The sequence below is a fragment of the Salmo salar genome, chromosome 26 (assembly GCF_965601325.2).
Source record: "Salmo salar chromosome 26, fSalSal1, whole genome shotgun sequence".
NCBI lineage: Eukaryota > Metazoa > Chordata > Actinopteri > Salmoniformes > Salmonidae > Salmo > Salmo salar.
Window position 1 is genome coordinate 52,071,746 of NC_138316.1, and position 72,089 is coordinate 52,143,834.

General features: G+C 41.7%; 1 protein-coding gene across 1 annotated transcript; it reads left to right on the top strand.

The window, feature by feature from the left end:
* Positions 1-26,286: 26,286 nt before the first annotated feature.
* atp6v0d1 (ATPase H+ transporting V0 subunit d1) lies at positions 26,287-44,597 on the top strand. Its single transcript, XM_014176683.3, has 8 exons — positions 26,287-26,549; positions 30,722-30,893; positions 33,029-33,207; positions 36,267-36,346; positions 36,493-36,570; positions 38,544-38,720; positions 41,140-41,217; positions 42,334-44,597. Exons 1-8 carry the CDS (start codon positions 26,420-26,422, stop codon positions 42,493-42,495), a joined length of 1,056 nt encoding a protein of 351 aa, XP_014032158.1. The 5' UTR covers positions 26,287-26,419; the 3' UTR covers positions 42,496-44,597.
* The last annotated feature ends 27,492 nt before the right edge of the window (positions 44,598-72,089 follow it).

The following is a 72,089-nucleotide window of genomic DNA, read 5'->3' on the forward strand; positions in this document are numbered from 1 at the left end:
AAGCAGAGATAACATGAACACAGATGCCAGACCAACGTAACAGAAGCAGAGATAACATGAACACAGATGCCAGACCAATGTAACAGAAGCAGAGATAACATGAACACAGATGCCAGACCAATGTAACAGAAGCAGAGATAACATGAACACAGATGCCAGACCAATGTAACAGAAGCAGAGATAACATGAACACAGATGCCAGACCAACGTAACAGAAGCAGAGATAACATGAACACAGATGCCAGACCAATGTAACAGAAGCAGAGATAACATGAACACAGATGCCAGACCAATGTAACAGAAGCAGAGATAACATGAACACAGGTGCCAGACCAACGTAACAGAAGCAGAGGGAACATGAACACAGGTGCCAGACCAACTGAGGAATGATCAAAAGGAAAAGGGGGACTTATAAAGGGGAGGTAATGAGGTCCAGGCGTGAATCGTAACGTTGTGAGTTCCTGGACCGGTGGTTTGTCTTCCGGCGACGTCGCACGCCGGAGGGGAATGAGCAGAAGTAGACGTGACACGGTTAGCGTAATTTAAACCGGTGCCGCTGCTTAGCCAATCGGTTAGAGCGTTGGGCTAGTAACCGAAATGTTGTAAGTTCAAATCCCCGAGCTGACAAGGTACAAATCTGTCGTTCTGCCCCCTGAACAAGGCATTTAACCCACTGTTCCTAGGCAGTCATTGAAAATAAGAATTTGTTCTTAACTGACTAGTTAAATAAAGGTTAAATAAAAAACTAATCCAAGTATTAGATATCCTTGAAAATGTTGATGTTTTGGATGTGTTGTCAACCAAACACAATTAAATATTACTTTAGTAATATTAGGCTAAAGTTAAGGCTAATCTGGCTAATCTGACAAACGAATTTAAGAGTATTTATTCAACCTTAAAATCCACGGCCACATTTTGAGGTTAGCCTACCGTAATTTATAGAAGTTCTCTTAGAAAGTATGAAGTATGAAAAAAACCCAACATTGATCAATTCCTATGTACTTTTTAATGTAATCTCAATTGACTACAATAATCTGTGCAGAATCTAAAAAACCCCAGCATTGATCAATTCCTATGTACTTTTTAATGTAATCTCAATTGACTACAATAATCTGTGCAGAATCTAAAAAACCCCAGCATTGATCAATTCCTATGTACTTTTTAATGTAATCTCAACTGACTACAATAATCTGTGCAGAATCTAAAAAACCCCAGCATTGATCAATTCCTATGTACTTTTTAATGTAATCTCAATTGACTACAATAATCTGTGCAGAATCTAAAGAAAAACAACATTGATCAGTTCCTATGTACTTTTTAATGTAATCTCAATTGACTACAATAATCTGTGCAGAATCTAAAAAAACCCAGCATTGATCAGTTCGTATGTACTTTTTAATGTAATCTCAATTGACTACAATAATCTGTGCAGAATCTAAAAAACCCCAGCATTGATCAATTCCTATGTACTTTTTAATGTAATCTCAACTGACTACAATAATCTGTGCAGAATCTAAAAAAAAACAACATTGATCAGTTCCTATGTACTTTTTAATGTAATCTCAACTGACTACAATAATCTGTGCAGAATCTAAAAAAACAACATTGATCAGTTCCTATGTACTTTTTAATGTAATCTCAATTGACTACAATAATCTGTGCAGAATCTAAAGAAAAACAGCATTGATCAGTTCCTATGTACTTTTTAATGTAATCTCAACTGACTACAATAATCTGTGCAGAATCTAAAAAACCCCAGCATTGATCAATTCCTATGTACTTTTTAATGTAATCTCAATTGACTACAATAATCTGTGCAGAATAAAAAAAAAACAGCATTGATCAATTTCTATGTACTTTTTAATGTAATCTCAATTGACTACAATAATCTGTGCAGAATCTAAAGAAAAACAACATTGATCAGTTCCTATGCACTTTTTAATGTAATCTCAACTGACTACAATAATCTGTGCAGAATCTAAAGAAAAACAACATTGATCAGTTCCTATGTACTTTTTAATGTAATCTCAATTGACTACAATAATCTGTGCAGAATCTAAAGAAAAACAACATTGATCAGTTCCTATGTACTTTTTAAATGTAATCTCAATTGACTACAATAATCTGTGCAGAATCTAAAGAAAAACAACATTGATCAGTTCCTATGTACTTTTTAATGTAATCTCAACTGCAATCCAGGTCATTCGGTTGTGCTTTTAGATGAAGCACAGCGTTAACACATTCAATCTGTTGCATATAAACACTAAAATATCTGACATTATATTCCCATGTCAACGTTGTTATGCTTTTAAAATGGTTGAAAACACAGTGATAACACATTGGGAATTCAACAAACTTCTGGCTGTTTTTTTGTTGTTGTTGTTGACTGGGTGAATAAAGGTTGAAATCTCATTGATCAATAGACTCTGAAGGGTTAACAACTAAGACTTCTGATGATCAATGAGTTTTAACAAGTTCACCTCCAGAGCATCATGAATATGTTGTGGCGTTTCAGGAATATTAACTCACCAAATCAGATAGGATATTCTCCTCAGCCATGAGCGTTCCAGCGCTCCTAACAGACCATGGCAAAGGGCTTCTGTTGTTGTTCTGCAGCCTTGTCCTGACTGAGGACTAGTAGAGACAGACAGTATGACTGAGGACTAGTAGAGACAGACAGTATGACTGAGGACTAGTAGAGACAGACAGGTATGACTGAGGAGACAGTTACTGACCCAGAGCCAGTTAGTGACCCAGAGCCAGTTACTGATCCAGAGCCAGTTACTGATCCAGAGCCAGTTGCTGACCCAGAGCCAGTTGCTGACCCAGAGCCAGTTGCTGACCCAGAGCCAGTTGCTGACCCAGAGCCAGTTAGTGCATTCATCTTAAGATACTGTAGGTAGGTGGGACAACCACATGTCTCAGTCATAGGAAGTACACTTTTCCTCAGTAAATTAGCAATCAGCAAAGTCAGAGCTAGTAAAGGGGGGAAGTCATGTGTGAGTATTGTTTTTTGTGGGGGGAGATGAGGAGGTGGTTCGAGGGGGGTTCTGGGGGATTATTGAACATACTCTGAAGAGGCGAGGTTTCAGATGTTTTCAGAAGATGAACAGGGACTCTGTTGTCCAGGTTCAGGGGGAAGATGGGCAGGGACTCTGTTGTCCAGGTTCAGGGGGAAGATGGACAGGGACTATGTTGTCCAGGTTCAGGGGGAAGATGGACAGGAACTCTGTTGTCCAGGTTCAGGGGGAAGCTGGACAGGGACTCTGTTGTCCAGGTTCAGGGGGGAAGATGGACAGGGACTCTGTTGGCCTAGCTTCAGGGGGAAGATGGACAGGGACTCTGCTGTCCAGGTTCAGGGGGAAGATGGACAGGGACTCTGTTGGCCTAGCTTCAGGGGGAAGATGGACAGGGACTCTGCTGTCCAGGTTCAGGGGGAAGATGGACAGGGACTCTGTTGTCCAGGTTCAGGGGGAAGATGGACAGGGACTCTGTTGTCCAGGTTCAGGGGGAAGATGGGCAGGGACTCTGTTGTCCAGGTTCAGGGGGAAGATGGACAGGGACTCTGTTGTCCAGGTTCAGGGGGAAGATGGACAGGGACTCTGCTGTCCAGGTTCAGGGGGGAAGATGGACAGGGACTCTGTTGGCCTAGCTTCAGGGGGAAGATGGACAGGGACTCTGTTGTCCAGGTTCAGGGGGAAGATGGACAGGGACTCTGTTGTCCAGGTTCAGTGGAGATATATCACCTAGAGGCTGCCATTTATTGGAGATATCCCCTAGAGGCTGCCATTTAGTGGAGATATCCCCTAGAGGCTGCCATTTAGTGGAGATATATCACCTAGAGGCTGCCATTTAGTGGAGATATCCCCTAGAGGCTGCCATTTAGTGGAGATATCCCCTAGAGGCTGCCATTTAGTGGAGATATATCACCTAGAGGCTGCCATTTAGTGGAGATATCACCTAGAGGCTGCCATTTAGTGGAGATATCGCCTAGAGGCTGCCATTTAGTGGAGATATCACCTAGAGGCTGCCATTTAGTGGAGATATATCACCTAGAGGCTGCCATTTATTGGAGATATCCCCTAGAGGCTGCCATTTAGTGGAGATATCCCCTAGAGGCTGCCATTTAGTGGAGATATATCACCTAGAGGCTGCCATTTAGTGGAGATATCCCCTAGAGGCTGCCATTTAGTGGAGATATCCCCTAGAGGCTGCCATTTATTGGAGATATCCCCTAGAGGCTGCCATTTAGTGGAGATATCCCCTAGAGGCTGCCATTTAGTGGAGATATATCACCTAGAGGCTGCCATTTAGTGGAGATATCCCCTAGAGGCTGCCATTTAGTGGAGATATCCCCTAGAGGCTGCCATTTAGTGGAGATATATCACCTAGAGGCTGCCATTTAGTGGAGATATCCCCTAGAGGCTGCCATTTAGTGGAGATATCCCCTAGAGGCTGCCATTTAGTGGAGATATATCACCTAGAGGCTGCCATTTAGTGGAGATATCGCCTAGAGGCTGCCATTTAGTGGAGATATATCACCTAGAGGCTGCCATTTAGTGGAGATATCCCCTAGAGGCTGCCATTTAGTGGAGATATATCACCTAGAGGCTGCCATTTAGTGGAGATATCCCCTAGAGGCTGCCATTTAGTGGAGATATCACCTAGAGGCTGCCATTTAGTGGAGATATCCCCTAGAGGCTGCCATTTAGTGGAGATATCACCTAGAGGCTGCCATTTAGTGGAGATATATCACCTAGAGGCTGCCATTTAGTGGAGATATATCACCTAGAGGCTGCCATTTAGTGGAGATATCCCCTAGAGGCTGCCATTTAGTGGAGATATATCACCTAGAGGCTGCCATTTAGTGGAGATATCGCCTAGAGGCTGCCATTTAGTGGAGATATATCACCTAGAGGCTGCCATTTAGTGGAGATATCCCCTAGAGGCTGCCATTTAGTGGAGATATCCCCTAGAGGCTGCCATTTAGTGGAGATATCCCCTAGAGGCTGCCATTTAGTGGAGATATCCCCTAAAGGCTGCCATTTAGTGGAGATATCCCCTAGAGGCTGCCATTTAGTGGAGATATCCCCTAGAGGCTGCCATTTAGTGGAGATATCCCCTAGAGGCTGCCATTTAGTGGAGATATCCCCTAGAGGCTGCCATTTAGTGGAGATATCACCTAGAGGCTGCCATTTAGTGGAGATATCCCCTAGAGGCTGCCATTTAGTGGAGATATCCCCTAGAGGCTGCCATTTAGTGGAGATATCCCCTAGAGGCTGCCATTTAGTGGAGATATCCCCTAGAGGCTGCCATTTAGTGGAGATATCCCCTAGAGGCTGCCATTTAGTGGAGATATCACCTAGAGGCTGCCATTTAGTGGAGATATCCCCTAGAGGCTGCCATTTAGTGGAGATATCCCCTAGAGGCTGCCATTTAGTGGAGATATCCCCTAGAGGCTGCCATTTAGTGGAGATATCCCCTAGAGGCTGCCATTTAGTGGAGATATCCCCTAGAGGCTGCCATTTAGTGGAGATATCCGGTTGGAGGTCGAGTGGAGAGTGTGGTGCTAGGGATGTCTATGCCTGCCGGTGCAGGACAATCTGGCAGCAGTAGCAGAAAGCGTTGAAGAATTACAGGGGTTACAGCAGGGCAGCGTGTTGCCCGGACAGGACTGCTGGTGAGGGATACAGTGACGGGGAGAACTCATGGCTCTGCTCCCGCAGCTGCACAGCCTCAGCCTCAGCCTGGTGGAATGTAAGAAACAGCCAGTTAGCCTGGTCTGAACCAGAACGAGCCAGAGGGCTGGAGCCTCTGTTTCTATAGCGTGAGGCAGCTTGATGTTGCTTTGATGTACAAGTACAGCCCCTGGACAGAATGTTAGACAGTAGACACCACACATACAGACAGACAGATGGACACACACACATGTTTGTTTTACTATTCTTGTGGGGACCAAACAACTGATTACATTCAAAATCCAATTTTCCCAAACTCTTAATTTAACCCTAACCTTAACCCCTAACTCCTAACCCTAAACTAACCTTAACTCCTAACTCCTAACCCTAAACTAACCTTAACTCCTAACTCCTAACCCTAATATTAACCCCTAACTCCTAACTCCTAATCCTAATATTAACCCCTAACTCCTAACCCTAACCCCTAACTCCTAACCCTAAACCTTAACCCCTAACTCCTAACTCCTAACTCCTAACCCTAACTCCTAACTCCTAACCCTAACCCCTAACTCCTAACCCCTAACTCCTAACCCTTAACCCCTAACTCCTAACCCTTAACTCCTAACCCTAACTCCTAACTCCTAACCCTAACTCCTAACTCCTAACCCTTAACTCCTAACCCTAATCCCTAACTCCTAACCCTTAACTCCTAACCCTAACCCCTAACTCCTAACTCCTAACTCTAACCTTAACTCCTAACCCTAATCCCTAACTCCTAACCCTTAACTCCTAACCCTAACCCCTAACTCCTAACCCTAACCCCTAACTCCTAACCCTAACCCCTAACTCCTAACCCTAACCTTAACTCCTAACTCCTAACTCCTAACCCTAAACCTTAAGCCCTAACTCCTAACCCTAAACCTTAACTCCTAACACTAATTCCTAACTCCTAACCCTAACCCCTAACTCCTGACCCTTAACTCCTAACCCTAATCCCTAACTCCTAACCCTTAACTCCTAATCCTAACCCCTAGCTCCTAACCCTAACCCCTAACCCCTAACTCCTAAACCTAACCTTAACTCCTAACCCTAAACCTTAAGCCCTAACTCCTAACCCTAAACCTTAACTCCAAACCCTAATTCCTAACTCCTAACCCTAACTCCTAACCCTAACCCCTAACTCCTAACACTAACCCTTAACTCCTAACCCTAATCCCTAACTCCTAACCCTTAACTCCTAACATTAATTCATAACTCCTAACTCCTAACCCTTAACTCCTAACTCCTAACTCCTAACTCCTAACTCCTAACTCCTAACTCTAACCTTAACCTCTCTAGGGCAGGTGGCACCAAATCGTCCCACCTACGTAACAGCCAGTTGAATCCTGTGGCGCGATATTCAAATACCTTAGAAATGCTATTACTTCAATTTCTCAAACATATGACTATTTTACACCATTTTAAAGACAAGACTCTCGTTAATCTAACCACACTGTCCGATTTCAAAAAGGCTTTACAACGAAAGCAAAACATTAGATTATGTCAGCAGAGTACCCAGCCAGAAATAATCAGACACCCATTTTTCAAGCTAGCATATAATGTCACAAAAACCCAGAAGACAGCTAAATGCAGCACTAACCTTTGATGATCTTCATCAGATGACACACCTAGGACATTATGTTATACAATACATGCATGTTTTGTTCAATCAAGTTCATATTTATATCGAAAACCAGCTTTTTACATTAGCATGTGACGTTCAGAACTAGCATACCCCCGCAAACTTCCGGCGAATTTACTAACAATTTACTAAATTACTCAGGATAAACGTTCACAAAAAGCATAACAATTATTTTAAGAATTATAGATACAGAACTCCTCTATGCACTCGATATGTCCGATTTTAAAATAGCTTTTCGGTGAAAGCACATTTTGCAATATTCTAAGTAGATAGCCCGGCATCACAGGGCTAGCTATTTAGACACCAACCAAGTTTAGCCTTCACCAAACTCCGATTTACTATTAGAAAAGTTTGATTACCTTTCCTGTTCTTCGTCAGAATGCACTCCCAGGACTTCTACTTCAATAACAAATGTTGGTTTGGTCCCAAATAATCCATAGTTATGTTCCAACAGCGGCGTTTTGTTCGTGCATTCAAGACACTATCCGAATGGTAAATAAGGGTCACGCGCACGGCGCATTTCGTGACAAAAGATTTCTAAATATTTCATTACCGTACTTCGAAGCATGTCAACCGCTGTTTAAAATAAATTTTTATACAATTTTTCTCGTAAAAAAGCGATAATATTCCGACCGGGAATCTGCAATTAGGTAAACAGACTAAAGAAAATACAGCATGGGGTCGACTCGGGCACGCGCCTAAGCCCTTTGTCCTCTGATCGGCCACTTGGCAAAGGCGATAATGTGTTTCAGCCAGAGGCTGCCTCGATATCGTTCAGCTTTTTCCCGGGCTCTGAGAGCCTATGGGAGCCGTAGGAAGTGTCACGTTACAGCTAAGATCCTGAGTCTTCAATAAACAGAGGCAAGAACAACAACACCTTGTCAGACAGGCCACTTCCTGCATGAAATCTTCTCAGGTTTTTGCCTGCCATATGAGTTCTGTTATACTCACAGACACCATTCAAACAGTTTTAGAAACTTTAGGGTGTTTTCTATCCAAAGCCAATAATTATATGCATATTCTAGCCCTAACAGGTTAACTCCTAACTCCTAACACTAATCCCTAACTCCTAACCCTTAACTCCTAACCCTAACCCCTAACTCCTAACTCCTAACTCCTAACCCTAAACCTTAACCCCTAACTCCTAACCCTAATATTAACCCCTAACTCCTAACCCTAAACTAACCTTAACCCCTAACTCTGACCCCTAACTCCTAACCCCTAACTCCTAACCCTATCTTAACCCCTAACTCCTAACTCTAACCCCTAACTCTAACCCCTAACTCTTAACCCTAAACCTAACCCCTAACTCTAAACCCTAAACCTAACCCTTAACCTAACCGCCTAAGCCTAAAACAACACACCAGCGAAGTGTTCCCACGGCGAAGTGTCTGAATGTTCCTTGTTTTACTATCCTTGTGAGAACGTCTGGTCTCCATAAGTACACAGTAGTAAACCCTAAACACACTGGTGTTCTATAGCGAGTGGACAAAACATTAAGGACACCTTCTTAATATTGAGTTGCACCTCCCCTATGTCTCCTCCACTTCATCTACACTGGCTGAAGTGGCATCGATAAGAGATCAAAGCGATTCACCTGGATTCACCTGGTCAGTCTATGTCGTAGAGAGATGTTCCGTATACTCAGTGTACATCAACACACATGATGTTTCAGTCGTAACAACATTTTAAAGTGATGTACACATTGCACGCTGTCATACACAATGAGTAAATGATGAAATAGTATATTGATCCACCTCATCGTAGGATTCCATGTCCATCAGAAGCTCCTCCTCTTCCTGCTCAGACTCTGAGCGGAAACCAACAGGATCCCCTCTAGAGAGAGAGCCTTTACCTGAGGGAAGAACGAAGGTCAGTTCCTCAATCAATCAATCAATCAATCAATCAATTAATCAATCAATCAATCAGAATGGGATCATTTCCTAGAGGTAGAATGACTTCAATCAAAACGTTAGCTGACTAACTGATTGATCCAGCTTTCTGGAACAGTCCCCAGTTCTTTCTCACCTGGACAGTAATCACCGTCTACCTAATTACAGCAAATGCAAAAATAACGAACCGATATCTGAGAGGAAGGAGTCCTCGGTGCGTCTGAGGCTGGGATGGGAGTCCTCTAGACGAATGTTTCCATGAACCAGTCCTGTAGCCAGCTGAATCAGGCACAGGGTCCAGCAGTATGGGAATACTGAGATGACCATGCTGATGCAACACAACGCTTCACCGACTGCTGTTTTGCCGACTGCTGTTTTGCCGACTGCTGTTTCACTGATGGAAAAGAGCTTAGGAAGAGTCATACATAGATGGGGGTTATGTCATTACAGTTAAATCACTTTGGTTTTAAAAAATGTCAACTCAGTTGGTTTGCCTAAAATCATCGACAAATGAATATTCATTCTAAATGTTTGAGGTATTCTACACGGTCTCTTTTTATTTTTTATTTTTTTTACAAAATGTACAAACATACTTAAATATCAAATCATTTTGTTTGAGCTTTTTAACCGTAATACATTGCAAAACAGCCTATTTGATTGTGATTACAAGTGATCTGTAGAGATCTGAGAGAGTTGCAGATGTTGTCATACTTTATCCTCAAGCATGGTAACCGTTGGAACATCAGAGAACACACACACACACACAGACCACAACAGCAGTTACATTAGACAAAGTGTCCAGTTGTTTGCGCTGGGCTGAATCTCAGAGGAACATGCAGTATTAGATATTAGTCAAGTCACATTTGTTTTGCGTGTGTGTGTGTGTGTGCGTGCGTGCGTGCGTGCGTGAGTGCGTGTGTGTGTGTGTGCGCGCACGTGTGTGTGTGTGTGTGTGTGTGTGTGTGTGTGTGTGTGTGTGTGTGTGTGTGTGTGTGTGTGTGTGTGTGTGTGTGTGTGTGTGTGTGTGTGTGTGTGTGTGTGTAAGAAAGAGCGAATAAGGGAGAATTAGAGTGGCAGAGAACGAGAGAGAGAGATAGAAAGAGAAAGAGAGATACTGATAGAGAGACAGACAGAGAGAGATACAGAGAAAGAGAGACAGACAGAGAGAGAGATACAGAGAAAGAGAGACAGAGAGAGATAGAGAGATACAGAGAGACAGAGAGAGAGAGAGATACAGAGAGACAGAGAGAGAGAGAGATACAGAGATACAGAGAGAGAGAGAGACAGAGAGAGTTAGAGGCAGAGAGAGAAAGAGATGGTGTAAAATAGAGACAAAGAGGGAGACAGAGAGAGACACTGGAGGGGATAGAGAGACACAGAGAGAGAGAGAGAGAGAGAGAGAGAGATACAGAGAGAGAGAGAGAGAGAGACACAGAGAGAGAGAGAGAGAGAGATACAGAGACAGACAGAGAGAAACACACAGAGCAGCTATTGGGTTGTTCTGCTCACCTGTGGCTCCGTGGACTCCTGTGTCTGTGAGTGATCCTCCCATGGTGGGACCAAGAGTCTCTTCATAAAGATGCCCTGAGAAGGGAAGGAGGGAGGAGGTAAGGAGGGATGAGGGAGGCCAGCCCACAGCAGCAGCTACATGGGGAGGGATGAAGAGGAGGAGGAGGAGGAGGAAGAGGAGGAGTGCTCACATTCATGGGCCTTTTCTCAATTGCAAAAACCCTGCGTCCTCTCTTCTCTCTACTCGTCTCCTTATCAAAACCCATTGGTGGAGAAGGTGAGAGGGGTGGGATTATGCAATTGATAAAAGCATAGCGTTGCCTAGCTCTCTTCAGCCCCGGGTCGTAGTCATTAGCATCCACAGTGGCAAAGCGCTTTGCAATGGATAATGAAAATGAGTGTTTCTTATTGGACAAGTTTAGGTAGTCCCTCCCTGTTTCAAAACCATTTTTTTCTAGCTTGGTTCCTAGTGAATAGGAGAGTAGTGGGCAGAAGGAGTGGTCATAGAGATAGTCAGTGTGGCCTCCCTGACTCCTCCCTGACTCCTCCCTGACTCCTCCCTGACTCCTCCCTGAATCCTCCCTGACTCCTCCCTGACTCCTCCCTGACTCCTCCCTGAATCCTCCCTGTCTCCTCCCTGACTCCTCCCTGAATCCTCATTATGCATGCATAATATATAGATGTATACTATGCATAATATATAGCCTAATGAATGGGTACTATGCATAATATAAAGATGTTTACTATGCATAATATATAGCCTAATGAATGGGTACTATGCATAATATATAGATGTGTACTATGCATAATATATAGCCTAATGAATAGGTACTATGCATAATATAAAGATGTTTACTATGCATAATATATAGCCTAATGAATGGGTACTATGCATAATATATAGATGTGTACTATGCATAATATATAGCCTAATGAATAGGTACTATGCATAATATAAAGATGTTTACTATGCATAATATATAGCCTAATGAATGGGTACTATGCATAATATAAAGATGTTTACTATGCATAATATATAGCCTAATGAATGGGTACTATGCATAATATAAAGATGTTTACTATGCATAATATATAGCCTAATGAATGGGAAATACAAGAATTCTCTAATCCAAATGATGTTGTATTAAAGCCATTGCTTCAACATCAATGAAACTCCTAATAGCAGCCTTCCAGGTAATGAACAGGAAGAACACCTTTACCATGTTCAAATGTACTGTTCCCAGAAGTGTTCTTCATTGATGTGGTTATTTACAAGGCTTCAATCAAAGTCATCAGTCAAAAACAAGGGATTCAGCACAAATGGAACCCTATTTCATATGAAGTGCACTACCTATGACCAGTCAAATGTAGTGCACTAAACAGGGAATAGGTTGCCATTTTGGGATGCATCTTTGTTTTTGGATTGTTGACTTGACCTCACTCTGTGTGTACGTACTTTAGTCTTGACTTAATGTGCACATAACAAAAACCCTTTCATGGACACAGGAAACATAATAGTTTTCTATGTGAGCATTAACTAGTCGGCTGCTAAATGGAAGAACTTGAAAGTAGGGTCACTCTCCTCTTTAACATGATGCCATCACAGATCTTCTTTAATGGAGGTACAGTGGGCTCCAAAATTACTGGCACTCCTGACTGGCAATGCACAAACAATACTTAAAATAATATAAACAATAGAATTATAGAGATAAACTCAAAATAACAACATGTGAGAAATACTGTATTTTATTAATGTTTCAATGTGTCACGCTGTAACGCCCTGGCCATAGAGAGGGGTTTTTTGTTCTTTATTTTTGGTTAGGCCAGGGTGTTACATTGGGTGGGCGTTCTATGTTCCTTTTTCTATGTTTTGGTATTTCTTTGTTTTGGGCCATGTGTGTGGCTCCCAATCAGGCACAGCTGAAGCTCGTTGCTGCTGATTGGGAGTCACACATAAGGAGCATGTTTTTCCTTTGGGTTTTGTGGGTAATTGTTTCTGTTTTGAGTATTTTTCCTAACAGGACTGTTTGCTGTCGTTTTTGTTCATTTTTGTAGTGTTCTCTTGTTTTTTGAATTAAAATTCTAATGATGAACACATCCTCTGCTGCACCTTGTTTCCCTCTTCCAGACAGCCGTTACACACGCCCTGACCTTAGAGATCTTATTTATTCTCTATGTTTGGTTAGATCAGGGTGTGACTCGGGTGGGCATATCTATGTTTTCTATTTCTTTGTTTTTGAGCTGAGTGTGGTTCCCAATCAGAGGCAGCTGTCTATCGTTGTCTCTGATTGGGGATCATACTTAGGCAGCCCGTTTTCCACCTGAGATTTGCGGGAGGTTATTTTCTGTTTAGTATTCTGTTACCTGACAGAACTGTTGGCTTTTCGTTTTGTTACTTTGTTCGAGTGTTTTTTGATCAATAAAAATCATGAACACTTTCCGCGCTGCGCTTTGGTCCACTCATTCCGACGAGAGCCATTACACAATGGAACCAACCAAAATCATACAATTATTTAATACAAAATACATTTCACCAAAATCAAGGTTCCATAATTAATTAACACATTATCCAACCCCTCCTATAGACACATTACCCAACCCCTCCTATAGACACATTACCCAACCCCTCCTATATAGACACATTACCCAACCCCTCCTATATAGACACATTACCCAACCCCTCCTATATAGACACATTACCCAACCCCTCCTATAGACACATTACCCAACCCCTCCTATATAGACACATTACCCATCCCCTCCTATAGACACATTACCCAACCCCTCCTATTGACACATTACCCAACCCCTCCTATATAGACACATTACCCAACCCCTCCTATAGACACATTACCCAACCCCTCCTATATAGACACATTACCCAACCCCTCCTATAGACACATTACCCAACCCCTCCTATAGACACATTACCCAACCCCTCCTATATAGACACATTACCCAACCTCTCCTATATAGACACATTACCCAACCCCTCCTATATAGACACATTACCCAACCCCTCCTATAGACACATTACCCAACCCCTCCTATATAGACACATTACCCAACCCCTCCTATATAGACACATTACCCAACCTCTCCTATATAGACACATTACCCAACCTCTCCTATATAGACACATTACCCAACCCCTCCTATAGACACATTACGCAACCCCTCCTATATAGACACATTACCCAACCCCTCCTATATAGACACATTACCCAACCCCTCCTATATAGACACATTACCCAACCCCTCCTATAGACACATTATCCAACCCCTCCTATAGACACATTACCCAACCCCTCCTATATAGACACATTACCCAACCCCTCCTATATAGACACATTACCCAACCCCTCCTATAGACACATTACCCAACCCCTCCTATATAGACACATTACCCAACCCCTCCTATATAGACACATTACCCAACCCCTCCTATATAGATACATTACCCAACCCCTCCTATATAGATACATTACCCAACCCCTCCTATAGACACATTACCCAACCCCTCCTATATAGACACATTACCCAACCCCTCCTATATAGACACATTACCCAACCCCTCCTATATAGACACATTACCCAACCCCTCCTATATAGACACATTACCCAACCCCTCCTATATAGACACATTACCCAACCCCTCCTATATAGACACATTACCCAACCCCTCCTATATAGACACATTACCCAACCCCTCCTATATAGACACATTACCCAACCTCTCCTATAGAAACATTACCCAACCCCTCCTATATAGACACATTACCCAACCCCTCCTATAGACACATTACCCAACCCCTCCTATATACACACATTACCCAACCCCTCCTGTATAGACACATTACCCATCCCCTCCTATAGACACATTACCCAACCCCTCCTATATAGACACATTACCCAACCCCTCCTATAGACACATTACCCATCCCCTCCTATAGACACATTACCCAACCCCTCCTATTTAGACACATTACCCAACCCCTCCTATAGACACATTACCCAACTCCTCCTATATAGACACATTACCCAACCCCTCCTATAGACACATTACCCAACCCCTCCTATATAGACACATTACCCAACCCCTCCTATATAGACACATTACCCAACCCCTCCTATAGACACATTACCCAACCCCTCCTATATAGACACATTACCCAACCCCTCCTATAGACACATTACCCAACCCCTCCTATAGACACATTACCCAGCCCCTCCTATATAGACACATTACCCAACCCCTCCTATAGACACATTACCCAACCCCTCCTATAGACACATTACCCAACCCCTCTTATAGACACATTACCCAACCCCTCCTATAGATACATTACCCAACCCCTCCTATATAGACACATTACCCAACCCCTCCTATAGATACATTACCCAACCCCTCCTATAGACACATTACCCAACCCCTCCTATAGATACATTACCCAACCCCTCCTATAGACACATTACCCAACCCCTCCTATAGACACATTACCCAACCCCTCCTATATAGACACATTACCCAACCCCTCCTATAGATACATTACCCAACCCCTCCTATATAGACACATTACCCAACCCCTCCTATAGACACATTACCCAACCCCTCCTATATAGACACATTACCCAACCCCTCCTATAGACACATTACCCAACCCCTCCTATAGACACATTACCCAACCCCTCCTATATAGACACATTACCCAACCCCTCCTATAGACACATTACCCAACCCCTCCTATATAGACACATTACCCAACCCCTCCTATAGACACATTACCCAACCCCTCCTATATAGACACATTACCCAACCCCTCTTATAGACACATTACCCAACCCCTCCTATAAACACATTACCCAACCCCTCCTATATAGACACATTACCCAACCCCTCCTATAGACACATTACCCAACCCCTCCTATATAGACACATTACCCAACCCCTCCTATTGACACATTACCCAACCCCTCCTATAGACACATTACCCAACCCCTCCTATATAGACACATTACCCAACCCCTCCTATATAGACACATTACCCAACCCCTCCTATAGACACATTACCCAACCCCTCCTATATAGACACATTACCCAACCCCTCCTATATAGACACATTACCCAACCCCTCCTATATAGACACATTACCCAACCCCTCCTATATAGACACATTACCCAACCCCTCCTATAGACACATTACCCAACCCCTCCTATATAGACACATTACCCAACCCCTCTTATAGACACATTACCCAACACCTCCTATATAGACACATTACCCAACCCCTCCTGTATAGACACATTACCCAACCCCTCCTATAGACACATTACCCAACCCCTCATATAGACACATTACCCAACCCCTCCTATAGACACATTACCCAACCCCTCCTATATAGACACATTACCCAACCCCTCCTATATAGACACATTACCCAACCCCTCTTATAGATACATTACCCAACCCCTCCTATATAAACACATTACCCAACCCCTCCTATAGACACATTACCCAACCCCTCCTATATAAACACATTACCCAACCCCTCCTGTATAGACACATTACCCAACCCCTCCTATATAGACACATTACCCAACCCCTCCTATATAGACACATTACCCAACCCCTCCTATAGACACATTACCCAACCCCTCCTATAGACACATTACCCAACCCCTCCTATAGATACATTACCCAACCCCTCCTATATAAACACATTACCCAACCCCTCCTGTATAGACACATTACCCAACCCCTCCTATATAGACACATTACCCAACCCCTCCTATATAGACACATTACCCAACCCCTCCTATAGACACATTACCCAACCCCTCCTATAGACACATTACCCAACCCCTCCTATATAGACACATTACCCAACCCCTCCTATAGACACATTACCCAACCCCTCCTATAGACACATTACCCAACCCCTCTTATAGACACATTACCCAACCCCTCCTATATAGACACATTACCCAACCCCTCCTATAGACACATTACCCAACCCCTCCTATATAGACACATTACCCAACCCCTCCTATATAGACACATTACCCAACCTCTCCTATAGAAACATTACCCAACCCCTCCTATATAGACACATTACCCAACCCCTCCTATAGACACATTACCCAACCCCTCCTATATACACACATTACCCAACCCCTCCTGTATAGACACATTACCCATCCCCTCCTATAGACACATTACCCAACCCCTCCTATATAGACACATTACCCAACCCCTCCTATAGACACATTACCCAACCCCTCCTATAGACACATTACCCATCCCCTCCTATAGACACATTACCCAACCCCTCCTATTTAGACACATTACCCAACCCCTCCTATAGACACATTACCCAACTCCTCCTATATAGACACATTACCCAACCCCTCCTATAGACACATTACCCAACCCCTCCTATATAGACACATTACCCAACCCCTCCTATATAGACACATTACCCAACCCCTCCTATAGACACATTACCCAACCCCTCCTATATAGACACATTACCCAACCCCTCCTATAGACACATTACCCAACCCCTCCTATAGACACATTACCCAGCCCCTCCTATATAGACACATTACCCAACCCCTCCTATAGACACATTACCCAACCCCTCCTATAGACACATTACCCAACCCCTCTTATAGACACATTACCCAACCCCTCCTATAGATACATTACCCAACCCCTCCTATATAGACACATTACCCAACCCCTCCTATAGATACATTACCCAACCCCTCCTATAGACACATTACCCAACCCCTCCTATAGATACATTACCCAACCCCTCCTATAGACACATTACCCAACCCCTCCTATAGACACATTACCCAACCCCTCCTATATAGACACATTACCCAACCCCTCCTATAGATACATTACCCAACCCCTCCTATATAGACACATTACCCAACCCCTCCTATAGACACATTACCCAACCCCTCCTATATAGACACATTACCCAACCCCTCCTATAGACACATTACCCAACCCCTCCTATAGACACATTACCCAACCCCTCCTATATAGACACATTACCCAACCCCTCCTATAGACACATTACCCAACCCCTCCTATATAGACACATTACCCAACCCCTCCTATAGACACATTACCCAACCCCTCCTATATAGACACATTACCCAACCCCTCTTATAGACACATTACCCAACCCCTCCTATAAACACATTACCCAACCCCTCCTATATAGACACATTACCCAACCCCTCCTATAGACACATTACCCAACCCCTCCTATATAGACACATTACCCAACCCCTCCTATTGACACATTACCCAACCCCTCCTATAGACACATTACCCAACCCCTCCTATATAGACACATTACCCAACCCCTCCTATATAGACACATTACCCAACCCCTCCTATAGACACATTACCCAACCCCTCCTATATAGACACATTACCCAACCCCTCCTATATAGACACATTACCCAACCCCTCCTATATAGACACATTACCCAACCCCTCCTATATAGACACATTACCCAACCCCTCCTATAGACACATTACCCAACCCCTCCTATATAGACACATTACCCAACCCCTCTTATAGACACATTACCCAACACCTCCTATATAGACACATTACCCAACCCCTCCTGTATAGACACATTACCCAACCCCTCCTATAGACACATTACCCAACCCCTCATATAGACACATTACCCAACCCCTCCTATAGACACATTACCCAACCCCTCCTATATAGACACATTACCCAACCCCTCCTATATAGACACATTACCCAACCCCTCTTATAGATACATTACCCAACCCCTCCTATATAAACACATTACCCAACCCCTCCTATAGACACATTACCCAACCCCTCCTATATAAACACATTACCCAACCCCTCCTGTATAGACACATTACCCAACCCCTCCTATATAGACACATTACCCAACCCCTCCTATATAGACACATTACCCAACCCCTCCTATAGACACATTACCCAACCCCTCCTATAGACACATTACCCAACCCCTCCTATAGATACATTACCCAACCCCTCCTATATAAACACATTACCCAACCCCTCCTGTATAGACACATTACCCAACCCCTCCTATATAGACACATTACCCAACCCCTCCTATATAGACACATTACCCAACCCCTCCTATAGACACATTACCCAACCCCTCCTATAGACACATTACCCAACCCCTCCTATATAGACACATTACCCAACCCCTCCTATAGACACATTACCCAACCCCTCCTATAGACACATTACCCAACCCCTCTTATAGACACATTACCCAACCCCTCCTATAGATACATTACCCAACCCCTCCTATATAGACACATTACCCAACCCCTCCTATATAGACACATTACCCAACCCCTCTTATAGATACATTACCCAACCCCTCCTATATAAACACATTACCCAACCCCTCCTATAGACACATTACCCAACCCCTCCTATATAAACACATTACCCAACCCCTCCTGTATAGACACATTACCCAACCCCTCCTATATAGACACATTACCCAACCCCTCCTATATAGACACATTACCCAACCCCTCCTATAGACACATTACCCAACCCCTCCTATAGACACATTACCCAACCCCTCCTATAGATACATTACCCAACCCCTCCTATATAAACACATTACCCAACCCCTCCTGTATAGACACATTACCCAACCCCTCCTATATAGACACATTACCCAACCCCTCCTATATAGACACATTACCCAACCCCTCCTATAGACACATTACCCAACCCCTCCTATAGACACATTACCCAACCCCTCCTATATAGACACATTACGCAACCCCTCCTATATAGACACATTACCCAACCCCTCCTATAGACACATTACCCAACCCCTCATATAGACACATTACCCAACCCCTCTTATAGACACATTACCCAATCCCTCCTATATCGATACATTACCCAGACACACAGTATGTTGTAGAGGCTGGATCATCATTAATAAGTAGCTGATTACATGTTGGCTTGTTTAGCACTTAATGTGAAGGGAAATACCCAGAAATCATTGCTTTTCGTTCCTTTGACCTCACGGTAACTAATGACTCTCAACATAGTTGTTCAGTACTTCACAGAGCTGGCTCTGACGTCTGATTCCATAAACCGTTTGTACTGGGGGGGCGTGTTCATGTAAGCAAATATAGTTTGTTTTTAACGTGTCACTAATCGAGATGATTGTTTATAGTATTTGTAATAATGCATAACAATTCTCAGAAGGCCTAAAGGGTAAGCATAGAATATTTTGCATAGGTCTATGTGTAACGATCTATTATAAAAAATAAAGAATTCTGCTTTATTTTATTAGGTAAACAGGAAGTACCAATTAAACCTGTTGTTATTATGATTCAATATACTTCTCAGTAAATGTTTTGAAAAACATCAATTTAGTACCATCCATTTCTCGACCTGGTCCCTTTTTGGTCTAATGTACGTAGTAGCATAGCTCATTCAGATGTAATATACTCAGAAGGGGACTGATAGGGAGAGGCTTGATGCATTTCCTGGAATTGGTGAATCGCCATAACCTTTTCAAATACATCTCACAGCGCATCTTGTTGAACCCCTGTATTGCCTTTAGGGCCATATTTAATTTAATAGATATGTTTCATAGAACATTTTTAATGGGAATTCCTGCCAGTGGTTAATCATGGTGGTTAGCTTAAGTCAGTACGGAAGTGACAAATGAAAGCAATCAATCATCAATTTGGATGATGGTATACAGTAGGCCAACCAGGGAGGGGGGGGGGGGGGGCTGGGTCTAATGAGCATCAGCATGGGGGGGGGGGGCTGGAGGCCTGGGTCTAATGAGCATCAGCATGGGGGGGGGGGGGCTGGAGGCCTGGGTCTAATGAGCATCAGCATGGGGGGAGGGGGGGGCTGGAGGCCTGGGTCTAATGAGCATCAGTATGGGGGGGGCTGGAGGCCTGGGTCTAATGAGCATCAGCATGGGGGGGGGGGGGGGGGGGGCCTGGGTCTAATGGCATCAGCATGGGGGGGGGGGCGGGCTGGAGGCCTGGGTCTAATGAGCATCAGCAGAGAATGATTTTAGCTCTGATGGGAGTGACATTTTTGGCTGATCCATATGAAGTTTTTATTTCCGCTCAGAGGGAGCAGGCACTTTGCGTCACGTGCCTTTGGGACAAGACCTGTGACTCCGGAGCAGGGCGCCTCTGAAAGGAGTACTGGGGTGGTGTTAAAGAGATGCTGGCAACGAGGCCCTTTATCTACTGACCCAGAGTTAGATGAGGCTCTTTATCTACTGACCTAGAGTCAGATGAAGCCCTTTATCTACTGACCCAGAGTTAGATGAGGCTCTTTATCTACTGACCTAGAGTCAGATGAGGCCCCTTTATCTACTGACCCAGAGTCAGATGAGGTCCTTTATCTACTGACCCAGAGTCAGATGAGGCCCTTTATCTACTGACCCAGAGTCAGATGAGGCCCATTATCTACTGACCCAGAGTCAGATGAAGCCCTTTATCTACTGACCCAGAGTCAGATGAACTCCTTTATCTACTGACCCAGAGTCAGATGAAGCCCTTTATCTACTGACCCAGAGTCAGATGAAGCCCTTTATCTACTGACCTAGAGTCAGATGAGGCCCTTTATCTACTGACCCAGAGTCAAATTAAGCCCTTTATCTACTGACCCAGAGTCAGATTAACTCGTGGATACAATTTTCATGTTTCTGTGTCCAGTATGAAGGAAGTTAGAGATAGTTTTGCGATCCAATGCTAACTAGCGTTAGCGCAGAGACCGGAGTCTATGGGTATCTGCTAGCATGCTTTTCAATGCTAGCAGATACCCATAGACTTCCAGTCATAAAAGTCACGTACGTGTTCCGACACTACAGGACAGAAGTTGGCAGATCGGCGGTATCGACTTCAGACGAGATCGGTGACAGGTCGTAGAGCAAAACAGAGGGGGTCATAATATTTTTTTTTATAGGCTAAACCGTTCGGACGCTACAGAAGTTTTTGTGAGAAGACCGATTTTCCTGGTCTGACAAACACTCTCTGTAGTTCTGCCACCTTCCGTCGCAGATGCGGAAGGCCGACATGTGGTGGATTGTGGTGGATTGTGATGCAGCCCATGCAGATATCTCTAGCTTTAACAGACAGATTTTTATGGTGATTTTATTACTATGCAAATTAGATTGTGTTGTTACCATGCTGTGTTGTCATGTGTTGCTGCCATGCTGTGTTGTTGTCTTAGGTCTCTATTTAATGTAATGTTGTGGTGTCTCTCTTGTCGTGATGTGTGTTTTGTCCTATATATATATACATATGTAAATATATATATATATTTTTTTAAATGGTATCCCAGCCCCCGTCCCCGCAGGAGGCCTTTTGCCTTTTGGTAGGCCTTTATTATAAATAACAATTTGTTCATAACTAACTTGCCTAGTTAAAATAAAGGTTAAATAAAATAAAAAATAAGGTAAATCTTTTTTTTTTTTAAAACACAACTTATTTCAAGCTGTAATAAATGTCGTTATTAGGTTCCCAGCATATTCTGATAAACAACACTCAGGCTGGGTTCTATCCTCTAAGTGAGAACAAGTTGTTTCCCTGGCAGCTACATATGGCTGCTACTCAAAGAAACCATTGATGCCAGTTGGAAGACATTTTTAGAAACAAAGGCATCACTGCCATGTTGATCTGAGGCTTGCTGTTAGAAAACCACATTAGTGTCTGACTTTCGGCTGTCGCAGATGCACCTCCCCCGCATTCACTCCTCGACTTTCAACTACAGTCGGTTGCTTTCTCCTTTAAGATCTCACCTCAGTGGCTATTTCATACAATTCCATGATAAAAAAAAAAAATATATATATATATTGAATATCTCTCAACTCCAGCTGATGAGGAATTAAATTAATTTTCTATTGGTTGTATCTTGAAATTGAATATCAGTATCTCACGTCTCACGTCAAAGTCGATTTTGAAATATCAATGATTTTGAAAGCAAAAATACTGTGTATTTTATATGGCAGTTGACAACCAACGTGAAGGTGCGTTAGCGCCACCAGCTGGCCTGGAGTGTTGGACCATACCCATTAAGCTCATCTCCTTTTATAAGGAAACCAAAAAAAATCATTAAATTCAACATCCCCCTTTAAAGATTTTCTCAGCAGTTCAGCTTGGCTCTTCAAACACACATTTAAATACTTCCAGCATCGTCATGCGCCATCGGGAGTTTCCGCTACGTGGATGACTTCAGCGCTATTACTATCTAGTGGTTTTAATGTCTATGGGTACCACCCAGAACATCTAGTGGTTTTAATGTCTATGGGTACCACCCAGAACATCCAGTGGTTTTAATGTCTATGGGTACCACCCAGAACATCTAGTGGTTTTAATGTCTATGGGTACCACCCACCCCATCTAGCGGTTTTAATGTCTATGGGTACCACCCAGCCCATCTAGCGGTATTAATGTCTATGGGTACCACCCAGAACATCTAGTGGTTTTAATGTCTATGGGTACCACCCAGAACATCTAGTGGTTTTAATGTCTATGGGTACCACCCAGAACATCTAGTGGTTTTAATGTCTATGGGTACCACCCAGAACATCTAGTGGTTTTAATGTCTATGGGTACCACCCAGAACATCTAGTGGTTTTAATGTCTATGGGTACCACCCAGAACATCTAGTGGTTTTAATGTCTATGGGTACCACCCAGCCCATCTAGCGGTATTAATGTCTATGGGTACCACCCAGAACATCTAGTGGTTTTAATGTCTATGGGTACCACCCAGAACATCTAGTGGTTTTAATGTCTATGGGTACCACCCAGAACATCTAGTGGTTTTAATGTCGATGGGTACCACACCGAACATCTAGTGGTTTTAATGTCTATGGGTATCACCCAGAACATCTAGTGGTATTAATGTCTATGGGTACCACCCAGAACATCTAGTGGTTTTAATGTCTATGGGTACCACCCAGAACATCTAGTGGTTTTAATGTCTATGGGTACCACCCAGAACATCTAGTGGTATTAATGTCTATGGGTACCACCCAGAACATCTAGTGGTTTTAATGTCTATGGGTACCACCCAGAACATCTAGTGGTTTTAATGTCTATGGGTACCACCCAGAACATCTAGTGGTTTTAATGTCTATGGGTACCACCCAGCCCATCTAGAAGGGTGTTTTATACTGAACCCTTCCCTTGAGATGACGTGGTGCCACTACATCATGATTCCAATTGTACAGTTGTACAGCTAGATTTACTACTAAAATACCAAAATATATAACTTTTGCAACGAACTGTCAACAGCGCAGACCAGAATTGACGTGTTTCAATAGAACTTAAGCCTAAGACATCTGGTGTAAACAGCTACATGTCCCATTCTTTAGCATTTAGAACAATGGGGATGGGACAAATGATCTAACATTGAAACGAAGGAATCCTCTCTGTGCTTTTCCAGGTAAAACCTTCTCAAACCTCAGCATCACTGACAGGCTTTCAGTTCTTTGACCCTCCTTTGCTACTGATCAACCTTTTGGCCTCAATCACTCTGCCTTCCCTTTACATTTTATTTAATATCATCTGTGGATAATGGGACACCGGTGATGGCTCCCCTCCACCTAGGATAAGCACCAGGGACATGGCTTTTAATCTTGTTCCCATTAAGCTTTTCCATTTGCAGAATCTTCCCTTGCTGAGCCTGACCACCACAGAATATTAGCAATCTACCTTTTCCAATGAACCCGAGCTAGTTAGACTTCCCCTACCTGTTTCTCTATGGCAGTGGTTAGTCAGATAGGGTGTAAATGAGGCCCTGTGGTCTCATCAAACTACCATCACCACTTTCCACCAACACATCACTACTCTTGCTTCATTTTTACATTTACATCTTAGTCATTTAGCAGACGCTCTTATCCAGAGCAACTTACAGTAGTGAATGCATACATTTTTTTTTTTCCCCCTGTGCTGGCCCCCCGTGGGAATCGAACCCACAACCCTGGTGTTGCAAACACCATGCTCTACCAACTGAGCTACAGGGAAGGCTGTTGCTTCCGATCCTCTTTATGTTTTCTTTACTAGACGCTCCACTGCTTTCAGTATCATGATCTCTCTTCTTCCTGTGTCTTTCTGTATCATGATCTCTCTTCTTCCTGTGTCTTTCAGTATCATGATCTCTCTTCTTCCTGTGTCTTTCTGTATCATGATCTCTCTTCTTCCTGTGTCTTTCAGTATCATGATCTCTCTTCTTCCTGTGTCTTTCTGTATCATGATCTCTCTTCTTCCTGTGTCTTTCAGTATCATGATCTCTCTTCTTCCTGTGTCTTTCTGTATCATGATCTCTCTTCTTCCTGTGTCTTTCTGTATCATGATCTCTCTTCTTCCTGTGTCTTTCTGTATCATGATCTCTCTTCTTCCTGTGTCTTTCAGTATCATGATCTCTCTTCTTCCTGTGTCTTTCTGTATCATGATCTCTCTTCTTCCTGTGTCTTTCAGTATCATGATCTCTCTTCTTCCTGTGTCTTTCTGTATCATGATCTCTCTTCTTCCTGTGTCTTTCTGTATCATGATCTCTCTTCTTCCTGTGTCTTTCAGTATCATGATCTCTCTTCTTCCTGTGTCTTTCTGTATCATGATCTCTCTTCTTCCTGTGTCTTTCTGTATCATGATCTCTCTTCTTCCTGTGTCTTTCAGTATCATGATCTCTCTTCTTCCTGTGTCTTTCTGTATCATGATCTCTCTTCTTCCTGTGTCTTTCTGTATCATGATCTCTCTTCTTCCTGTGTCTTTCTGTATCATGATCTCTCTTCTTCCTGTGTCTTTCTGTATCATGATCTCTCTTCTTCCTGTGTCTTTCAGTATCATGATCTCTCTTCTTCCTGTGTCTTTCTGTATCATGATCTCTCTTCTTCCTGTGTCTTTCTGTATCATGATCTCTCTTCTTCCTGTGTCTTTCAGTATCATGATCTCTCTTCTTCCTGTGTCTTTCAGTATAATGATCTCTCTTCTTCCTGTGTCTTTCAGTATCATGATCTCTCTTCTTCTTGTGTCTTTCTGTATAATGGTCTCTCTTCTTCCTGTGTCTTTCCACTACCGACCATTCAGGTCGTTGACCCTCATCCTCCCCTCCATATCATCAGAACTGACAGCCATATTGTTTGCATTCCAGCACAGCTCTTGCTTCTCCAACTTTTTCTCCATTTCGTCCACACTACTCGCTGCCATTTCCCAACCCGAGCATGTTGTCAAGCCCTCTCCACAGCTCCTCCTCCTGGCGCTTTCAAGACAACTAGGACCTCGAAAAGAAAATAGGTCAAATCATTTTAGGTACTTCAGGTACTTGAAAACGATTTTCCCCAGTTGGAGCTCGTTTCTTTCCGAGTTCCCAGTAATCTTGAACGCGCTGAAGTCGGTTATTTCCGAGTTTCTAGTTGATTTGAACGCGGCATTAGGTATCGCGCTCAACGTCATCGAAAGCAGAGTCACATGATATTGGTGGCGAGTGATCACGTGTCTTTTTACAGCCGGGTAATCTGCGCTCAACCCTGTACAGAATTATTTTTTCTTCCCTAAAACGGTTGTATTTCATCAATATACGGATATATTTTGAGGCCTCAATATGCCTATATTCTCGGAGCTGTATTTTAATGTGGATAATGGTTACTTGGAAGGGTTGGTCAGGGGTTTTAAGGCTGGAATTCTTTCACAGGGAGACTATCTAAATCTGGTCCAGTGTGAAACCCTGGAAGGTGAGTCGGAGCTAACGTTAGCGAGCTAGCTATCTGGCTAGCTATGTTGTCAAATGTACAGAGTGGCTTTTCAAATGGTATTGCTAACGTTTCAAAACGTTACTGGATTTAAAAAAAAAATGTGGCGTTTCCGACGACATGGCCAGTCGCCATGCTACTACTGTACCTATACTAACTGTTTGCAGGCTAACGTTAATGACAACTAGCCAGCTATAACAGTAGGTTACTAGTATCTCGTGATGGGTCGTTGTATTAGTTATTTAGCTAGCTAACGTTACTTTGTCATTACATTTACATTTTAGTCATTTAGCAGACGCTCTTATCCAGAGCGACTTACATGAATAATAGCTGATGAATTATCATATGTATGTATGTATGTATGTATGTATGTATGTATGTATGTATGTATGTATGTATGTATGTAGGTAATTCGAGTAAAATGGGCTGGTAGCTAGATTTCGAGATGAAATTGTCTCTCAACCCGATATTATTCATTGAATTAGTTTGCTAAGGTTAATTTACCTAGCTACATTTAAGAAGCTGGGAAGCTAGCGTGCCAGTTAGCCCAATAGTGGACTAAAGGAGGTTGACGTTACTCTTAAAGGACAGTTTATAATTGTTAGAACGACATGCGACTGTCAGTTGCCCTGTCTCACAGACGTAAAATTATCTATCTATCTATCTATCTATCTATCTATCTATCTATCTATCTATCTATCTATCTATCTATCTATCTATCTATCTATCTATCTGCGGCTGTCGCAACGTTACAGCAACCAGATCAAATCCTCCTGTAACATGATGTCGGAGAGTTCAAATCCTCTGATATAATGACCTACTTTTATTTCGTCACACTGGCAGGAAGTTATGTTATTATTATAAAAAAATAAATATATTTTATTTTGTATTTTAAAATATATATATATATATATTTATTATGAACACAACAAATACAGAAATATACAAACAAGAGTATATAAACCAAACAGACAGGGGTATTACATATCAAGAAGAATTTTCAATTTGTCAAGAAGTTTTATGGTGTGTATTGCTTTTTGTTTTTACGTTTTACTGATACATTTCTAAATAATATTTACATTATATCTTAAATAATGTGAAGAGGGGTTTGTTCTCTGCCCACTTCATTTTATGGATAAAGAATCTTCCATGAAAGATAAATCAGGGTCCATATCATTTGGATCAATATAAAACGTCATTTCAGGGTCTCTCCGATTAACATTAATAGTCGTTTCTTTTCAAATAAAATCTTCTGACTCGCTCCATCATCTTCTGACTCGCTCCATCATCTTCTGACTCGCTCCATCATCTTCTGACTCGCTCCATCATCTTCTGACTCGCTCCATCATCTTCTGACTCGCTCCATCATCTTCTGACTCACTCCATCTTCTGACTCATTCCATCATCTTCTGATATAAGAACACTCCCAAAATAAATGATCAAGAGTTTCGGGGTCACTACCACAAAATACACATTTGTTATCAACAGATATTTTGAATCTGTGTATAATAAATGTCTTTACAGGGTAGATTCTATGAATGAGTTTGTATGATACTTTCTTTCACCTTATTAGATTTACAATATTTACCAGATCACAACGAACCTTTGTTCCAGTTTACTTGTCATAGGGCTGTATTCCAGTACATTTTAGCAGAGGGAATAGTGATATATTGACATAGTTTCCTTATATACATGTTATTACATTACACAGTTTAAAAATGTCAATTCCTTCTGGTTGTATTGAGGCTACAAAATCCTCAACAGTTGCACTTGGAGTATTGTTATATTCTCCTAAGAGAAGAATAGCACCTTTAGGGACGGCTCTAACAACTATTAGATACTCCCCAGGAGTGAATGTAACGTTGTGTGTTCTCATGAATTCTGGATAATCATATAGTTGTCCATCATTATTCAATAATTGTTTTAACCCAGATAATGAGGTCAAACCAGTTCTGCAAAAGTAATGACTTGTTTTTGTATTTTATGTCTTTTTATTATTCCAGATTATATACCTATGTGGGGAAAAAATTGTGTTTGTACTAGGTTAGAAGTACTTGTTTATGAAAGTTAGCAAGCGTATGTATGTGTGTGTGTGTGTGTGTGTGTGTGTGTGTGTGTGTGTGTGTGTGTATTTAACTAGGCAAGTTAAACAGCACCCTATTTATTTATAGTGCCCTACTTTTGATCAGGACACATAGGGGCTTGACGAATCTCCTCCGCACACTCCACTGGCTTCCAGTCGAAGCTCGCATCCACTACAAGACCGTGGTACTTACCTACGAAACAGCGAGGAAAAACTGCCCCTTCCATCATGTAACACGTCCTGAAATATTGAGGCAAAAATGACAGAGTGTAAACTATAATTAGCAAAATGGAACAAAATTGACATGAATTTGAAATTTTCAAAATGATTTGAACAGGTCTTTTGGATTTACTTTTACTGCAGTCATCTCCGTTTTTTAATTTTACATTTTTCGCTTGTTTGTAACAATTGCAAAGACATTGGCGACTTTGTATTTGTAGGCAACCTTTGTTCCCAAGGTGACAGCGGCCACAGAGACAGATAAACGGCTTGATTCTAAGTCTAGGTGAGATCTTCTGGGGGGGAAAACGAAGAAGAAGAAAAAAAAACATAGCTGTATTCTTATTTATTTTTTTTAACCTTTATTTAACTAGGCAAGTCATTTAAGAACAATATTTACAATGATGGCCTAGGAACAGTGGGTTAACTGCCTTGTTCAGGGGGCAGAACGACAGATTTTTACCTTGTCAGCTCGGGGGATTCGATCTAGCAACCTTTCGGGTTACTCGCCCAACGCTCTAACCACTAGCCTACCTGCTGGTTTCTGGCCCAACGCTCTAACCACTACGCTACCTGCTGGTTACTGGTCCAACACTCTAACCACTAGGCTACCTGCTGGTTACTGGCCCAACACTCTAACCACTAGGCTACCTGCTGGTTTCTGGCCCAACGCTCTAACCACTAGGCTACCTGCTGGTTACTGGCCCAACGCTCTAACCACTAGGCTACCTGCTGGTTACTCGCCCAACGCTCTAACCACTAGCCTACCTGCTGGTTTCTGGCCCAACGCTCTAACCACTAGGCTACCTGCTGGTTACTGACCCAACGCTCTAACCACTAGGCTGGCTACCTGCTGGTTACTGGCCCAACACTCTAACCACTAGGCTACCTGCTGGTTACTGGCCCAACGCTCTAACCACTAGGCTACCTGCTGGTTTCTGGCCCAACGCTCTAACCACTAGGCTACCTGCTGGTTTCTGGCCCAACGCTCTAACCACTAGGCTACCTGCTGGTTTCTGGCCCAACGCTCTAACCACTAGGCTACCTGCTGGTTTCTGGCCCAACGCTCTAACCACTAGGCTACCTGCTGGTTACTGGCCCAACGCTCTAACCACTAGGCTACCTGCTGGTTACTGGCCCAACGCTCTAACCACTAGGCTACCTGCTGGTTACTGGCCCAACGCTCTAACCACTAGGCTACCTGCTGGTTACTGGCCCAACGCTCTAACCACTAGGCTACCTGCTGGTTACTGGCCCAACGCTCTAACCACTAGGCTACCTGCTGGTTACTGGCCCTCCACTCTAACCACTAGGCTACCTGCTGGTTACTGGCCCAACGCTCTAACCACTAGGCTACCTGCTGGTTACTGGCCCAACGCTCTAACCACTAGGCTACCTGCTGGTTACTGGCCCTCCACTCTAACCACTAGGCTACCTGCTGGTTACTGGCCAAACGCTCTAACCACTAGGCTACCTGCCGCTGGAAATAGTAAGCATTTTCAAGTGCGACTTAAGTAAACAGATCATGATTTCTTCATTACCAGGCTGCCGACATAAAAGGTTAAATAAATCACATCAGGTTGAGCAACAGTGGGATTTCTATGAGGAACTGAAACTATTGCTCAAAGTATTCCTCAATTAGTTTTTAACACATCTTGTAAAATGGAAGCATTCAGGACACATAGCTAGCTAGCCTCTTCCCTTGTGCACGGGGCTCTAATGTGCCATTAGCATCCAGCCCTCTCACAGCAGCATTAACATGAGCTTGTACTTGTCCTGTGCATGTCATTATTGTGTCTGTTGAAAGCTGCTGTTACCTAGTATCTGAAGACGTCTTGTCCCCCCCATGCAGACCTGAAGCTCCATCTGCAGAGCACGGACTATGGCAGTTTCCTGGCCAACGAGCCGTCACCCCTCACCGTGTCCGTCATCGACGACAAGCTCAAAGAGAAGATGGTGGTGGAGTTCCGTCACATGAGGAACCAGTCCTATGAACCGCTGGCAAGTTTCATGGACTTCATCACGTAAGTCATTGACAGGCTCTCTGGTGTCTGTCTGCCAGCCTCTATCCCAAACGAAGGGGAAAGATGGGTGCCCAATTAAATTGAGCCTATCTTTCCCATGCATTTTTGGGGGATTGAGGCTTAGAATATCACCTTGTCTTATTATTGCCTGAAACAATCAGCTATTTGGTTAAACTGTATTTGTCTGTCTTTCATCTCTTTTCAGTTATGTGACATCTGATGGTCCATGTTTCATACTCTTCTCTTATATTTATATATATATATATCACAACAGTACACTAGACTCGACCCTCGTTCTGAACAGCCGTACTTCTTCATTACTCAAAAGAAAAACATCACCCAATTTCTAAAAACTGTTGACATCCAGTGGAAGCGATAGGAACTGCAAGCAAGTGCCTTAGAAATCTAGATCCACATAGAAACCCCATTGAAAACACATTTATATTTATATTGACTCCCTATTTGCCTGTCTCTGACTATCTGCTTGCACCTGTTGGGTCTGTTATGTCCAGCAGGTGTGTTATTCATGTGTTAGTACAGTATTGATGAAGACATGAAGTTGAAGCGTATGCTGTTTATTTTTCTATTTACTAGCGCTCACTTTTTGTTAAATTCTTTTGAGCGTGGATTAAATGTATTATGTAATTTTTGCATCTCGTCCTCCTTGGGTAATTCCTCTTCATGATTTTGAGTTCCAGGACTTTTTGAACTTTACATATGATTTTTTTTCTCTCCCACGTACCATCCGCCTTTCATTCTAGCCTGAGACTTAACCCTCCTACTGGCTCTCACCGTCCGCCTTTCATTCTAGCCTGAGACTTAACCCTCGTACTGGCTCTCACCGTCCGCCTTTCATTCTAGCCTGAGACTTAACCCTCGTACTGGCTCTCACCGTCCGCCTTTCATTCTAGCCTGAGACTTAACCCTCGTACTGGCTCTCACCGTCCGCCTTTCATTCTAGCCTGAGACTTAACCCTCGTACTGGCTCTCACCGTCCGCCTTTCATTCTAGCCTGAGACTTAACCCTCGTACTGGCTCTCACCGTCCGCCTTTCATTCTAGCCTGAGACTTAACCCTCGTACTGGCTCTCACCGTCCGCCTTTCATTCTAGCCTGAGACTTAACCCTCGTACTGGCTCTCACCGTCCGCCTTTCATTCTAGCCTGAGACTTAACCCTCGTACTGGCTCTCACCGTCCGCCTTTCATTCTAGCCTGAGACTTAACCCTCGTACTGGCTCTCACCGTCCGCCTTTCATTCTAGCCTGAGACTTAACCCTCGTACTGGCTCTCACCGTCCGCCTTTCATTCTAGCCTGAGACTTAACCCTCGTACTGGCTCTCACCGTCCGCCTTTCATTCTAGCCTGAGACTTAACCCTCGTACTGGCTCTCACCGTCCGCCTTTCATTCTAGCCTGAGACTTAACCCTCGTACTGGCTCTCACCGTCCGCCTTTCATTCTAGCCTGAGACTTAACCCTCGTACTGGCTCTCACCGTCCGCCTTTCATTCTAGCCTGAGACTTAACCCTCGTACTGGCTCTCACCGTCCGCCTTTCATTCTAGCCTGAGACTTAACCCTCGTACTGGCTCTCACCGTCCGCCTTTCATTCTAGCCTGAGACTTAACCCTCGTACTGGCTCTCACCGTCCGCCTTTCATTCTAGCCTGAGACTTAACCCTCCTACTGGCTCTCACCGTCCGCCTTTCATTCTAGCCTGAGACTTAACCCTCCTACTGGCTCTCACCGTCCGCCTTTCATTCTAGCCTGAGACTTAACCCTCCTACTGGCTCTCACCATCCGCCTTTTCATTCTAGCCTGAGACTTAACCCTCGTACTGGCTCTCACCGTCCGCCTTTCATTCTAGCCTGAGACTTAACCCTCCTACTGGCTCTCACCGTCCGCCTTTCATTCTAGCCTGAGACTTAACCCTCCTACTGGCTCTCACCGTCCGCCTTTTCATTCTAGCCTGAGAGAGAACCCTCGTACTTGCTCTCACCGTCCGCCTTTCATTCTAGCCTGAGAGAGAACCCTCGTACTGGCTCTCACCATCTAAGCAAAATAAATGTAATATTTGCAATGCTCTTAATAACTACCCAGTCATCACTGAAAGGCACTCTCTCTCCTCCCATCTTCACAGGTACAGCTACATGATAGACAATGTGATACTGCTGATCACAGGCACCCTGCACCAGCGGGCCATCTCTGAGCTGGTACCGAAGTGCCACCCGCTGGGCAGCTTTGAGCAGATGGAGGCTGTCAACATCGCCCAGACCCCAGCAGAACTTTACAACGCCATCCTGGTCGACACCCCTCTGGGTAAGGCAGGACTGTGACTTCTGCATGCCAAATGGCACCCTATTCCCTATATAGTGGTACTACTATAGACCAGGGCCCTATTCCCTATATAGTGGTACTACTATAGACCAGAGCCCTATTCCCTATATAGTGGTACTACTATAGACCAGAGCCCAATTCCCTACATAGTGGTACTACTATAGACCAGAGCCCTATTCCCTATATAGTGGAACTACTATAGACCAGGGCCCTATTCCCTATATAGTACACTACTATAGACCAGAGCCCTATTCCCTATATAGTGGTACTACTGTAGACCAGAGCCCTATTCCCTATATAGTGGTACTACTATAGACCAGAGCCCTATTCCCTATATAGTGGAACTACTATAGACCAGGGCCCTATTCCCTATATAGTACACTACTATAGACCAGAGCCCTATTCCCTATATAGTGGTACTACTGTAGACCAGAGCCCTATTCCCTATATAGTGGTACTACTATAGACCAGAGCCCTATTCCCTATATAGTGGTACTATTATAGACCAGAGCCCTATTCTCTATATAGTGGTACTATTATAGACCAGAGCCCTATTCCCTATATAGTGGTACTACTATAGACCAGAGCCCTATTCCCTATATAGTGGTACTACTATAGACCAGAGCCCTATTCCCTATATAGTGGTACTACTATAGACCAGAGCCATATTCCCTATATAGTGGTACTACTATAGACCAGAGCCCTATATAGTGGTACTACTATAGACCAGGGCCCTATTCCCTATGTAAAAAATCTAATTTTATTGGTCACATACATGTGATTAGCAGATGTTATTGCAGGTGTAGTGAAATGCTTGTGTTTCTAGCTCCGACAGTGCAGTAATATCTAACTAGTAATATCTAACAAATTACACAACATATACACACACATCTAGGTAGGAATTAATTAAGGGCCCTATTCATGTAGTGCACTACATTAGACCAGAGCCCTATTCATGTAGTGCACTACATTAGACCAGAGCCCTATTCATGTAGTGCACTACATTAGACCAAGGCTCTGGACAGTGGGTATCATAAGTATTCACCCTCCTTGGAGGTTTTCACATTTTGTTGCGTGACAAAGTGGGATAGAAAAATATTTAACTGTGAAGACTCACAGCTGTAGTCGCTGCCAAAGTGTTTCTAATGTATTGACTCGGGGTTGAATACTTATCTAATCTAACGTGTTGAATACTTATCTAATCTATTGTATTGACTCGGGGTTGAATACTTATCTATTCTAACATGTTGACTAGGGGGGTGAATACTTATCTATTCTAACATGTTGACTAGGGGGGTGAATACTTATCTATTCTAACATGTTGACTAGGGGGGTGAATACTTATCTATTCTAACATGTTGACTAGGGGGGTGAATACTTATCTATTCTAACATGTTGACTAGGGGGGTGAATACTTATCTATTCTAACATGTTGACTAGGGGGGTGAATACTTATCTATTCTAACATGTTGACTAGGGGGGTGAATACTTATCTATTCTAACATGTTGACTAGGGGGGTGAATACTTATCTATTCTAACATGTTGACTAGGGGGGTGAATACTTATCAATTCTAACATGTTGACTAGGGGGGTGAATACTTATCTAACGTATTGACTCGGGGTTGAATACTTATCTAATTAAGGTATATTTGTTTTATTTTTCATTAATTGTGTTAAGAATGTTAGCATTTTTCTTCCACTTTGACATGAGAGTATTTTGTGTAGATCAATGACCAAAAATCGAATGGAACTGTTCCCCCGTCCCGGGGCGGTTTTACTAATGGAACTTGGTCCCGGGGCGGTTTTACTAATGGAACTTGGTCCCGGGGCGGTTTTACTAATGGAACTTGGTCCCGGGGCGGTTTTACTAATGGAACTTGGTCCCGGGGCGGTTTTACTAATGGAACTTGGTCCCGGGGCGGTTTTACTAATGGAACTTGGTCCCGGGGCGGTTTTACTAATGGAACTTGGTCCCGGGGCGGTTTTACTAATGGAACTTGGTCCCGGGGCGGTTTTACTAATGGAACTGGTCCCGGGGCGGTTTTACTAGTGGAACTGTTCCCCCGTCCCGGGGCGGTTTTACTAGTGGAACTGTTCCCCCGTCCCGGGGCGGTTTTACTAGTGGAACTGGTCCCCCGTCCCGGGGCGGTTTTACTAATGGAACTGTTCCCCCGTCCCGGGGCGGTTTTACTAGTGGAACTGGTCCCCGTCCCGGGGCGGTTTTACTAATGGAACTGTTCCGGGGCGGTTTTACTAATGGAACTGTTCCCCCGTCCCGGGGCGGTTTTACTAATGGAACTGTTCCCGGGGCGGTTTTACTAATGGAACTGTTCCCCCGTCCCGGGGCGGTTTTACTAATGGAACTGTTCCCGGGGCGGTTTTACTAATGGAACTGGTCCCGGGGCGGTTTTACTAATGGAACTGTTCCCCCGTCCCGGGGCGGTTTTACTAATGGAACTGGTCCCGGGGCGGTTTTACTAATGGAACTGTTCCCCCGTCCCGGGGCGGTTTTACTAATGGAACTGTTCCCGGGGCGGTTTTACTAATGGAACTGTTCCCCCGTCCCGGGGCGGTTTTACTAGTGGAACTGGTCCCCCGTCCCGGGGCGGTTTTACTAATGGAACTGTTCCCCCGTCCCGGGGCGGTTTTACTAGTGGAACTGGTCCCCCGTCCCGGGGCGGTTTTACTAATGGAACTGTTCCCCCGTCCCGGGGCGGTTTTACTAATGGAACTGTTCCCCGTCCCGGGGCGGTTTTACTAATGGAACTGGTCCCGGGGCGGTTTTACTAATGGAACTGGTCCCGGGGCGGTTTTACTAATGGAACTGGTCCCGGGGCGGTTTTACTAATGGAACTGGTCCCGGGGCGGTTTTACTAATGGAACTCATGGAATTGAGAATGCGAAGAAAAATAATTTTTGAACATCAGATTGGAGTGTTTTTATATCCTGTAGCGAACACTAGATGGCGCTAAAACTCAACTTGCTCATAAATGTGTCATCCTCTAAACCCTGTTTTTTGAATGTCTGATCATTTCTTCAGCTGCTTTCTTCCAAGACTGCATATCTGAGCAGGATCTGGATGAGATGAACATCGAGATCATCCGTAATACTCTGTATAAGGTGAGCAAGTGATTTCATTCACCCGTAATACTCTGTATAAGGTGGGCAAGGGATTTCATTCACATTTTTAATTCACAATGTTATTAAACAACATCATGCATCAGAAGATAGATATTCATTGACTTTATCCGTGTCCTCATTTCCAGGCTTATCTGGAGGCTTTCTACAAGTTCTGCTCCACTCTGGGAGGAACCACTGGTGACACCATGTGTCCTATTCTAGAGGTCTGTGAGCATGACGTTACACACACCATGCTCTACCAACTGAGCCACAGGGAAGACGATACTTTGGGAAAGTATTCAGACCCCTTGACTTTTTCCACATTTTTGTTACGTTACAGCCTTATTCTAAAATGGATTACAAAAGAAACTCATCAATCTACACACAATACCCCATAATGACAAGCAAAACCAGGTTTTTAGACATTTTCGGGAAATATATTAAAAATAAAAACAGATTTACATAAGTATTCAGACCCTTTGCTATGAGACCTGATATTGAGCTCAGGTGCATCCTGTTTCCGTTGATCATCCTTGAGATGTTTCTACAACTTGATTGGAGTCCACCTGTGGTAAATTCAATTGATTGGACATGATTTGTAAAGGCACACACCTGTTTATATAAGGTCCCACAGTGGACAGTGCATGTCAGAGCAAAAACCAAGCCATGAGGTCAAAGGAATTGTCCGTAGAGCTCCAAGACAGGATTGTGTCGAAGCACAGATCTGGGGAAGGGTACCAAAACATTTCTCCAGCATTGACAGTCCCCAAGAACACAGTGGCCTCCATCATTCTTAAATGAAAGAAGTTTGGAACCACCAAGACTCTTCCTAGAGCTGGCCACCCGGCCAAACTGAGCAATCGTGGGAGAAGGGCCTTGGTCAGGGAGGTGACCAAGAACCCGATGGTCAATCTGTCAGAGCTCCAGACTTCCTCTGTGGAGATGGTTGTCCTTCTGGAAGGTTCTCCGATCTCTGCAGCACTCCACCAATCAGGCCTTTATGGTAGAGTGGCCAGACGGGAGCCATTCCTCAGTAAAAGGCACATGACAGCCCGCTTGGAGTTTGCCAAATGGCACCTGAAGACTCTCAGACTATGAGAAACAAGATTATTTGGTCTGATTAAACCAAGATTGAACTCTTTGGCCTGAATACCAAGTGTCACGTCTGGAGGAAACCTGGCACCATCTCTAAAGTGAAGCATGGTAGGGGCAGCATCATGCTGTGGGGATGTTTTTCAGCGGCAGGGACTGGGAGACTAGTCAGGATCGAGGGAAAGATGATCGGAGCAAAGTACAGAGAGATCCTTGATGAAAACCCGCTCCAGAGTGCTCAGGACCTCAGACTGGGGTGAAGGTTCACCTTCCAACAGGACAACGACCCTAAGCACACAGCCAAGACAACGCAGGAGTGGCTTCAGGACGAGTCTCTGAATGTCCTTGAGCGGTCCAGTCAGAGCCCGGACTTCAACCGGATCGAACATCTCTGGAGAGACCTGAAAATAGCTGTGCCACAACGCTCCCCATCCAGCAGAAGAATGGGAGAAACTCTAGGCTCCCGAGTGATGCAGCAGTCTAAGGCCCTGCATCTCAGTGCTTGAGGCGTCACTACAGACACCCTGGTTTGATTCCAGGCTGTATCACAACCTGACTGTGATTGGGAGTCCCATAGGGTGGCGCACAATTGGCACAGCGTCGTCCGGGTTTGGCCAGTGTTAGGCCGTCATTGTAAATAAGAATTTGTCCTTTACTGACTTGCCTGGTTAAATAAAAACTCCCCAAATACAGATGTGCCAAGCTTCTATCGTCATTCCCAGGAAGACTGGAGGCTGTAATCGCTGCCAAAGGTGCTTCAACAAAGTACAGCGTTTTTAATTAAAAAAAATATATATATATATATGCAAAATGTCAACTTGTTTTTGCTTTATCGTCACGTGTATTGTGTGTGTGTGTGTGTGTAGTGATGAGAAAAGAAAACAATTTAATCCATGTTAGAATAAGGCTGTAACGTAACAAAATGTGGGAAATGTCAAGGGGTCTGAATACTTTCCAAATGCACTGTGGTTGTTCTCTTGAGTCATTTATACTGGACCATCCAATTTTAAAGAAAACCTTTACCCACACCTTGAAGTGTATTCTCGTATATTAATCTCTGTCAATCAATCAGTTTCCTATTTCCCCTCCCTGTGTGTGTGTCTAGTTTGAGGCGGACAGGAGGGCCTTCATCATCACCATCAACTCATTTGGTACGGAACTGTCTAAGGAGGACCGTGCCAAGCTGTTCCCCCACTGTGGCAAGCTGTACCCTGAGGGGCTGGCTCAGCTTGCCCGCGCCGACGACTACGAACAGGTCAAAGCTGTGGCCGACTACTACCCTGTAAGTTATACTGCGATTACTACTACCCTGTAAGTTACTGGTCCTTGCTACTACTAGCCTAGCCTACTGGCTACTACCCTGTCAGTTACTGGTCCTTACTACTGCTACTACTAGCCTAGCCTACTACCCTGTCAGTTACTGGTCCTTACTACTACTACTACTAGCCTAGCCTGCTGGCTACTACCCTGTCAGTTACTGGTCCTTACTACTACTACTACTAGCCTAGCCTGCTGGCTAAATACCCTGTCAGTTACTGGTCCTTACTACTACTAGCCTGACCGGGCAGGCCCGGCTTGGATACGGAGTCTAACCTGACCGGGCAGGCCCGGCTTGGATACGGAGTCTAACCTGACCGGGCAGGCCCGGCTTGGATACGGAGTCTAACCTGACCGGGCAGGCCCGGCTTGGATACGGAGTCTAACCTGACCGGGCAGGCCCGGCTTGGATACGGAGTCTAACCTGACCGGGCAGGCCCGGCTTGGATACGGAGTCTAACCTGACCGGGCAGGCCCGGCTTGGATACGGAGTCTAACCTGACCGGGCAGGCCCGGCTTGGATACGGAGTCTAACCTGACCGGGCAGGCCCGGCTTGGATACGGAGTCTAACCTGACCGGGCAGGCCCGGCTTGGATACGGAGTCTAACCTGACCGGGCAGGCCCGGCTTGGATACGGAGTCTAACCTGACCGGGCAGGCCCGGCTTGGATACGGAGTCTAACCTGACCGGGCAGGCCCGGCTTGGATACGGAGTCTAACCTGACCGGGCAGGCCCGGCTTGGATACGGAGTCTAACCTGACCGGGCAGGCCCGGCTTGGATACGGAGTCTTTTTCTATTCTGTGACCTGAACATCAATGACAAACATATAGGTCTATCCCATACGCTGATGTACAGTCTAACAATGTGAGAACAAGTAGACAGCTTTACAGTCCATCTGCTATAGTAATATCCCTTAAATGAATAGTCGCTTTACAGTCCATCTGCTATAGTAATATCCCTTAGATGAATAGTCGCTTTACAGTCCATCTGCTATAGTAATATCCCTTAGATGAATAGTCGCTTTACAGTCCGTCTGCTATAGTAATATCCCTTAGATGAATAGTCGCTTTACAGTCCATCTGCTATAGTAATATCCCTTAGATGAATAGTCGCTTTACAGTCCGTCTGCTATAGTAATATCCCTTAGATGAAGAGTCGCTTTACAGTCCATCTGCTATAGTAATATCCCTTAGATGAATAGTCGCTTTACAGTCCGTCTGCTATAGTAATATCCCTTAGATGAATAGTCGCTTTACAGTCCGTCTGCTATAGTAATATCCCTTAGATGAATAGTCGCTTTACAGCTTTACAGTCCATCTGCTATAGTAATATCCCTTAGATGAATAGTCACTTTACAGCTTTACAGTCCGTCTGCTATAGTAATATCCCTTAGATGAAGAGTCACTTTACAGTCCATCTGCTATAGTAATATCCCTTAAATGAATAGTCGCTTTACAGTCCGTCTGCTATAGTAATATCCCTTAGATGAATAGTCGCTTTACAGTCCGTCTGCTATAGTAATATCCCTTAGATGAAGAGTCGCTTTACAGCTTTACAGTCCATCTGCTATAGTAATATCCCTTAGATGAATAGTCACTTTACAGCTTTACAGTCCGTCTGCTATAGTAATATCCCTTAGATGAAGAGTCACTTTACAGTCCATCTGCTATAGTAATATCCCTTAAATGAATAGTCGCTTTACAGTCCATCTGCTATAGTAATATCCCTTAGATGAATAGTCGCTTTACAGTCCATCTGCTATAGTAATATCCCTTAGATGAAGAGTCGCTTTACAGTCCATCTGCTATAGTAATATCCCTTAAATGAATAGTCGCTTTACAGTCCGTCTGCTATAGTAATATCCCTTAGATGAATAGTCGCTTTACAGTCCGTCTGCTATAGTAATATCCCTTAGATGAAGAGTCGCTTTACAGCTTTACAGTCCATCTGCTATAGTAATATCCCTTAGATGAATAGTCACTTTACAGCTTTACAGTCCGTCTGCTATAGTAATATCCCTTAGATGAAGAGTCACTTTACAGTCCATCTGCTATAGTAATATCCCTTAGATGAAGAGTCGCTTTACAGTCCGTCTGCTATAGTAATATCCCTTAGATGAAGAGTCACTTTACAGTCCATCTGCTATAGTAATATCCCTTAGATGAATAGTCGCTTTACAGTCCATCTGCTATAGTAATATCCCTTAGATGAATAGTCACTTTACAGCTTTACAGTCCATCTGCTATAGTAATATCCCTTAGATGAAGAGTCACTTTACAGTCCATCTGCTATAGTAATATCCCTTAGATGAATAGTCTTTGATGGTCCAAAACATATGGTGACCCAGCTCAGCTAACTCCTCTCTCTCTCCTCTCCTCTCAGGAATACAAGCTCCTGTTTGAGGGAGCAGGCAGCAACCCAGGGGACAAGACACTGGAGGACAGGTTCTTTGAGCATGAGGTGAGCAGCGGGACTCCTACATATCCACACACACACACTCCCCTCTCATCATAGTGTTGGCTTTGTTCATATTGCATTGGTTTTTAGGCTGAACTATAGTCCAGTGTTTTTCAACCCCGTCTTCAGGGATCACTGGTTGTTTCACATATTACACCACCTGGTGTTGAACCCAGTCTTCAGGGATCACTGGTTGTTTCACATGTTACACCACGTGGTGTTGAACCCAGTCTTCAGGGATCACTAGTTGTTTCACATGTTACACCACGTGGTGTTGAACCCAGTCTTCAGGGATCACTAGTTGTTTCACATGTTACACCACATGGTGTTGAACCCAGGGATCACTAGTTGTTTCACATGTTACACCACGTGGTGTTGAACCCAGTCTTCAGGGATCACTAGTTGTTTCACATGTTACACCACGTGGTGTTGAACCCAGTCTTCAGGGATCACTAGTTGTTTCACATGTTACACCACGTGGTGTTGAACCCAGTCTTCAGGGATCACTAGTTGTTTCACATGTTACACCACATGGTGTTGAACCCAGGGATCACTAGTTGTTTCACATGTTACACCACGTGGTGTTGAACCCAGTCTTCAGGGATCACTGGTTGTTTCACATATTACACCACCTGGTGTTGAACCCAGTCTTCAGGGATCACTGGTTGTTTCACATGTTACACCACGTGGTGTTGACCCAGTCTTCAGGGATCACTAGTTGTTTCACATGTTACACCACGTGGTGTTGAACCCAGTCTTCAGGGATCACTAGTTGTTTCACATGTTACACCACGTGGTGTTGAACCCAGTCTTCAGGGATCACTAGTTGTTTCACATGTTACACCACGTGGTGTTGAACCCAGGGATCACTAGTTGTTTCACATGTTACACCACCTGGTGTTGAACCCAGTCTTCAGGGATCACTAGTTGTTTCACATGTTACACCACCTGGTGTTGAACCCAGTCTTCAGGGATCACTAGTTGTTTCACATGTTACACCACCTGGTGTTGAACCCAGTCTTCAGGGATCGACCCCCGGTGTCCTCGTTAACCCCCGGTGTCCTCGTTAACCCCCGGTGTCATCGTTAACCCACCACCCTGATGTGCTGTGTCCTGCAGGTGAAGCTGAACAAGCTGGCGTTTCTGAACCAGTTCCACTTCAGTGTGTTCTATGCCTACGTCAAGCTGAAGGAGCAGGAGTGTAGGAACATCGTGTGGATCGCTGAGTGTATCGCACAGAGGCACCGCGCCAAGATAGACAACTACATCCCCATCTTCTGATCTGAACACACACACACACACACACACACACACACACACACACACACACACACACACACACACACACACACACACACACCAGTACCTCCCTACATTCTGATCTGAACACACACACACACACACACACACCAGTACCTCCCTACATTCTGATCTGAACACACACACACACACACACACTTCATCTCTCTCTTCTAATCCCACGTATCCATCCTTCCACAGCTTCTCTCCGATCCACAGTTACTATACAGTCGCTGGTCCTAATAACAAACACATGTATCTTCTAATCTGAGATTGACAACTCTTCTTTCTATAGCTGAGTGATGCCATGTCTAGTCCTTCTACATTAGGACTGGTAAATGTGCTCCAACTCCCATTTTGTTTTTGTCTCTTCATGGACAGATGCTAAATACCAGCTGTCCTCTAACGCTGGCGTTCAACCAGTGACCTAATTTAACAAGGTTTTGATTTTATTTCTGAAAGATACTGCACCTTCTATAACACACATGGGTCAAAGTGACTTCTTCAGAAGAGCACACTGTTTTCCTCCTCTGAGACATTCCCCCAGCCAGTCAGCCAACTCCACTAAGGAATGATGGGCTATAGGATGGCTACTTGCTACTTTTGACCAATCATCGGCACAGTCTATTGTGCCCAGGAAGTGAACGGGCCATCAGCAGGTTCACTTCAGACAGAAACCCATTCCATCTCTCAGCTTTAGGATCTCATCCTTTTGACTTGTATAGCTGAAGTGGATCAGATATTTATTTGAGTCCAGTGTGAGTCTGTCACCCCGTTTGAAAGGTATTTTTGTCCCTAGCTGGTTGCTTGTTCTGTCAATGTACTATACTGTCTTGATTGGTTGAGTGCTTTGTTTTTGGAGTCACTATAGAAGTGAAGCGACTCTTTACATTCAGCGGTTTAAGTGTGTGTGCGTCTCCAATGGAACCCTATTCACTAAGTAGTACACTTAGTTTGACCATGGAACCCTATTCACTAATTAGTGCACTTAGTTTAACCATGGAACCCTATTCACTAATTAGTGCACTTAGTTTGACCATGGAACCCTATTCACTAATTAGTACACTTAGTTTGACCATGGAACCCTATTCACTAATTAGTGCACTTAGTTTGACCATGGAACCCTATTCACTAATTGGTGCACTTAGTTTGACCATGGAACCCTATTCACTAATTAGTACACTTAGTTTGACCATGGAACCCTATTCACTAATTATTCCACTTAGTTTGACCATGGAACCCTATTCACTAATTAGTGCACTTAGTTTAACCATGGAACCCTATTCACTAAGTAGTACACTTAGTTTGACCATGGAACCCTATTCACTAATTAGTGCACTTAGTTTGACCATGGAACCCTATTCACTAATTAGTGCACTTAGTTTAACCATGGAACCCTATCCACTAAGTAGTACACTTCGTTTGACCATAGAACGCTATTCACTAATTAGTGCAATTAGTTTAACCATGGAACCCTATTCACTAAGTAGTACACTTAGTTTCACCATGGAACCCTATCCACTAAGTAGTACACTTAGTTTCACCAGGGGCCTATATGGTTTTGGTCAAGAGTAGTGCACTGTATAGGGTTCCATTTGGGACAGCCCCAGATACTATGATGTACAATGTCCATAGATGGAGAAGCAGAGTTTACTGAAATAATTTTCACCCTCCTGATTTATATGTTCTGTTATTCTCTGGAAAGGATATATGTGTGTGTGTGTGTGTGTGTGTGTGTGTGTGTGTGTGTGGATTATGTCCTTGTCTTTATAAATAGTACGTGTGTAGGAATTCTGTCCTATTGTAAATGAGATGACTGGACCTGAACAGTCCAGGTATTATTGCAAATTACATCCTGGGTTGAAATAGATGTTATGTGCTTATATATGGGAAAAAGAGAAGTGAATGTGATGTTTAAACTATACAAGGATATATATATTTCAAAATGACTTTTAATGATTTGTATTTCTTTTTTGGCATGATGTAAAAATCCATGTCTCGCTGTCATGGTCCTGTTAAAATGAGTTCTGTGTCTTATTTGTGAAATGTGTTGTAAAATGTAATAAATACTATATGGAAACAAATTGGTTTTCAGTGCAAAAAGAAAGAGAAGCCTGTTGAAATCAACTAGTTATTCACTACCGTGTACTACGAAAGACAACCTGGGTTTTAGGTCATCTTTAGTAAACTGGTTTATTTTCCTAAAAGCCTACACACATGAGATACTGTATTTGTAGTAGTGTGTCACAATACAGACCCCTGCTTCAATGAAAATACATTGTGATGTTTTGACTGTGGCTGTTCAGATGTTATTTTCCCTACTACAGCGGCGATGGGCTTTAGACGGATGACGGTATTGAGTTTTTTTTTTTATATGGGACGCTGTCCGTTGCGTTTCCTTGACCCCTGGCTTCTCTCCTCGCCTTTCCATCCAGTGAGTTTCGAGTAGAAGGTGAGAGGACATGAGGAATCAAAGATTCTGCCTATTGTATGTTTCAGAAGTCCAGTAATGTCATGGTGAAGATATTGTGATGACAGTCAATGAAGGCAAGTATTGAAGACTAGAACAGACTGGTACCATCATAATGCTATTATAGAAGACTAGAACAGACTGGTACCATCATAATGCTATTATAGAAGACTAGAACAGACTGGTACCATCATAATGCTATTATAGAAGACTAGAACAGACTGGTACCATCATAATGCTATTATAGAAGACTAGAACAGACTGGTACCATCATAAGACTATTATAGAAGACTAGAACAGACTGGTACCATCATAAGACTATTATAGAAGACTAGAACAGACTGGTACCATCATAAGACTATTATAGAAGACTAGAACAGACTGGTACCATCATAAGGCTATTATAGAAGACTAGAACAGACTGGTACCATCATAAGACTAGAACAGACTGGTACCATCATAATGCTATTATAGAAGACTAGAACAGACTGGTACCATCATAATGCTATTATAGAAGACTAGAACAGACTGGTACCATCATAATGCTATTATAGAAGACTAGAACAGACTGGTACCATCATAATGCTATTATAGAAGACTAGAACAGACTGGTACCATCATAATGCTATTATAGAAGACTAGAACAGACTGGTACCATCATAATGCTATTATAGAAGACTAGAACAGACTGGTACCATCATAAGACTATTATAGAAGACTAGAACAGACTGGTACCATCATAAGACTATTATAGAAGACTAGAACAGACTGGTACCATCATAATGCTATTATAGAAGACTAGAACAGACTGGTACCATCATAACACTATTATAGAAGACTAGAACAGACTGGTACCATCATAAGACTATTATAGAAGACTAGAACAGACTGGTACCATCATAAGACTATTATAGAAGACTAGAACAGACTGGTACCATCATAAGACTATTATAGAAGACTAGAACAGACTGGTACCATCATAAGACTATTATAGAAGACTAGAACAGACTGGTACCATCATAATGCTATTATAGAAGACTAGAACAGACTGGTACCATCATAAGGCTATTATAGAAGACTAGAACAGACTGGTACCATCATAAGGCTATTATAGAAGACTAGAACAGACTGGTACCATCATAAGACTATTATAGAAGACTAGAACAGACTGGTACCATCATAAGACTATTATAGAAGACTAGAACAGACTGGTACCATCATAAGGCTATTATAGAAGACTAGAACAGACTGGTACCATCATAAGACTAGAACAGACTGGTACCATCATAAGACTAGAACAGACTGGTACCATCATAAGACTATTATAGAAGACTAGAACAGACTGGTACCATCATAAGACTATTATAGAAGACTAGAACAGACTGGTACCATCATAAGACTATTATAGAAGACTAGAACAGACTGGTACCATCATAATGCTATTATAGAAGACTAGAACAGACTGGTACCATCATAAGACTAGAACAGACTGGTACCATCATAAGACTATTATAGAAGACTAGAACAGACTGGTACCATCATAAGACTATTATAGAAGACTAGAACAGACTGGTACCATCATAAGACTATTATAGAAGACTAGAACAGACTGGTACCATCATAAGACTATTATAGAAGACTAGAACAGACTGGTACCATCATAAGGCTATTATAGAAGACTAGAACAGACTGGTACCATCATAATGCTATTATAGAAGACTAGAACAGACTGGTACCATCATAAGACTAGAACAGACTGGTACCATCATAACACTATTATAGAAGACTAGAACAGACTGGTACCATCATAAGACTATTATAGAAGACTAGAACAGACTGGTACCATCATAAGACTATTATAGAAGACTAGAACAGACTGGTACCATCATAAGACTATTATAGAAGACTAGAACAGACTGGTACCATCATAACACTATTATAGAAGACTAGAACAGACTGGTACCATCATAAGGCTATTATAGAAGACTAGAACAGACTGGTACCATCATAAGGCTATTATAGAAGACTAGAATAGACTGGTACCATCATAAGACTATTATAGAAGACTAGAACAGACTGGTACCATCATAAGACTATTATAGAAGACTAGAACAGACTGGTACCATCATAAGACTATTATAGAAGACTAGAACAGACTGGTACCATCATAATGCTATTATAGAAGACTAGAACAGACTGGTACCATCATAACACTATTATAGAAGACTAGAACAGACTGGTACCATCATAACACTATTATAGAAGACTAGAACAGACTGGTACCATCATAATGCTATTATAGAAGACTAGAACAGACTGGTACCATCATAATGCTATTATAGAAGACTAGAACAGACTGGTACCATCATAAGACTATTATAGAAGACTAGAACAGACTGGTACCATCATAAGACTATTATAGAAGACTAGAACAGACTGGTACCATCATAAGACTATTATAGAAGACTAGAACAGACTGGTACCATCATAAGACTATTATAGAAGACTAGAACAGACTGGTACCATCATAATGCTATTATAGAAGACTAGAACAGACTGGTACCATCATAAGACTATTATAGAAGACTAGAACAGACTGGTACCATCATAATGCTATTATAGAAGACTAGAACAGACTGGTACCATCATAAGACTAGAACAGACTGGTACCATCATAAGGCTATTATAGAAGACTAGAACAGACTGGTACCATCATAAGGCTATTATAGAAGACTAGAACAGACTGGTACCATCATAATGCTATTATAGAAGACTAGAACAGACTGGTACCATCATAAGACTAGAACAGACTGGTACCATCATAAGACTAGAACAGACTGGTACCATCATAAGACTATTATAGAAGACTAGAACAGACTGGTACCATCATAAGACTATTATAGAAGACTAGAACAGACTGGTACCATCATAATGCTATTATAGAAGACTAGAACAGACTGGTACCATCATAATGCTATTATAGAAGACTAGAACAGACTGGTACCATCATAATGCTATTATAGAAGACTAGAACAGACTGGTACCATCATAAGACTAGAACAGACTGGTACCATCATAAGACTATTATAGAAGACTAGAACAGACTGGTACCATCATAAGACTATTATAGAAGACTAGAACAGACTGGTACCATCATAAGACTATTATAGAAGACTAGAACAGACTGGTACCATCATAAGACTATTATAGAAGACTAGAACAGACTGGTACCATCATAAGACTATTATAGAAGACTAGAACAGACTGGTACCATCATAAGGCTATTATAGAAGACTAGAACAGACTGGTACCATCATAAGACTATTATAGAAGACTAGAACAGACTGGTACCATCATAAGACTATTATAGAAGACTAGAACAGACTGGTACCATCATAATGCTATTATAGAAGACTAGAACAGACTGGTACCATCATAAGACTAGAACAGACTGGTACCATCATAAGACTATTATAGAAGACTAGAACAGACTGGTACCATCATAAGACTAGAACAGACTGGTACCATCATAAGACTATTATAGAAGACTAGAACAGACTGGTACCATCATAATGCTATTATAGAAGACTAGAACAGACTGGTACCATCATAAGGCTATTATAGAAGACTAGAACAGACTGGTACCATCATAAGACTAGAACAGACTGGTACCATCATAAGACTATTATAGAAGACTAGAACAGACTGGTACCATCATAAGACTATTATAGAAGACTAGAACAGACTGGTACCATCATAAGACTAGAACAGACTGGTACCATCATAAGACTATTATAGAAGACTAGAACAGACTGGTACCATCATAAGACTATTATAGAAGACTAGAACAGACTGGTACCATCATAAGACTATTATAGAAGACTAGAACAGACTGGTACCATCATAAGGCTATTATAGAAGACTAGAACAGACTGGTACCATCATAAGACTATTATAGAAGACTAGAACAGACTGGTACCATCATAATGCTATTATAGAAGACTAGAACAGACTGGTACCATCATAACACTATTATAGAAGACTAGAACAGACTGGTACCATCATAACACTATTATAGAAGACTAGAACAGACTGGTACCATCATAAGACTATTATAGAAGACTAGAACAGACTGGTACCATCATAAGACTATTATAGAAGACTAGAACAGACTGGTACCATCATAAGGCTATTATAGAAGACTAGAACAGACTGGTACCATCATAAGACTATTATAGAAGACTAGAACAGAATGGTACCATCATAAGGCTATTATAGAAGACTAGAACAGACTGGTACCATCATAAGACTAGAACAGACTGGTACCATCATAAGACTATTATAGAAGACTAGAACAGACTGGTACCATCATAAGACTATTATAGAAGACTAGAACAGACTGGTACCATCATAAGACTATTATAGAAGACTAGAACAGACTGGTACCATCATAAGACTATTATAGAAGACTAGAACAGACTGGTACCATCATAAGGCTATTATAGAAGACTAGAACAGACTGGTACCATCATAAGACTATTATAGAAGACTAGAACAGACTGGTACCATCATAATGCTATTATAGAAGACTAGAACAGGCTGGTACCATCATAAGGCTATTATAGAAGACTAGAACAGACTGGTACCATCATAAGACTAGAACAGACTGGTACCATCATAATGCTATTATAGAAGACTAGAACAGGCTGGTACCATCATAAGGCTATTATAGAAGACTAGAACAGACTGGTACCATCATAAGACTAGAACAGACTGGTACCATCATAATGCTATTATAGAAGACTAGAACAGGCTGGTACCATCATAAGGCTATTATAGAAGACTAGAACAGACTGGTACCATCATAAGACTAGAACAGACTGGTACCATCATAAGACTATTATAGAAGACTAGAACAGACTGGTACCATCATAAGACTATTATAGAAGACTAGAACAGACTGGTACCATCATAAGACTATTATAGAAGACTAGAACAGACTGGTACCATCATAAGACTATTATAGAAGACTAGAACAGACTGGTACCATCATAATGCTATTATAGAAGACTAGAACAGACTGGTACCATCATAAGACTATTATAGAAGACTAGAACAGACTGGTACCATCATAAGGCTATTATAGAAGACTAGAACAGACTGGTACCATCATAAGACTAGAACAGACTGGTACCATCATAAGACTATTATAGAAGACTAGAACAGACTGGTACCATCATAAGACTATTATAGAAGACTAGAACAGACTGGTACCATCATAAGACTATTATAGAAGACCAGAACAGACTGGTACCATCATAAGACTATTATAGAAGACTAGAACAGACTGGTACCATCATAATGCTATTATAGAAGACTAGAACAGACTGGTACCATCATAACACTATTATAGAAGACTAGAACAGACTGGTACCATCATAAGACTATTATAGAAGACTAGAACAGACTGGTACCATCATAAGGCTATTATAGAAGACTAGAACAGACTGGTACCATCATAAGACTATTATAGAAGACTAGAACAGACTGGTACCATCATAAGACTAGAACAGACTGGTACCATCATAATGCTATTATAGAAGACTAGAACAGACTGGTACCATCATAAGACTAGAACAGACTGGTACCATCATAAGACTATTATAGAAGACTAGAACAGACTGGTACCATCATAAGGCTATTATAGAAGACTAGAACAGACTGGTACCATCATAAGACTATTATAGAAGACTAGAACAGACTGGTACCATCATAAGACTATTATAGAAGACTAGAACAGACTGGTACCATCATAAGACTATTATAGAAGACTAGAACAGACTGGTACCATCATAAGACTATTATAGAAGACTAGAACAGACTGGTACCATCATAAGACTATTATAGAAGACTAGAACAGACTGGTACCATCATAAGACTATTATAGAAGACTAGAACAGACTGGTACCATCATAAGGCTATTATAGAAGACTAGAACAGACTGGTACCATCATAAGACTATTATAGAAGACTAGAACAGACTGGTACCATCATAAGGCTATTATAGAAGACTAGAACAGACTGGTACCATCATAAGGCTATTATAGAAGACTAGAACAGACTGGTACCATCATAAGACTATTATAGAAGACTAGAACAGACTGGTACCATCATAAGGCTATTATAGAAGACTAGAACAGACTGGTACCATCATAAGACTATTATAGAAGACAAGAACAGACTGGTACCATCATAATGCTATTATAGAAGACTAGAACAGACTGGTACCATCATAAGACTAGAACAGACTGGTACCATCATAAGACTAGAACAGACTGGTACCATCATAAGACTAGAACAGACTGGTACCATCATAAGACTATTATAGAAGACTAGAACAGACTGGTACCATCATAATGCTATTATAGAAGACTAGAACAGACTGGTACCATCATAAGACTATTATAGAAGACTAGAACAGACTGGTACCATCATAAGGCTATTATAGAAGACTAGAACAGACTGGTACCATCATAAGGCTATTATAGAAGACTAGAACAGACTGGTACCATCATAAGGCTATTATAGAAGACTAGAACAGACTGGTACCATCATAAGACTATTATAGAAGACTAGAACAGACTGGTACCATCATAAGTCTATTATAGAAGACTAGAACAGACTGGTACCATCATAAGACTAGAACAGACTGGTACCATCATAAGACTATTATAGAAGACTAGAACAGACTGGTACCATCATAAGACTATTATAGAAGACTAGAACAGACTGGTACCATCATAAGACTATTATAGAAGACTAGAACAGACTGGTACCATCATAAGGCTATTATAGAAGACTAGAACAGACTGGTACCATCATAATGCTATTATAGAAGACTAGAACAGACTGGTACCATCATAAGACTATTATAGAAGACTAGAACAGACTGGTACCATCATAAGACTAGAACAGACTGGTACCATCATAAGACTAGAACAGACTGGTACCATCATAAGACTAGAACAGACTGGTACCATCATAAGACTAGAACAGACTGGTACCATCATAATGCTATTATAGAAGACTAGAACAGACTGGTACCATCATAATGCTATTATAGAAGACTAGAACAGACTGGTACCATCATAAGACTATTATAGAAGACTAGAACAGACTGGTACCATCATAAGACTAGAACAGACTGGTACCATCATAAGACTATTATAGAAGACTAGAACAGACTGGTACCATCATAATGCTATTATAGAAGACTAGAACAGACTGGTACCATCATAAGACTAGAACAGACTGGTACCATCATAAGACTATTATAGAAGACTAGAACAGACTGGTACCATCATAAGACTATTATAGAAGACTAGAACAGACTGGTACCATCATAAGACTATTATAGAAGACTAGAACAGACTGGTACCATCATAAGACTAGAACAGACTGGTACCATCATAAGACTATTATAGAAGACTAGAACAGACTGGTACCATCATAAGACTATTATAGAAGACTAGAACAGACTGGTACCATCATAAGACTAGAACAGACTGGTACCATCATAAGACTAGAACAGACTGGTACCATCATAAGACTAGAACAGACTGGTACCATCATAATGCTATTATAGAAGACTAGAACAGACTGGTACCATCATAATGCTATTATAGAAGACTAGAACAGACTGGTACCATCATAAGACTATTATAGAAGACTAGAACAGACTGGTACCATCATAAGACTAGAACAGACTGGTACCATCATAAGACTATTATAGAAGACTAGAACAGACTGGTACCATCATAATGCTATTATAGAAGACTAGAACAGACTGGTACCATCATAAGACTAGAACAGACTGGTACCATCATAAGACTATTATAGAAGACTAGAACAGACTGGTACCATCATAATGCTATTATAGAAGACTAGAACAGACTGGTACCATCATAAGACTATTATAGAAGACTAGAACAGACTGGTACCATCATAAGACTATTATAGAAGACTAGAACAGACTGGTACCATCATAAGACTATTATAGAAGACTAGAACAGACTGGTACCATCATAAGGCTATTATAGAAGACTAGAACAGACTGGTACCATCATAAGACTATTATAGAAGACTAGAACAGACTGGTACCATCATAAGACTATTATAGAAGACTAGAACAGACTGGTACCATCATAATGCTATTATAGAAGACTAGAACAGACTGGTACCATCATAAGACTAGAACAGACTGGTACCATCATAAGACTATTATAGAAGACTAGAACAGACTGGTACCATCATAATGCTATTATAGAAGACTAGAACAGACTGGTACCATCATAAGGCTATTATAGAAGACTAGAACAGACTGGTACCATCATAAGACTAGAACAGACTGGTACCATCATAAGACTATTATAGAAGACTAGAACAGACTGGTACCATCATAAGACTATTATAGAAGACTAGAACAGACTGGTACCATCATAATGCTATTATAGAAGACTAGAACAGACTGGTACCATCATAAGACTATTATAGAAGACTAGAACAGACTGGTACCATCATAAGACTATTATAGAAGACTAGAACAGACTGGTACCATCATAAGGCTATTATAGAAGACTAGAACAGACTGGTACCATCATAAGACTATTATAGAAGACTAGAACAGACTGGTACCATCATAAGACTATTATAGAAGACTAGAACAGACTGGTACCATCATAATGCTATTATAGAAGACTAGAACAGACTGGTACCATCATAAGACTATTATAGAAGACTAGAACAGACTGGTACCATCATAAGACTATTATAGAAGACTAGAACAGACTGGTACCATCATAAGACTATTATAGAAGACTAGAACAGACTGGTACCATCATAAGACTATTATAGAAGACTAGAACAGACTGGTACCATCATAAGACTATTATAGAAGACTAGAACAGACTGGTACCATCATAATGCTATTATAGAAGACTAGAACAGACTGGTACCATCATAAGACTAGAACAGACTGGTACCATCATAAGACTAATATAGAAGACTAGAACAGACTGGTACCATCATAAGGCTATTATAGAAGACTAGAACAGACTGGTACCATCATAAGACTAGAACAGACTGGTACCATCATAAGACTATTATAGAAGACTAGAACAGACTGGTACCATCATAAGACTAGAACAGACTGGTACCATCATAAGGCTATTATAGAAGACTAGAACAGACTGGTACCATCATAAGACTATTATAGAAGACTAGAACAGACTGGTACCATCATAAGGCTATTATAGAAGACTAGAACAGACTGGTACCATCATAAGACTATTATAGAAGACTAGAACAGACTGGTACCATCATAAGACTATTATAGAAGACTAGAACAGACTGGTACCATCATAATGCTATTATAGAAGACTAGAACAGACTGGTACCATCATAAGACTAGAACAGACTGGTACCATCATAAGACTATTATAGAAGACTAGAACAGACTGGTACCATCATAAGACTACTATAGAAGACTAGAACAGACTGGTACCATCATAAGACTATTATAGAAGACTAGAACAGACTGGTACCATCATAATGCTATTATAGAAGACTAGAACAGACTGGTACCATCATAAGACTATTATAGAAGACTAGAACAGACTGGTACCATCATAATGCTATTATAGAAGACTAGAACAGACTGGTACCATCATAAGACTATTATAGAAGACTAGAACAGACTGGTACCATCATAATGCTATTATAGAAGACTAGAACAGACTGGTACCATCATAAGACTATTATAGAAGACTAGAACAGACTGGTACCATCATAAGACTAGAACAGACTGGTACCATCATAACACTATTATAGAAGACTAGAACAGACTGGTACCATCATAAGACTATTATAGAAGACTAGAACAGACTGGTACCATCATAAGACTAGAACAGACTGGTACCATCATAATGCTATTATAGAAGACTAGAACAGACTGGTACCATCATAATGCTATTATAGAAGACTAGAACAGACTGGTACCATCATAATGCTATTATAGAAGACTAGAACAGACTGGTACCATCATAAGACTAGAACAGACTGGTACCATCATAATGCTATTATAGAAGACTAGAACAGACTGGTACCATCATAAGACTATTATAGAAGACTAGAACAGACTGGTACCATCATAAGACTATTATAGAAGACTAGAACAGACTGGTACCATCATAATGCTATTATAGAAGACTAGAACAGACTGGTACCATCATAAGACTAGAACAGACTGGTACCATCATAATGCTATTATAGAAGACTAGAACAGACTGGTACCATCATAATGCTATTATAGAAGACTAGAACAGACTGGTACCATCATAAGGCTATTATAGAAGACTAGAACAGACTGGTACCATCATAAGACTAGAACAGACTGGTACCATCATAAGACTATTATAGAAGACTAGAACAGACTGGTACCATCATAAGACTATTATAGAAGACTAGAACAGACTGGTACCATCATAAGACTATTATAGAAGACTAGAACAGACTGGTACCATCATAATGCTATTATAGAAGACTAGAACAGACTGGTACCATCATAAGACTAGAACAGACTGGTACCATCATAACACTATTATAGAAGACTAGAACAGACTGGTACCATCATAATGCTATTATAGAAGACTAGAACAGACTGGTACCATCATAAGACTATTATAGAAGACTAGAACAGACTGGTACCATCATAATGCTATTATAGAAGACTAGAACAGACTGGTACCATCATAAGACTAGAACAGACTGGTACCATCATAAGACTATTATAGAAGACTAGAACAGACTGGTACCATCATAAGGCTATTATAGAAGACTAGAACAGACTGGTACCATCATAATGCTATTATAGAAGACTAGAACAGACTGGTACCATCATAAGGCTATTATAGAAGACTAGAACAGACTGGTACCATCATAAGGCTATTATAGAAGACTAGAACAGACTGGTACCATCATAATGCTATTATAGAAGACTAGAACAGACTGGTACCATCATAAGACTATTATAGAAGACTAGAACAGACTGGTACCATCATAAGACTATTATAGAAGACTAGAACAGACTGGTACCATCATAATGCTATTATAGAAGACTAGAACAGACTGGTACCATCATAAGACTAGAACAGACTGGTACCATCATAAGACTATTATAGAAGACTAGAACAGACTGGTACCATCATAAGACTATTATAGAAGACTAGAACAGACTGGTACCATCATAAGACTAGAACAGACTGGTACCATCATAATGCTATTATAGAAGACTAGAACAGACTGGTACCATCATAAGACTATTATAGAAGACTAGAACAGACTGGTACCATCATAAGACTAGAACAGACTGGTACCATCATAAGACTAGAACAGACTGGTACCATCATAAGACTATTATAGAAGACTAGAACAGACTGGTACCATCATAAGACTAGAACAGACTGGTACCATCATAAGACTAGAACAGACTGGTACCATCATAAGACTATTATAGAAGACTAGAACAGACTGGTACCATCATAAGACTATTATAGAAGACTAGAACAGACTGGTACCATCATAAGGCTATTATAGAAGACTAGAACAGACTGGTACCATCATAAGGCTATTATAGAAGACTAGAACAGACTGGTACCATCATAAGGCTATTATAGAAGACTAGAACAGACTGGTACCATCATAAGACTAGAACAGACTGGTACCATCATAAGGCTATTATAGAAGACTAGAACAGACTGGTACCATCATAAGACTATTATAGAAGACTAGAACAGACTGGTACCATCATAAGACTATTATAGAAGACTAGAACAGACTGGTACCATCATAAGACTATTATAGAAGACTAGAACAGACTGGTACCATCATAAGACTATTATAGAAGACTAGAACAGACTGGTACCATCATAAGACTATTATAGAAGACTAGAACAGACTGGTACCATCATAAGACTATTATAGAAGACTAGAACAGACTGGTACCATCATAATGCTATTATAGAAGACTAGAACAGACTGGTACCATCATAAGACTATTATAGAAGACTAGAACAGACTGGTACCATCATAATGCTATTATAGAAGACTAGAACAGACTGGTACCATCATAAGACTAGAACAGACTGGTACCATCATAAGACTATTATAGAAGACTAGAACAGACTGGTACCATCATAATGCTATTATAGAAGACTAGAACAGACTGGTACCATCATAAGACTATTATAGAAGACTAGAACAGACTGGTACCATCATAAGACTATTATAGAAGACTAGAACAGACTGGTACCATCATAATGCTATTATAGAAGACTAGAACAGACTGGTACCATCATAAGACTATTATAGAAGACTAGAACAGACTGGTACCATCATAATGCTATTATAGAAGACTAGAACAGACTGGTACCATCATAAGACTAGAACAGACTGGTACCATCATAAGACTATTATAGAAGACTAGAACAGACTGGTACCATCATAATGCTATTATAGAAGACTAGAACAGACTGGTACCATCATAAGACTATTATAGAAGACTAGAACAGACTGGTACCATCATAAGGCTATTATAGAAGACTAGAACAGACTGGTACCATCATAAGACTAGAACAGACTGGTACCATCATAAGGCTATTATAGAAGACTAGAACAGACTGGTACCATCATAAGACTAGAACAGACTGGTACCATCATAAGGCTATTATAGAAGACTAGAACAGACTGGTACCATCATAAGGCTATTATAGAAGACTAGAACAGACTGGTACCATCATAAGACTATTATAGAAGACTAGAACAGACTGGTACCATCATAAGGCTATTATAGAAGACTAGAACAGACTGGTACCATCATAATGCTATTATAGAAGACTAGAACAGACTGGTACCATCATAAGACTAGAACAGACTGGTACCATCATAAGACTATTATAGAAGACTAGAACAGACTGGTACCATCATAATGCTATTATAGAAGACTAGAACAGACTGGTACCATCATAATGCTATTATAGAAGACTAGAACAGACTGGTACCATCATAAGACTAGAACAGACTGGTACCATCATAAGACTATTATAGAAGACTAGAACAGACTGGTACCATCATAAGACTATTATAGAAGACTAGAACAGACTGGTACCATCATAAGACTATTATAGAAGACTAGAACAGACTGGTACCATCATAATGCTATTATAGAAGACTAGAACAGACTGGTACCATCATAAGACTATTATAGAAGACTAGAACAGACTGGTACCATCATAAGACTATTATAGAAGACTAGAACAGACTGGTACCATCATAAGGCTATTATAGAAGACTAGAACAGACTGGTACCATCATAATGCTATTATAGAAGACTAGAACAGACTGGTACCATCATAAGACTATTATAGAAGACTAGAACAGACTGGTACCATCATAAGACTATTATAGAAGACTAGAACAGACTGGTACCATCATAATGCTATTATAGAAGACTAGAACAGACTGGTACCATCATAAGACTATTATAGAAGACTAGAACAGACTGGTACCATCATAAGGCTATTATAGAAGACTAGAACAGACTGGTACCATCATAAGACTAGAACAGACTGGTACCATCATAAGACTATTATAGAAGACTAGAACAGACTGGTACCATCATAAGACTATTATAGAAGACTAGAACAGACTGGTACCATCATAAGACTATTATAGAAGACTAGAACAGACTGGTACCATCATAAGGCTATTATAGAAGACTAGAACAGACTGGTACCATCATAAGACTAGAACAGACTGGTACCATCATAAGACTATTATAGAAGACTAGAACAGACTGGTACCATCATAAGACTATTATAGAAGACTAGAACAGACTGGTACCATCATAATGCTATTATAGAAGACTAGAACAGACTGGTACCATCATAAGGCTATTATAGAAGACTAGAACAGACTGGTACCATCATAATGCTATTATAGAAGACTAGAACAGACTGGTACCATCATAAGACTATTATAGAAGACTAGAACAGACTGGTACCATCATAATACTATTATAGAAGACTAGAACAGACTGGTACCATCATAAGACCAGAACAGACTGGTACCATCATAAGACTATTATAGAAGACTAGAACAGACTGGTACCATCATAAGGCTATTATAGAAGACTAGAACAGACTGGTACCATCATAAGACTATTATAGAAGACTAGAACAGACTGGTACCATCATAAGACTATTATAGAAGACTAGAACAGACTGGTACCATCATAAGACTATTATAGAAGACTAGAACAGACTGGTACCATCATAAGACTATTATAGAAGACTAGAACAGACTGGTACCATCATAATGCTATTATAGAAGACTAGAACAGACTGGTACCATCATAAGACTATTATAGAAGACTAGAACAGACTGGTACCATCATAAGACTATTATAGAAGACTAGAACAGACTGGTACCATCATAATGCTATTATAGAAGACTAGAACAGACTGGTACCATCATAAGACTAGAACAGACTGGTACCATCATAAGACTAGAACAGACTGGTACCATCATAAGACTATTATAGAAGACTAGAACAGACTGGTACCATCATAAGGCTATTATAGAAGACTAGAACAGACTGGTACCATCATAAGACTATTATAGAAGACTAGAACAGACTGGTACCATCATAATGCTATTATAGAAGACTAGAACAGACTGGTACCATCATAATGCTATTATAGAAGACTAGAACAGACTGGTACCATCATAAGACTATTATAGAAGACTAGAACAGACTGGTACCATCATAAGACTAGAACAGACTGGTACCATCATAAGACTAGAACAGACTGGTACCATCATAATGCTATTATGGAAGACTCGAACAGACTGGTACCATCATAAGACTATTATAGAAGACTAGAACAGACTGGTACCATCATAAGACTATTATAGAAGACTAGAACAGACTGGTACCATCATAAGACTAGAACAGACTGGTACCATCATAATGCTATTATAGAAGACTAGAACAGACTGGTACCATCATAAGACTATTATAGAAGACTAGAACAGACTGGTACCATCATAAGACTATTATAGAAGACTAGAACAGACTGGTACCATCATAAGGCTATTATAGAAGACTAGAACAGACTGGTACCATCATAAGACTAGAACAGACTGGTACCATCATAAGACTATTATAGAAGACTAGAACAGACTGGTACCATCATAATTCTATTATAGAAGACTAGAACAGACTGGTACCATCATAAGACTATTATAGAAGACTAGAACAGACTGGTACCATCATAATGCTATTATAGAAGACTAGAACAGACTGGTACCATCATAACACTATTATAGAAGACTAGAACAGACTGGTACCATCATAAGACTATTATAGAAGACTAGAACAGACTGGTACCATCATAATGCTATTATAGAAGACTAGAACAGACTGGTACCATCATAATGCTATTATAGAAGACTAGAACAGACTGGTACCATCATAAGACTATTATAGAAGACTAGAACAGACTGGTACCATCATAAGACTATTATAGAAGACTAGAACAGACTGGTACCATCATAAGACTATTATAGAAGACTAGAACAGACTGGTACCATCATAAGACTATTATAGAAGACTAGAACAGACTGGTACCATCATAACACTATTATAGAAGACTAGAACAGACTGGTACCATCATAAGACTATTATAGAAGACTAGAACAGACTGGTACCATCATAAGACTATTATAGAAGACTAGAACAGACTGGTACCATCATAAGACTATTATAGAAGACTAGAACAGACTGGTACCATCATAAGACTATTATAGAAGACTAGAACAGACTGGTACCATCATAAGGCTATTATAGAAGACTAGAACAGACTGGTACCATCATAAGACTATTATAGAAGACTAGAACAGACTGGTACCATCATAATGCTATTATAGAAGACTAGAACAGACTGGTACCATCATAAGACTATTATAGAAGACTAGAACAGACTGGTACCATCATAAGACTATTATAGAAGACTAGAACAGACTGGTACCATCATAAGACTATTATAGAAGACTAGAACAGACTGGTACCATCATAAGACTAGAACAGACTGGTACCATCATAAGACTATTATAGAAGACTAGAACAGACTGGTACCATCATAATGCTATTATAGAAGACTAGAACAGACTGGTACCATCATAAGGCTATTATAGAAGACTAGAACAGACTGGTACCATCATAACACTATTATAGAAGACTAGAACAGACTGGTACCATCATAATGCTATTATAGAAGACTAGAACAGACTGGTACCATCATAAGACTAGAACAGACTGGTACCATCATAAGACTAGAACAGACTGGTACCATCATAATGCTATTATAGAAGACTAGAACAGACTGGTACCATCATAATGCTATTATAGAAGACTAGAACAGACTGGTACCATCATAAGACTATTATAGAAGACTAGAACAGACTGGTACCATCATAAGACTATTATAGAAGACTAGAACAGACTGGTACCATCATAAGACTATTATAGAAGACTAGAACAGACTGGTACCATCATAATGCTATTATAGAAGACTAGAACAGACTGGTACCATCATAAGACTATTATAGAAGACTAGAACAGACTGGTACCATCATAAGACTATTATAGAAGACTAGAACAGACTGGTACCATCATAAGACTATTATAGAAGACTAGAACAGACTGGTACCATCATAATGCTATTATAGAAGACTAGAACAGACTGGTACCATCATAATGCTATTATAGAAGACTAGAACAGACTGGTACCATCATAAGACTATTATAGAAGACTAGAACAGACTGGTACCATCATAAGACTATTATAGAAGACTAGAACAGACTGGTACCATCATAAGACTAGAACAGACTGGTACCATCATAAGACTATTATAGAAGACTAGAACAGACTGGTACCATCATAATGCTATTATAGAAGACTAGAACAGACTGGTACCATCATAAGACTAGAACAGACTGGTACCATCATAAGACTATTATAGAAGACTAGAACAGACTGGTACCATCATAAGACTATTATAGAAGACTAGAACAGACTGGTACCATCATAAGACTAGAACAGACTGGTACCATCATAAGACTAGAACAGACTGGTACCATCATAATGCTATTATAGAAGACTAGAACAGACTGGTACCATCATAAGACTATTATAGAAGACTAGAACAGACTGGTACCATCATAATGCTATTATAGAAGACTAGAACAGACTGGTACCATCATAAGGCTATTATAGAAGACTAGAACAGACTGGTACCATCATAATGCTATTATAGAAGACTAGAACAGACTGGTACCATCATAATGCTATTATAGAAGACTAGAACAGACTGGTACCATCATAAGGCTATTATAGAAGACTAGAACAGACTGGTACCATCATAATGCTATTATAGAAGACTAGAACAGACTGGTACCATCATAAGACTATTATAGAAGACTAGAACAGACTGGTACCATCATAAGACTATTATAGAAGACTAGAACAGACTGGTACCATCATAAGACTATTATAGAAGACTAGAACAGACTGGTACCATCATAAGGCTATTATAGAAGACTAGAACAGACTGGTACCATCATAATGCTATTATAGAAGACTAGAACAGACTGGTACCATCATAAGACTATTATAGAAGACTAGAACAGACTGGTACCATCATAAGACTAGAACAGACTGGTACCATCATAAGACTATTATAGAAGACTAGAACAGACTGGTACCATCATAATGCTATTATAGAAGACTAGAACAGACTGGTACCATCATAAGACTAGAACAGACTGGTACCATCATAATGCTATTATAGAAGACTAGAACAGACTGGTACCATCATAATGCTATTATAGAAGACTAGAACAGACTGGTACCATCATAAGACTATTATAGAAGACTAGAACAGACTGGTACCATCATAAGACTAGAACAGACTGGTACCATCATAAGACTATTATAGAAGACTAGAACAGACTGGTACCATCATAATGCTATTATAGAAGACTAGAACAGACTGGTACCATCATAATGCTATTATAGAAGACTAGAACAGACTGGTACCATCATAAGACTAGAACAGACTGGTACCATCATAAGACTATTATAGAAGACTAGAACAGACTGGTACCATCATAAGACTATTATAGAAGACTAGAACAGACTGGTACCATCATAAGGCTATTATAGAAGACTAGAACAGACTGGTACCATCATAATGCTATTATAGAAGACTAGAACAGACTGGTACCATCATAAGGCTATTATAGAAGACTAGAACAGACTGGTACCATCATAAGGCTATTATAGAAGACCAGAACAGACTGGTACCATCATAAGGCTATTATAGAAGACTAGAACAGACTGGTACCATCATAAGACTATTATAGAAGACTAGAACAGACTGGTACCATCATAAGGCTATTATAGAAGACCAGAACAGACTGGTACCATCATAATGCTATTATAGAAGACTAGAACAGACTGGTACCATCATAAGACTAGAACAGACTGGTACCATCATAAGACTATTATAGAAGACTAGAACAGACTGGTACCATCATAAGACTATTATAGAAGACTAGAACAGACTGGTACCATCATAAGACTATTATAGAAGACTAGAACAGACTGGTACCATCATAATGCTATTATAGAAGACTAGAACAGACTGGTACCATCATAAGACTATTATAGAAGACTAGAACAGACTGGTACCATCATAAGGCTATTATAGAAGACTAGAACAGACTGGTACCATCATAAGACTAGAACAGACTGGTACCATCATAAGACTATTATAGAAGACTAGAACAGACTGGTACCATCATAAGACTATTATAGAAGACTAGAACAGACTGGTACCATCATAATGCTATTATAGAAGACTAGAACAGACTGGTACCATCATAAGGCTATTATAGAAGACTAGAACAGACTGGTACCATCATAATGCTATTATAGAAGACTAGAACAGACTGGTACCATCATAAGACTATTATAGAAGACTAGAACAGACTGGTACCATCATAATACTATTATAGAAGACTACAACAGACTGGTACCATCATAATGCTATTATAGAAGACTAGAACAGACTGGTACCATCATAAGACCAGAACAGACTGGTACCATCATAAGACTATTATAGAAGACTAGAACAGACTGGTACCATCATAAGACTATTATAGAAGACTACAACAGACTGGTACCATCATAATGCTATTATAGAAGACTAGAACAGACTGGTACCATCATAAGACCAGAACAGACTGGTACCATCATAAGACTATTATAGAAGACTAGAACAGACTGGTACCATCATAAGACTATTATAGAAGACTAGAACAGACTGGTACCATCATAAGGCTATTATAGAAGACTAGAACAGACTGGTACCATCATAAGACTATTATAGAAGACTAGAACAGACTGGTACCATCATAAGGCTATTATAGAAGACTAGAACAGACTGGTACCATCATAAGACTATTATAGAAGACTAGAACAGACTGGTACCATCATAAGACTATTATAGAAGACTAGAACAGACTGGTACCATCATAAGACTATTATAGAAGACTAGAACAGACTGGTACCATCATAAGGCTATTATAGAAGACTAGAACAGACTGGTACCATCATAAGACTATTATAGAAGACTAGAACAGACTGGTACCATCATAAGACTATTATAGAAGACTAGAACAGACTGGTACCATCATAAGACTATTATAGAAGACTAGAACAGACTGGTACCATCATAAGACTATTATAGAAGACTAGAACAGACTGGTACCATCATAAGGCTATTATAGAAGACTAGAACAGACTGGTACCATCATAAGACTAGAACAGACTGGTACCATCATAAGGCTATTATAGAAGACTAGAACAGACTGGTACCATCATAAGGCTATTATAGAAGACTAGAACAGACTGGTACCATCATAAGGCTATTATAGAAGACTAGAACAGACTGGTACCATCATAAGACTACAACAGACTGGTACCATCATAAGGCTATTATAGAAGACTAGAACAGACTGGTACCATCATAAGACTAGAACAGACTGGTACCATCATAAGACTAGAACAGACTGGTACCATCATAAGACTAGAACAGACTGGTACCATCATAACACTATTATAGAAGACTAGAACAGACTGGTACCATCATAAGACTATTATAGAAGACTAGAACAGACTGGTACCATCATAAGGCTAGAACAGACTGGTACCATCATAAGACTAGAACAGACTGGTACCATCATAAGCTTGCCACCAGATGGCAATGTTAACTAGACTGAAAACCTCCCTTACTGAAGTAGCCTACTGTAACTCAGCAGACGGTACACCATGCTTCAGGACTGAATGAAACCTTTCTAACAACGGGTGTTGATCTGGCATAGAAACAACAAGAATTAGTCATCTTTATAAATAAAACACTTCTATTGAAAGATTCTGGGAATAGATGGAAGAAGAAAAAAGATTTCAAAGCGGTCTGGGAACTCCTTCCTTTGCCAAGTCTGCTCCCGCTCTTCCCTCCCCCTGGCTGCTTGAGGGCGCCAGGCTGCCCTGCATCACGTACTCCTGCCATCAATTACGCACACCTGCCTTCCCTCGTAACGCGCTTCAGCGATAGTGGACTCATCTGGACTCACTCATTATCTGTTTATTTCCTCTCCTGTATTTGTCAGTTTCCCTGCTGATGCATTGATTGTTTTTTGTCTTTGTTTTCCTGTATGCTGACGCTGTTCCTGTCTCGTTCCATGTCCGTTCTTTATTAAATGTTTGACTCCCCGTACCTGCTTCGTCTCTCCAGCGTCATTCCATGTGACATCCTTTCCTAAAGTGATAGATAAATGACTGGTCTGTATTGTCTACAAGGTACCTGCCTGGTCTGTATTGTCCAGAAGGTACCTGACTGGTCTGTATTGTCTACAAGGTACCTGACTGGTCTGTATTGTCTACAAGGTACCTGCCTGGTCTGTATTGTCTACAAGGTACCTGCCTGGTCTGTATTGTCTACAAGGTACCTGCCTGGTCTGTATTGTCTACAAGGTACCTGCCTGGTCTGTATTGTCTACAAGGTACCTGCCTGGTCTGTATTGTCTACAAGGTACCTGCCTGGTCTGTATTGTCCAGAAGGTACCTGACTGGTCTGTATTGTCTACAAGGTACCTGCCTGGTCTGTATTGTCCAGAAGGTACCTGACTGGTCTGTATTGTCTACAAGGTACCTGCCTGGTCTGTATTGTCTACAAGGTACCTGACTGGTCTGTATTCTCTACAAGGTACCTGCCTGGTCTGTATTGTCTACAAGGTACCTGCCTGGTCTGTATTGTCTACAAGGTACCTGACTGGTCTGTATTGTCTACAAGGTACCTGACTGGTCTGTATTGTCCAGAAGGTACCTGACTGGTCTGTATTGTCTACAAGGTACCTGACTGGTCTGTATTGTCTACAAGGTACCTGACTGGTCTGTATTGTCTACAAGGTACCTGACTGGTCTGTATTGTCTACAAGGTACCTGACTGGTCTGTATTGTCTACAAGGTACCTGACTGGTCTGTATTGTCTACAAGGTACCTGACTGGTCTGTATTATCTACAAGGTACCTGCCTGGTCTGTATTGTCCAGAAGGTACCTGACTGGTCTGTATTGTCCAGAAGGTACCTGCCTGGTCTGTATTGTCTACAAGGTACCTGACTGGTCTGTATTGTCCAGAAGGTACCTGACTGGTCTGTATTATCTACAAGATATCTGACTGGTCTGTATTGTCCAGAAGGTCCGGATGTCCTCAGGTATTGTATGAGAGCATGTGTGAATCCCAAATGGCATTCTGTTCCCGACATAGTGTGCTACATTTGACCAGAACCCTATAGGGTGCCATTTGAGACGGCGACAAGAAGCTAAATCAAATGAAATTGTTTTGTCACATGCTTCGTGAACAACAGGAACAACAGGAACAACAGGTTCAACAGGAACAACAGGTTCAACAGGTTCAACAGGAACAACAGGAACAACAGGAACAACAGGTTCAACAGGAACAACAGGTTCAACAGGAACAACAGGTTCAACAGGAACAACAGGTTCAACAGGAACAACAGGAACAACAGGAACAACAGGTTCAACAGGAACAACAGGAACAACAGGAACAACAGGAACAACAGGTTCAACAGGTTCAACAGGAACAACAGGAACAACAGGTTCAACAGGAACAACAGGAACAACAGGTACAACAGGAACAACAGGAACAACAGGAACAACAGGTTCAACAGGAACAACAGGTTCAACAGGAACAACAGGTTCAACAGGAACAACAGGTTCAACAGGTTCAACAGGAACAACAGGAACAACAGGAACAACAGGTTCAACAGGAACAACAGGTTCAACAGGAACAACAGGTTCAACAGGAACAACAGGTTCAACAGGAACAACAGGAACAACAGGTTCAACAGGAACAACAGGAACAACAGGTTCAACAGGTTCAACAGGTTCAACAGGTTCAACAGGAACAACAGGTTCAACAGGAACAACAGGTTCAACAGGAACAACAGGAACAACAGGTTCAACAGGAACAACAGGAACAACAGGTTCAACAGGAACAACAGGAACAACAGGTTCAACAGGTTCAACAGGAACAACAGGAACAACAGGAACAACAGGTTCAACAGGAACAACAGGAACAACAGGTACAACAGGAACAACAGGAACAACAGGAACAACAGGTTCAACAGGTTCAACAGGAACAACAGGAACAACAGGAACAACAGGTTCAACAGGTTCAACAGGAACAACAGGAACAACAGGAACAACAGGTTCAACAGGAACAACAGGTTCAACAGGAACAACAGGTTCAACAGGAACAACAGGTACAACAGGAACAACAGGAACAACAGGTTCAACAGGTACAACAGGAACAACAGGTTCAACAGGTTCAACAGGAACAACAGGAACAACAGGAACAACAGGAACAACAGGTACAACAGGAACAACAGGAACAACAGGTTCAACAGGTACAACAGGAACAACAGGTTCAACAGGTTCAACAGGAACAACAGGAACAACAGGTTCAACAGGTACAACAGGAACAACAGGTTCAACAGGAACAACAGGAACAACAGGAACAACAGGTTCAACAGGAACAACAGGAACAACAGGAACAACAGGAACAACAGGTTCAACAGGTACAACAGGAACAACAGGTTCAACAGGTTCAACAGGAACAACAGGAACAACAGGTTCAACAGGTACAACAGGAACAACAGGTTCAACAGGTTCAACAGGAACAACAGGAACAACAGGAACAACAGGTTCAACAGGTTCAACAGGAACAACAGGTTCAACAGGAACAACAGGTTCAACAGGAACAACAGGTTCAACAGGAACAACAGGTTCAACAGGTACAACAGGAACAACAGGTACAACAGGAACAACAGGTTCAACAGGAACAACAGGAACAACAGGTACAACAGGAACAACAGGTTCAACAGGAACAACAGGTTCAACAGGAACAACAGGTTCAACAGGAACAACAGGTTCAACAGGAACAACAGGTTCAACAGGAACAACAGGTTCAACAGGTTCAACAGGAACAACAGGTTCAACAGGAACAACAGGAACAACAGGTTCAACAGGAACAACAGGTTCAACAGGAACAACATGTTCAACAGGAACAACAGGTTCAACAGGTTCAACAGGAACAACAGGAACAACAGGTTCAACAGGTTCAACAGGAACAACAGGAACAACAGGTTCAACAGGAACAACAGGAACAACAGGAACAACAGGTTCAACAGGAACAACAGGAACAACAGGAACAACAGGTTCAACAGGTACAACAGGAACAACAGGTTCAACAGGTTCAACAGGAACAACAGGAACAACAGGAACAACAGGTTCAACAGGAACAACAGGAACAACAGGTACAACAGGAACAACAGGTTCAACAGGTACAACAGGAACAACAGGAACAACAGGAACAACAGGAACAACAGGTTCAACAGGAACAACAGGAACAACAGGAACAACAGGTTCAACAGGAACAACAGGTTCAACAGGTTCAACAGGAACAACAGGTTCAACAGGAACAACAGGAACAACAGGAACAACAGGTTCAACAGGTTCAACAGGAACAACAGGAACAACAGGTTCAACAGGTTCAACAGGAACAACAGGAACAACAGGAACAACAGGTTCAACAGGTTCAACAGGAACAACAGGAACAACAGGAACAACAGGTTCAACAGGAACAACAGGTTCAACAGGTTCAACAGGAACAACAGGTTCAACAGGAACAACAGGAACAACAGGAACAACAGGTTCAACAGGAACAACAGGTTCAACAGGTACAACAGGAACAACAGGAACAACAGGTTCAACAGGTTCAACAGGAACAACAGGTACAACAGGAACAACAGGTTCAACAGGTTCAACAGGTTCAACAGGAACAACAGGAACAACAGGAACAACAGGTTCAACAGGAACAACAGGTTCAACAGGTTCAACAGGTTCAACAGGAACAACAGGAACAACAGGAACAACAGGTTCAACAGGAACAACAGGTTCAACAGGAACAACAGGTACAACAGGAACAACAGGTTCAACAGGAACAACAGGAACAACAGGTTCAACAGGAACAACAGGAACAACAGGTTCAACAGGAACAACAGGAACAACAGGAACAACAGGTTCAACAGGAACAACAGGTTCAACAGGTTCAACAGGAACAACAGGTTCAACAGGAACAACAGGAACAACAGGAACAACAGGTTCAACAGGTTCAACAGGAACAACAGGAACAACAGGAACAACAGGTGTAGACTAACAGTAAAATGCTGACTGACGGGCCCTTCCCATCAATGCAGAGAGAAAAATGGAAAGATAAAACAAGGATTTTTTTATTTTACTAGGCGAGTCAGTTAAGAACAAATTCTTATTTTCAACAACGGCCTAGGAACAGTGGGTTAACTGCCTTGTTCAGGGGCAGAACGACAGATTTTTACCTTGTCAGCTCGGGGATTCGATCGCGCAACCTTTCGGTTACTAGTCCAATGCTCTAACCACTAGGCTACCTGCTGAATAAATACACAATGAGTAACAATAATTTGTCCATGTACAGGGGTACGAGGTAGTTGATGGTAGATACAGTGCCTTTCGTAAAGTATTCAGACCCCTTGACTCTTTCCACATTTTGTTATGTTGCAGCCTTATTCTAAAATGGATCAAATTATTTCTTTTCCCCCCATCATCAATTTACACACAATACCTCAAAACTCATCACAATACCCCATAATGACATCACAATACCCCATAATGACATCACAATACCCCATAATGACATCACAATACCCCATAACTCATCACAATACCCCATAATGACATCACAATACCCCATAATGACATCACAATACCCCATAACTCATCACAATACCCCATAATGACATCACAATACCCCATAATGACATCACAATACCCCATAATGACATAACAATACCCCATAATGACATAACAATACCCCATAATGACATCACAATACCCCATAATGACATAACAATACCCCATAATGACATAACAATATCCCATAATGACAAAGCAAAAACAAGTTTTTAGAAATATTTATTACATTTATTAAAAATAAAAACAAATGTTTACATAAGTATTCAACTTTGTTGAAGCGCCTTTGGCAGCAATTACAGCCTTGTCTTCTTGGATATGACGCTACAAACTTGGCACACCTATATTTGGGGAGTTTCTCCCATTCTTCTCCAGAGATCCTCTCAAGCTCTGTCAGGTTAGATGGGGAGCGTTGCTGTACAGCTATTTTCTGGTCTCTCCAGAGGTGTTTGATCGGGTTCAAGTCCGGGCTCTGGCTCGGCCACTCAAGGACATTCAGAGACTTGTCCTGAAGCCACTCCTGCGTTGTCTTGGCTGTGTGCTTAGGGTCGTTGTCCTGTTGGAAGGTGAACCTTCACCCCAGTCTGAGGTCCTGAGCACTCTGGAGCGGGTTTTCATCAAGGATCCCTCTGTACTTTGCTCCGATCATCTTTCCCTCGATCCTGACTAGTCTCCCAGTCCCTGCCGCTGAAAAACATCCCCACAGCATGATGCTGCCAACACTATGCTTCACCGTAGGGATGGTGCCAGGTTATGCTTGGCATTCGGATCAAATAGTTTAATCAGACCAGAGAATCTTTTTGCTCATGGTCTGAGAGTCATTTAGGTGCCTTTTGGCAAACTCCAAGCAAGCTTTCATGTGCCTTTTACTGAGGAGTGGCTTCCGTCTGGCCACCCTACCATAAAGGCCTGATTGGTGGAGTGCTGCAGAGATGGTTGTCCTTCTGGAAGGTTCTCCCATCTCCACAGAGGAACTCTAGAGCTCTGTCAGAGTGACCATCGGGTTCTTGGTCGCCTCCCTAACCAAGGTCCTTCTCCCACGATTGCTCAGTTTAGCCGGGCGGCCAGCTCTAGGAAGAGTCTTGGTGGTTCCAAACTTCTTCTATTTAAGAATGATGGAGGACACTGTGTTCTTGGGGACCTTCAATGCTTTAGAAATGTTTTGGTACCCTTCCCCAGATCTGTGCCTATTTAGCAGTCTTATGGCTTGGGGGTAGAAGCTGTTAAGGGTCCTGTTGGCTCCAGACGTTGCATACCTGATTTCCTCAGGTACAGAATGAGATTGTCTCTCTGCCAAATGGCACCTTATTCCCTATGGGCCCTTGTCAAAAGTAGTGCACTATATAGGGAATAGGGTGCCATAGGGCTCTGGTCTAAAGTAGTGCACTATATATAGGGAATAGGTCTCTGGTCAAAAGTAGTGCACTATATAGGGAATAGGGTGCCATAGGGCTCTGGTCTAAACTAGTGCACTATATAGGGAATAGGGTGCCATTTGGGACATAGAAGGTACCCGATGTCCTCAGGTAAAGCATCAGTGCCGGTAAGCTGCTGC

Excerpts from the sequence above, each read along its gene's own strand:
- atp6v0d1 (XM_014176683.3), top strand. The coding sequence starts at position 26,420 with ATGCCTATATTCTCGGAGCTGTATTTTAATGTGGATAATGGTTACTTG. Across the intron at positions 36,571-38,543 it reads CCATGTGTCCTATTCTAGAG|TTTGAGGCGGACAGGAGGGC; the intron begins GTCTGTGAGCAT and ends GTGTGTGTCTAG. Across the intron at positions 38,721-41,139 it reads CTGTGGCCGACTACTACCCT|GAATACAAGCTCCTGTTTGA; the intron begins GTAAGTTATACT and ends CTCTCCTCTCAG.